Source organism: Eurosta solidaginis, chromosome 4, assembly GCF_040869045.1.
Source record: "Eurosta solidaginis isolate ZX-2024a chromosome 4, ASM4086904v1, whole genome shotgun sequence".
NCBI lineage: Eukaryota > Metazoa > Arthropoda > Insecta > Diptera > Tephritidae > Eurosta > Eurosta solidaginis.
The window spans coordinates 160,610,902-160,682,990 of NC_090322.1; the positions used below are offsets into that span (position 1 = coordinate 160,610,902).

The window sequence follows — 72,089 nt, forward strand, 5'->3', positions numbered from 1 at the left end:
GTATATCGCCGAAATTTCGCGCAAAGTAATAAAGGAGCCAATTTCAGCTCAAAGTTAGCTCCGAAATTTATAAAGGCTAAAGTGGTGAGGAAAGTAGGAAATTGTTATTTTGAGTTAGAAGATGTCAATGGGAAGAGTAAAGGAATTTTTCATGGGAAAGACATCCTAAGAACACGTTAAAATCCACCAAGCAAAAAAAAAAAAAAAAAAGAAAAAAAAAACACAAATCAAAATATCATTCTCCAGTAAATTTGGAATTGTCAGGCCCTTCCAGAATTCCCTGTTTTGTTATGATTTTAGTTGGCTTTAAAAGTCCGCGTCCGTGGAGTCACCCATTTTTTATACCTGCTCACTTAGACACCGTACAAGACACCGTGAAAGGTTGTGATATCCAATACTAATACTAGTAATGAATGTACAATGACAATATGACAATTACATTTTCATAAGAGAAAAAAAAAAAAAAAAAAAAAAAACAAAAACGGAGAGCTGGATGGTCGAGGTGAAGCATCAGAAAATTTTCGGCCTTCTTTTCGATTTGGATGCTACTGGTGTAAAGTTGTTCTCGTCATGAGAAAAAGGTTAAATCATTGTGCATAAAAATAATTGTTACACGTGGAAGACATAAGGTCCATATGTACCATTAGGATAAACCTTCAAAAGGATCTAGTTTTGGGTCTTCCCAACGAAAATTCTTTCCGGCTATCAGAAGGAAATCAGAAACATCCGAAATGTTCCCGATCTGAGCCATCCCTCCTAGAAGTGTTAAGCGGTGACCATTTTGGAAACGTGTTAATAATTATAAGAAATTAAATTATAATGGAACCATATCGATGGTATATAGGCATTGTACACCTAGTTATTAATTGGAAGTGACTTAATATTTAAATCTGTTGAAATTTAGAGAAAAAAAAAACCATATCTCTGGTATACATACATATAGTCCTTAAAGGAAAGTGGCTAAATATTTAAACGTAATATTTAAATTTAAAGGCTGTTTTTGAACGAAGAAATCGTAATACTATGAATTTCCGTAAACGAAACTGAGAATTTGGCGAATATTAAAGATGTATAAAACAAAAAAAAAGTAACATAAAATAAAAAAAAAAAAAAAAAACAAAAAAGGAGTTTATTAAATACTTAAATATATAGGTGAAGAAAAGTATATACCTACATAAATAATTATATTTTGTAAAAGTATAAATTTTTAAGTTCTGTTGCCATATACATACATATATAGCGTGTCATAAATTCATGCAGCGTACTTCGTGCATCTTATCGCCTGGCCAGCCGAGGGATACCACGTCAAAATCATGTAAGTGCAAAATTTCATATTTTCGTTTTCTACACCAAACTAGGTACTATAGTGTGTATATGCTAGATAGAATTTGCAAATTTAACTTAACCTATATATAAAAATATCAGTTTGAATTAGCTGTAAGAAGAGGAGAAATTATTTTTGAGAATTTTCATTTTAAACTGAATTACAATTAGAATGCATAAATATTCAGAAAATATACATATTAAGCGTTAATACTTAATTATATCATTTTCATAATTACATACTTTTCATGTCACATGACTATATCCTTGCAAAGTCGTAAATTCCAAAAGAAGTTAGAACATAAATTTTGATATCTATGGTGAGATAAGTGCCCCACTGTACCCATGTATACAAGCAAATACGGTACCGTGCTCACGAAAAATTTTAACTCGCCTCACACTTACGTATCATAAGAGTTTACCGTAGTTTTGCATACCGTGCTCATTTAGTAATAGAGCATCTACATACAACTTCTCATTGAAAAAAAAAAAAATCAAGCGACATATAAGCGCAGCCCAACCAACCATTATGTTCATTATGCAAACACATTGTTACCAAATCTTCGGGTAAATATTAATTGTAATTCTAGGTATATATACATATATAATTTGAAGTAAATAAATTTATATGCGATGGTAATGTGAACTTAATCACGGGTTATTATTATGAAGTGCTAAACTAGTAAAGTAGGGTTTGAGTAACCGAACCTAGCATTAGGGTGTTTTCAATACATAGTTTTTGGTGCCGGAAACACAAGGTAGGGAGGGCATACCCGGAGTTTACCATCTCGTCCGGAGGAAAATCATACGTACGCGAGTATTCATAGTGTCCGATATCTACATTAGGGATGTAATAGTGGTTTTGAATTTTAGTTAGAATGTTTACAAAAGCACGTAGATTTTTGTTGTTGGCGATATTAATCCAAGTGACGTGACAAGGATTCCATCCCATTCCGACGAGCTAGATCCGAACCAGTACGTGCTGCAGTCTCCTCTCACTGTGGATAACATACCATCATTTTATAATTGCAACAGCCTCAGCATCAGCATTATACCAATTAACAAACTAGTCATTATATACACCAACAGCATACCAGATGACATACTAGTCAGCATACCCATCAGACTCATACCAATTAACATACTAGTCAGGTTTTGCGCCAGCATTATACCAGATGGCATACTAGTTATTATATACACCAATATCATACCAATTGACATACTAGTCAGTAGACTAAGTTGGTCCCCATACAAAAAAAAAGTTGATAATGTCCGCCCCTAAATTTGAAGATTATGTTTCGAAACATTTTTTTTAATTTTTTTTGATCCTTAGAAATACAGCCAAAAAGGTTTTTTCCTTGTAACTTCGTTATTTGACGACCGATTTTTAAAGTTGATATGTCATTATTTTGGCCTTGAGAAGCTCCACATTTCCGTTTAATGCCCTTTTAAGCTATGAAGTCGTTTTCACATGATTAGGTCAGCTAACAAAATTTTACCCCCCCCCCCCCCCCCCTAATGTATGTTTTTTTCCTTACCAAACGAAAGTACTTAAAAATTCAAGAAAATGTTGCTTTGAAACCATATTACTAAAATAATAAACAAAGAAGTTATAGCACTTTCAATATTTATTGCAACTGTTATTTTACCTGATTCTTATTATACTTAGACCTGAAGCTCATAATATTTTCGTAGGAAAAATTGCAGGGTTTGGATTGAAAAGTTAATAAAGATATGCCAAATATCAGGAATAGGGGAAGTCAAAGTAAATAAGTGAGTCTAACCTGTAGTTTCGTATTTATAATAATAACATTATGCGACAAGATCAACTTTTTTTCTGGGTATTGGACAAAACCCACTTTTTTGTAGAGATTGAGGCTTAAGTAGACAAAGTACTATCTCCGTTTTTCCCACATTAAATCCCTCAAGCCAAGAGAACTGCTAGGATTCATCATGGCAGTCGGATGTGATGAGGTGCTGACCAAAGGTCGCAGTGCAATCCTCAATAAATTATCTATCTATCTAACGGAGAAGGGACGAACCAGTTGTGGTTGACTGTGTAAAAACAAGCCAAGCTGCACTAGCGCCGTCCTATTATGAGTGTTAATGGAGTTCAGAATGGTGGTAGTGATATGCACTTTACGGAAGTCATGCTTATGGCTGGATAACCGAACAATTTCATTTAATTGAGGGAATCATAACGGCTTTAAACGTTTTCGTTACTGACTAAAGAGATAATATCGGTATATACTGGCTGGGTTTCCGGTCTTTCTCTGTTATTCTGGAAAGGCATAGGCTTGTCACGACAAGTAGAAAAAATGTCCTAGGCTACTGATGCCCTCATGGCACAGGTGTTTTGGCATCGGTATAGGTCTTCCGTCTGGGACTATTGATATGGATGGCTTGGCCTTTTCAATTACTTCTTTAACTTCTGTTGAGGTAACGGTGAGGTTTGACTCGTCATGCTTGTGTTTATGTACCCGTTGATTTGGACGATATCTAGCATTGTCAACTGAAGTATGCATTGCAAATTGGCTACAGAAAGCACTCCTCGAGCCGACAGACGAAATTATAGTCAAATGAATTATTTAAATACTAACTAGTATTAATAACACCACAAAATTATTGCCAATGAACTAGAGTTGGGTCGTTTCGTTCTGAACTTTTTCAATTGACCGGGTCTCTCAACTGAACAAGTGAACTAGATCTTTATTTCGGTTCTATTTGTTCTTTTAGTTCATTTGTTCTTTTAGTTCGTTTAATCTAATGTTATTAGCCGTGTTTTTTAACACGCGCGTATACGTTTCGTTTGCGCGTGTTAAAAAACGCCTATCTTCGCTTAGATAATGCTTAGGATACCCATCTAGCGGCTGTGGTAAAACAACTAGCTACAGCAACAGGGTGTAGCGAAAAGCGGAGACGCAACGCTCTGATGGCCGTAGGGTATAACATATAGCTGAATCAGTTGCGATGAATTGTGGACACACATATAATACATAGAATTAGTGTACAGGGTGAAACAAAGACACACATTTCAGTTACATCTGAGTATAATGCGTATTGAAATTTAGTAGGACAAAATTTATGCGGAGCAATTTCAGAGGTGTATTTATAGTTTGTCTCTTAGCAGTCAATATAAAGTTTAAGCGTAAACGGATATACGCGTGTTAAAAAACACGGCTATTATTTCTCTCATATCGTTCGCGAACATACATACGTAAATTCATACATACATACGCAGAAATTCACAGTGAGCACGAATGTCGATGATGCCATTTACACTAAAGATATGTGTGGTCACCTTTGTGTGTGGCACTGCTACATGCACATTTAAATATACCTACACAAAGCATTGCTGCATACACACCCCAATCTATACTGGAAGGCTTTTTCCGCGGGGGCGAGCAGTCAATGAACTAGAATGTTTGCTGACTACTTTGGCTTTTGACTGCAGGGTAGCATTGGAGTTTTGGCGTCTGACGAAAACTAGCAATTTCATTTTATATAAGACTATATATAAGACTAAAACTAACTAACTGATTTTATGGTTTTTTACAAGGTGTTCGATAATAATAGAGGTTGTTTTGTATATAATCATAAAAAGATTTTGAATTTTCTATCATTGATCGTGTTAGTTAAAAAAAGCTTGCGTTCCTAATTAAAGCTTTCTAAAAGGTGCCTATTCAGCGTGTGTCCTTGCACATTAATAAGACAGAAGCGAATCACAAATATAATGATTTTTGTAAAAGCTCGATTCATTAATCATTCACTACTCTTTCTGCTATTAACGGCTGCGGGCAGTAATTTTAAACGTTGATAGACTGCACGGATAGTCCTGAGATGTGTTTACACTGACAAGAGGTGTTCTAGAGAATTTTTATATGGATACAATTTTATTACGATAGCCTTATCTGTTTGGGAGATATCAGCCAAAATGTAATAAGTTGCTTTTCGTAAACTCCACCTATAGACCTGATGGCAAAGAGCATAGCGTTAATAAATGCAACGAGGCTCAGTGCTTCGGGCTAGCTTGAACGCAGACCATACGGCCATAGTAGTATAGCGTCATCACTTACACGACGAACATACTACCTGATTCCGTGTCTGCGCTTTGAAGGGCTGTTAGAGCCACACTAGAGGTGGATGGTTGGGGCAAGGGAGCCCAAATAGCGGAAGAAGCGAGCCCGGTGATTCCAAAGTAGCGGAAGTATAAAGGGCCTGCAGGATATTGTGCTGATGTGAAACTAAACAGAACCTTCAAGCAGCCAGATCGCTGTAGCGTTCTTCAGGCGTAAAGCGGCAATCACCCACCTACGTGTGCCGTACGTACGGACGTTTGTCGTACGAAACACGGTTGACCGAACCCTCAAGCACGTAGGAATCAATGTGTTCGTCTGTGTACATGTACATAACATATTTGTGTGTGGATTGTTTACAGATAAGCACTGTTGCCATTGAACAATTTGCATGCATGCTTATGGAAACATCAACTTTTTCCAATTTAATTTTTGATGTTGTAAAAGGCTGGAATTAATATTAAATAAATATAAATAGATCACATATTTATAATCTGCACTTTTACATAATTATTTCGAATTATTTTCACAATTTTTCAAACTTTAATTAGGTGTTTTTGCATAAACTGCAAACGGTCAAAAATTAGCGCACAAAAGTATACCAGGCAACTCTGTCTAGTGAGAGAGCGATCAGCTGACACGTTCTTACGGAAAAAATCAAAATTGTTTTGATTTCTACGTTCCGGGCTACGTACGTACGGGCGTTGCACGTCGGTGAGTTTTCATTTACATTGCACACTCATAAGATAGGTCGTGTCAGTTGACAAGTTTTTGGTACGTACGTTCGTGAGTAACTGCCGCATAAGTAGTAGCCATAAACAAAGCTGTAGAAACGCTGGAAGAAAAAAGCTTAAACTGCAGCCAGATCAACTTTCATATTGACAGCGAAGCAGCGTTTAAGGCAACAATCTCGCTTAGCCAACATCTTAAAGTGTATTAAAATGTAAAAAATCCATGGAAAAATGGATATAGCGAGAAGCATACGTCTATATTGGGTCCCTGGACATAGAAAATGGATGGATATGAAAGCAAATGAGCTAGCTAAACAAAGCGCATCGCTCAAAGCTTGTTCCGTAGACGTTCCTATCGGATTGAGTGAGATTAGGAGAGAATTGCACATGATTGGCCAAATTGGAAAGTCGTAGAACCAAACGCGGGGCTGCAAAGTGTCAAAGATAATGTGTAGGTATTACAGCGCTAGACTAACAAAGTTACTCTTATCATTTAAAAAAAAAAAGAGTGAAGGCTGATGACTGGAATTTGTGCTTACACTTCCTTCTGGTGATACCTGCTTTTAACTGAGGTCTTGTCAGTGAAAGCCGATTTAGGAAGTGCGGTTTGAGGGGGATTGAGCATATTTTGTGCTCGTGCCCTTCGTTTGCCAAGCTAAGGCTCCTGCGATTAGGAGTTATAATGCCATCAGCTCTAGAAGCAGCAAATGGCATAGGTCCTAGAAAACTTTTAGTATTTGCCAAGAGGACGGTGTCATTTTATAAGTCCTGGGTTTTGAAAGGGGGTTTCTATTTGCTTGTCAAACAAACTTCTAAGAAGACTAAATACTAACTCAGTCTTTATTGGCCAGTTCTGAACAATCTAAGCAAACTTCTTTCAATGTTGATTGAATATCAAAGTTTGTTTAAAATGGCCTAAGAAATATGGTAAAAAGAATAGTTTGCTGAGATATTTATCTCTTTACTAAGTACAAAGTTGAACTGCTTCTGTCTTTATTTTATTGTCTTGCACCACAATATCCAATATGATCATATTTGCGCTACAAGGTTTTATACCTTTCATGAAACTGAAATGATATATTAAGTTTGTCAAGAATTTAAAAATTCTAAGTCCTTAAAGAAGAAGAGTTAGACCCACCAATAAGTAGTTATACTGTAATGATCAAGATGTAGAGCTGAACTGATTTAGCCATGTCCGTCTATCAGTCTGTCTGTTTGTACGCAAACTAGTCCCTCAATTTTTGAGATATCTTGATAAAATTTGGTGAGCGGGTATATTTAGCTATTCGATTAGACATTTGTCGGAACCGGCCGGATTGGGCCACTATAGCATATATCAGAAAAGAGAATTCTCAATTTATCAGATTAATGTTTCAAACTTCACTACATGCTTTCTTATATTGCATATATTGTAGCATATATCCTTCATACAAACGAATTTTCAGAAAAGATAATTTTTTTCATATATTTCAGGTGTGATGGTAGCGTGCTCCGCCTACCACACCGTATGCCCCGGGTTCACACCCCGGGCAAAGCATCATCAAAATTTTAGAAATAAGGGTTTGCGATTAGAGGAAAATTTTTCTAAGCGGGGTCGCCCCTCGGTAGTGTTTGGCAATCGCTCCGGGTGTATTTCTGCCATGAAAAGCTCTCCGTGAAAACTCATCTGCTGCTCAGTGAAAACTCATCATTTCGACGCAAATTGGAAGAGAAGCTCGGCCTTAGGTCTCTTCGAAAGTTATCGCGCCTTACATTTTTATTTTAAAGCTTCAAACTTCACTACATGCTTTCGTATATAGCAAATATAAAAAAATCCAAGAGATCGGTCATATATATAGCATATGTCCCCTATAACTGGTTGTTCAGTTAAGAAACTTTCCGCAACTTCTACAACATTTTACCATATAGAAGCTTCAAATTTCACCAAACTCTTACGTATTCGTCATATATAGTTGAGATAAGTGAATTATGGTCATAGCTATTTCATGCAGACCACAAAAAACGTGAAACTTTGTATCCTCACACAAAGTACCTATTTTTTATACTCAGCGTGCTTTACACACAGAGTATATTAACTTTGATTGGATAACGGTTGGTTGTACAGGTATAAAGGAATCGAGATAGATATAGACTTCCATATATCAAAATCATCAGTATCGAAAAAAAATTTGATTGAGCCATGTCCGTCCGTCCGTCTGTCCGTCCGTCCAAATTTAGTACACGAGCTAACCTGGACCGAGAATAGATTGGTATTGAAAATGAGCGAAATCGGATGATAACCACGCCCACTTTTTATATATATAACATTTTGGAAAAACGTGATTATTTAGTAAATAATACACCTAGAATGTTGAAATTTGACCTGTGGACTGATATTGGGACTATTGATAAAAATTTGAAAAATTTGTTTAAAATGGGTGTGGCGCCACCCTTTTATGACTAAGCACTTTTCTATGTTTCGGCAGCCATAGCTCGAAGAAAAATTAACGGATCGTAATAAAATTGGGAACACAAAATTTTCCCTATAGTAGAAAATATTTCTAGTAAAAGTGGACGGGACGGCAACTTAGATGTAGAACAAATTTAAAAGGGTCGTCGACTAGAATAATGAGCTATAACTTAGCAGAAAATAATTTTTAATCAAGTTTTATTGTAAGAGGAAATGGAGAGATATTTTTTTTAAATGGGCGGTGCCACGTGTTATGTAGAAAAATAATTTATCTGAAATGATATGTACAATTAAGGTTCACGCTGAGTATATAATGTTCGGTTACGCCCGAACTAAGACACCTTCACTTATTTTATTTTATATTTATCTTAAAAATTGCTTAGGTATATACATCTGTTTACTATATATTACGTATCTTATACAGCCGATTATTTGGGTATTAAGGATGGGAGAAGATTATTTTTCAGCCCCATTCATAAAAGGTATGAAGTTTTCGGCTGTGTCCATCCCTACTGATATATATTAAAGGAATGCAGAATTTTGTGTATTTTATGTTGGAAACGGTACTAAGGCAAGTGAAAGCTAGGGATCTTGAGCAACTTTTTTCATTTAAAATTCTTTCATCACATTTTTTGTTCTGTTTTGAGAGTTGTTGATTTGATTATCAATAATCAAAAACTACACTACGGATTTGATGTTGCGTATTTGTCATGACATAGCAAATGCATAGACGCGTATTTTGTTAATGTATTGTAAAAACTATCCTACACCAGTTTGCAATGCAACGATGCTAGACTGTTTGCACAAAATCCAGAACTCCCTTATTTATTTTGTAGACAAGACGATAGATATTAAAATATACCGAATATTTGATTACCAGAATAGTATGTGTGTGAATAAGTGTTTTCGAATTCAGTTTTGAGTTATATTCAATTTTCCCTAAACAACACTTTGGCCGGCTCAGCTGTCTCTTTGTGGAATCGTATCTCATACATTAAAAATTTGCGGTTAACGGTTTCTATTTCATCCAATACTTATGAATGTCATTATTATACAATTTAATTTATGGGAACATATACCTTTTTCCACAACAATGCTTTTTTAAACTGAATGCGCATAATGATCTTAACTTGCTTTTGGGTTTTCTTTATATCCTTTTGCTTACATACATATCTACATATCAAATTTACATAGGTATCTTTTGAATTTACGTATTTAATGCGACTGAAAAGGACAGTTGTTAAGAATAATCTGTTTCATTATTGACATGTCGAAAAGATATAAACGTTGAATGCACTGGCTTAACCCTTCTGCAACGTTAAGGTCATTTGGTGACCTTTTTTGCTTTGTTTTACTGACATCTCTTGATAATAGATACATTTTGGAATTTCCATATATGACTTTGTGTATTAAGCGAAATAACTTTTAAGAATCCTAAAAAGGAAGATTTAGCCTATCCAATAACTGATAATAAGCAAACTTACATGGTCGCACCATAAGGTCATTCCGTGACCAGAAAGAAAAAAAAAATTTGTTAGTTAAACGGTTTTTTTGAGAACAATACTTATATTAAGAAATAATAATAATAAAATCTAGAAACTAATTAAGTAGGTCCTAGGTACATGTCATCACACTTCTCATCAATCTAGGGCGTTGATCAGACAATTAAAAAAAAAACGTTGGACGTGTCAAATTTCTATTGATAGTCATAAGTAAGATCAACTGGGCCTTAATCAGGTTATGCTACGTTTCACATTTTTAGAATTTTCATTATTTTGTTTTCAATTTTAATTATTTTATTTTAATAATTTGGGAAAAATTTAAACAACGTGACATCAGGACGGACAAGGCGACAGCTGTTTCGATTATACCTTGTAAATCTCTTCAATTAATTAATTATTAATTATTATTAATTATTTTATTTTCAAGTTTTTAGTCTTTATTTAATTTCCTATTATTTCTCATACTATTTAGTACATTTAGTGACTAATTATTTGAAGGTCTCTTTCCTGACCATTTCTTACAATCTAAGTCCTCAATACTACTACTCAATACCAAATACTTTACTAGACTCGGCACCAAGTATGCTTGTCCCTCCTCGAACTCCAAAGTATTTTGATGTCACTTCTACCGGACGGTATGTAATATTTGTCACAAATATGAGCCAAATTGGGCCAAAAATACGAGTTTTTTTTAATATCTCGATCCTTGCCGCACCTAGTGGAATTTTTTTTTCATAAAGCGATTTCTCTTTCTGTATGCAATATGTGTTCGATGCGCCACCTATCGCAGTTTTTTCTTATTATTACATTCTGATCGGCTTCTGAACTATATTCCAAGTTTGAAGCTTGTAGCTTATGGAGAAGTTATTTAAATTTTAAATACCGACCTGCCGGCCGCTGCACAGAATCAAGCTAAATAAAATCGTTTAAAAAGAAGTCATCGTTTAAAAAATAATAAAGATGATAATATTTGGATACCGCCAAATTTTTTGGAAAACATAGGAGAAGTTTTTTTTTTCCAATTAGTGATACGGGACTATTTTTTTCCTTAACATTTATGGAGACCTATATTTTTCATGCCGATTTCAAATGATAACTGCTTAAAGAGTGACATTATTTTATTTTATTATACTCAGTTCAGCAGAGCTCACAGAGCATATTAATTTTAATTGGATAACGGTTGGTTGTACAGGTATAAAGGAATCGATATTGATATAGACTTCCATATATCAAAATCATCAGGATCGAAAAAAAATTTGATTGAGCCATGTCCGTCCGTCCGTCTGTCCGTTAACACGATACCTTGAGTACATTTTGAGGTATCTTGATGAAATTTGGTATGTAGGTTCCTGAGCACTCGTCTCAGATCTCTATTTAAAATGAACGATATCGGACTATAACCACGCTCACTTTTTCGATATCGAAAATTTCGAAAAACCGAAAAAGTGCACTAATTCATTACCAAAGACGGATAAAGCGATGAAACTTGGTAGGGAGTTGAACTTATGACGTAGAATAGAAAATTAGTAAAATTTTGGACAATCTGCGTGGCACCGCCAACTTTTAAAAGGAGGTAATTTAAAAGTTTGCAAGCTGTAATTTGGCAGTCGTTGAAGATATCATGCTGAAATTTGGCGGGAACGTTACCCCTATTACTATATGTATGCTTAATAAAAATTAGCAAAATCGGAGAACGACAAAGCACACTTTAAAAAAAAAAATTTTTTTTAAGTAAAATTTTAACAAAACATTTAATACCTTTACAGTATATAAGTAAATTATGTCAACATTCAACTCCAATAATGATATGGTGCAACAAAATACAAAAATAAAAGAAAATTTCAAAATGAGCGTGGCTCCGCCCTTTTTCATTTAATTTGTCTATAACACTTTTAATGCCATAGGTCGACAAAAATTTACCAATCCTTGTGAAATTTGGTAGAGGCTTAGATTCTAGGACGATAACTTATTTTTGTGAAAAAGGGCGAAATCGGTTAAAGCCACGCCCAGTTTTTATACACAGTCGGCCGTCTGTCCTTCCGCTCGGCCTTTAACACGATAACTTGAGCAAAAAATCGGACTATGACCACGCCCATTTTTTCGATATCGAAAATTACGAAAAATGAAAAAAATGCCACAATTCTATACCAAATACGAAAAAGGGACGAAACATGGTAATTGGATTGGTTTATTGACGCAAAATATAACTTTAGAAAAAAATTTGTAAAATAGGTGTGACGCCCTACCATATTAAGTAGAAGAAAATGAAAAAGTTCTACAGGGCGAAATAAAAAACCCTTGAAATCTTGGCAGGAATACTGTTCGTGGTATTACATATATAAATAAATTAGCGGTATCCAACAGATGATGTTCTGGATCACCCTGGTCCACATTTTGGTCGATATATGGAAAACGCCTTCACATATACAACTACCACCACTCCCTTTTAAAATACTTATAACACCTTTCTTATGATACCCATATCGTACAAACAAGTTCTAGAGTCAACCCTGATCCACCTTTATGGCGATAACCCTAAATGGCGTCCACCTATAGAGCTATGGCCCACTCCCTCATAAAATACACTTTAATGCCTTTCGTTTGATACACATGTCATACAAACACATTCCAGGGTTACCCTCGGTTCATTTTCCTACATAGTTATTTTCCCTTATGTTATCACCATAGCTCTCAACTGAGTATGTAATGTTCCGTTACACCCGAACTTAACCTTCCTTACTTGTTTTTTAATGCAGAATACATTCGTAGGATATGCCAGATAACTTCCGCGAGGCGAAACCATTTAAAGAACATCTTTGAAAATGTTTTGATGTTAATTCCTCCGTTAGTGAGCTAAGAACCTTCAGTATAGGGTACCAGCATTCTACGTATATACCTTGTCCACCATATCTCAAATATACCTATATATAATCAATTAAATCAATATATCTTAGCAACTGCATCAGATGTTTTCAAAGTTTTTACCAAAACCAAAATATTAATTTTGAACATAACGATTTAGCATGTATCGTAAGAGTTCATATGAATATGAATACTGAATAATATTTATAAATGTTGTAAGCTGCATCTGTGATTTTAAATCTTTGACCCGATATGCATAGAAAAGATAGGGATGGTCATTTCGTGATCTTAATAGCACATGTGTAAGTTTTTCTGAAAGTAACTGAATGGCTAAAGAAACAGAAAATAAGGTATATAAGCAGTTGCAGTGTCAGACGTCCATGACAAAAGTTTTAGGTATTTAATCTGTGCGCATATTTCTGAAATTTCCGGGCCGGGAATGTACCGATATGCAGCTGGTTTGTGACCTTGATAATACAAATGCTGAAATCAAAAGAGAATGTATAAATATAACATAGCAATGGCGGGTTGGGTAAATTTCTACACATCCTGTCCTGAAAAGGAAAGCTTAAGACTTACTACTGATGTGGTTTTGTTGTAGGTGCGACTACTAACAAATTGTCATCAATATCTTCCAACGGGAGTCCGAGAAAACTTGCAGTTTCACAGGGGTGGAGCAGGTGCTAGCGGAACTGGTTCCACGTTGTAATTGGAAGATGGTTGTTATGGAGTGGAGTCACGTTAAAAGCTGGACATACATTATATAAGTCGGTGTTGATTCGGTATTGGTAAGAGTTTAACCTATTACAGTATCCGGATCGAAGTTGAGCTAGAGTGACACTCGTTTCCCCAGGGAGTCTAACTTTCCCTATTGCAAGTTCACGGTATTTGAATTTAAGAACTGGGTTCGCCGGGCAATGGACATAGAGGTCCGGCGCCTTTTAGTAGATATCACTCATGCTTTTTGACTTTCTTCCATATACGGCTAAGTATTTCCTCATAATGCTTGCGGAGATGACTTTTTAAGTTCCTGGAAAGCGGGGCATATTCAATTAGATATCTGTTGGGATGCCAAGATTTTTGGATGTTCAACAGAATCTGTTTATAAAGAATTTAATTTCTCTCCCGTATGGGGGGGGGGGGGGGGGTACGCCCCACTATGTTGATGGAATTGTGGGGCATAAGAAGATAACCCGTAGAAGTTCTGGAAGCTGTGTTTTTACAGGCCTGCAGTTTCTGCTGGTGTATATCTCTTAGGCTTGGCGACCGTATTGTAGACGCGTAGCATACAAGCGGCCGGCCAATTGTTTAGTGGTAATAAGGGTTCCTTTATCAAAACCAGTATTTTTTGGATTGTCAGACAGTCGGTGGCGTAGTGGGGTCGACATAGATGGCCCACGATCTTAGTAGTGATAGTTTAAAGGTGTGGAAGTGACTTTCCCGGCAGGCACTGTAGATGGGGGTTATGGAAAACATCCCACCAACTTCCCCATCAAACGAGATTTTTCACATTATCGTTTAACTGTGCCTACAAGTCAGGAGATGAGATGGTTGACGTGGTTAATGATATAAATAGGCGGTTTTCATAAAAAGCATGAAAAGACATAGGAACACCCAACCTACTATATCATAAAAATTATGATTGGCAACGTCAACATCAGATAGTACCAGGTTTCAGCATATAAAAAAACTTCAATCTACTTAGCGATATCCGATCATGGGACATGATGCCAAATGCTTCACTTTATTGGACGAGCGCACTCAACGAGTTCCATTATCAATTTCAATGTTTTTTTCAGCTGGCCACGCACACGTCTGCCTTTGTGCGCCGACTGTTATGAATTGACAATGGTAATATTCCGGGAGAAAAGTTAAGTGCGGAAAACGGCGAACAACCGGTCGAGCTACTAATTATGCGAATTAGAGCGCATGCTACTATTTCATAAGAAAAACAATTCCGTAACTTCCACCAAGTACCAGAGAAAGGGGGAACTCTTCCTGCGTTAAAGATCAGAAGCATGATAACGCATATGAAGGTAATTAGAAAATTCAACGCTGATACGTGGACAGAACGCTTTCGAAAAATGGAAATCGATACCAATAAGATGCTACCCCGCTACATGAGCATTCCATGTGAGAGTTCTGTCCAGTGTATATTCAAGTATTTGTGACAATCGGATTTTAGTGCCACACACAAATTTTTCTGGCATGAATAGTTTTCTTATAAGGGAAAAGTCACTAATACAATTTTGTTAGGATTGATAAACAGTCTTTTGTTATCATATCACCTTTCTATGATGTACAGGGCTTGTCACATGCAATTGACTTCTATTTCCTCCTATCATCCTGAGATTTAGTTTACTAAGTCATCAGCATACTATTGTGTGTCAAATCAATTGAATTTTTGTAACTGAAGGAGCTCAGCTACGACCAGGGTTCATATTTCGAGCGGAAAATCATCCAGTAGAAGTTTCCGGAAGAGAATATAAACAGAGAAGCTTATCCTCGAGGAGTACTCAATATGTCAGACTGATAGGCAGCGTTGTGTACCCTGCGGTCTTAAAGAACTACTTTAAGCTATCGCATTGGAGTCCTTAATAATCTGGGGGTCAAAAACAAGGTTTTGTTTTGATTTATTTCCGAGCGTCATGGTTACGAAAGTAATGAAAAGCCAAGCAGGTCTGCATCACGGGTGATAGCTGGACGGGTTTTGCAAAAGAAAATATACGCTCATAGAACTCTATTACTACATCGTACCATTTTTTTTTTTCACAAAAATTACTTTTTAATGCAGCTTTTGTAGAGCATCAACCAGGCCAAATAGAAATCTCAAATTTTAATCACGCAAAAAGTAAATCCCTTATATACTTTACTTCATATGGCCTCCATAAAAAATTCAAATAGGTTTTTGTCTATCATGTTCAATGTTTTTATGTCACGTAATCGTAATGATATTTCAACTTCGTATTGGTTACGCCCATTTGCAAGGTCCGAATAGATGAATGTAATGCGCTATAACCTCCGAAGAGGTTATAGGCCGAACTTTTCTTACACTTCGTGTCGTGCTCCTTTCAATTTGTCCTACAAATTGGCGGGACGGGACCTACTTGTTTTATGCCGACTCCGAACGGCATCTGCAAGGCAGACGAGTTTGCACAGAGAGCTTTTCATAGCAGAAATATACTCGGAGTGCTTGCCAAACACTGCCGAGGCGCGACCCCGCTTAGAAATACTTTTCTCGAAATGAAAAAAACTTGTTTCTAAAATTTTGATGTTGTTTTGCCCGGGGAGCGAACCCAGGACCTTCGGTGTGGTGGGCGGAGCACGCTACCATCACACCACGGCCGTCTCCAACCACCGTTGACAACTTTGTACAAAGAACTGAAATACCAAAAAGGTTTGGTTAGTGATATTTTGTTCGGAGATGCTCCTTTAGAAGCACAATGCACATCTCAAATAAATAGAAATTTGTAGGTCTCATGAATATAAAATTTCATTAAAGCTTTCATTTTATTAACCCTAATCTAAGAAATTGGAATTGTCGAATTGTTCATCCCGGGTGATACTACTATTCGTAAATATGGTACAATTAGTTAAATAAAAGGGACTCGTTAAATAAGTGGAATTTTTTCACACAACTCTGATATTTATTTGAAACATATTTGTTCAATCTCTTTCTGTTTCTCATGCTGCAAAAGTGAAAAAGTTATGCAGAAACATTCCCTGCACTTTGCGCAGTATTTCTAAATTAATTATTGCTTTCAAACCGCACTAAACTACTTTATGGTAGCATAAGTAAGAGCAGATTTTAATTGAAAACTAATTGACAATATTGGGCGAGAGGGTACGCAAGGTTCAATGGAGCGAGCAATTATAAAAAGGGAGAAATAATAAGAAACTGCTTGTAATTGAAAATAAATAAAGAAAAGCGAAAAGAGGCGAAGCAGACAGAACGATAATTAAATTTGGGGTTATGTAATTTAAAAGTTTCCTTAAAAAAAGGCTAAATAAGTAATAATCTTTAAAATAATTTTACTAATTATGAGTTGTGCTTTGGAAACTACAATTTTTTTTTTGTTGATTTACTTCTCTATAATTTTATCCACGCTTAGTCGTTTTGTTTCCTCAACACAAAGTCACGTAGCTTTGTAGCCTTGGGCGCTTTCAACAAACAAAACTGTTGATCAGTCGTTAAGTGTTAACTCTCTGAACGCACAGTTGAGAATTTGTTGGAATTTTTATACTCAACTTAGCAGAGCTCACAGAGTATATTAACTTTGTTCGCATAACGGTAATCCGTAACGCCATAAACTTATCGAGATAGATAAAAACTTCTATATATCAAAATCATCACTATCGGAAAAAAATTTGATTGAGCCATGTCCGTCCGTCTGCCCGTTAACACGATAACTTGCGTAAATCTGAGGTGTCTTGATGAAATTTGGTATGTAGGTTACTGGGCACTCATTTCAGATCGCTGTTTAAAATTAACGATATCGAACTATAACCACGCCCACTTTTTCGATATCGAAAAACTGAAAAAATGCGATAATTCATTACAAAAGACGGATAAAGCGATGAAACTTGGTAGGTGGGTTAAACTTATGACGCAGAATAGAAAACTTGTAAAATTTTGGACAATGGGCGTGGCAACGCCCACTTTTAAAAGAAGGTAATTTAAAAGTTTTGAAAGCTGTAATTTGGCAGTCGTTGAAGATGTCATGATGAAATTTGGCAGGAACGGTACTACTAAGGTAAGTGTCCCTAATTTCGTGGTACCAAGGATTTTTCTGATTTTCTACCTCTCTTGCGTTAAAACAAATTAAGGAAAACTAAAAAAGTAAATTTTCCCCATTTAGATGATCAATTAAGATAAGTTTCCACCTACTTTCAAACCAAACTAACAAATGTTTTAATTTATGTAAATCAAAATGTGTGAGTACCTCAAATGTACCTAATTTCGTGGCAAAAATTTTCTGATTTACCTAATTCCGTGGTAAAGCCTCCCTAATTTCGTATTATTTAGTTAAGCTCTAATTTTATGGAAAAATAAGTAAGGAAAGCTAAGTTCGGGTGTAACCGAACATTACATACTCAGCTGAGAGCTTTGGAGACAAAATAAGGGAAAATCACAATGTAGGAAAATGAACCTAGGGTAAACCTGGAATGTGTTTATGTGACATGTCTATCAAACAGAAGGTATTAAAGAGTATTTTAAAAGGGAGAGGGCCATAGTTCTATAGGTGGACGCCATTTCGGGATATCGCCATAAATGTGGACCAGGATATATCCATTTTTGCTCAAGTAATCTTGTTAAAGGCGGAGCGGAAGGACACACGGTCGACTATGTATAAAAATTGGGCGTGGCTTCAACCGAGTTTGCCCATTTTCACAGAAAACAGTTGACATCATAGAATCTATGCCCCTACCAAATTTCACAAGGATTGGTATATGTTTGTTCGACCTATGGCATTAAAAGTATTCTAGACGAATTAAATGAAAAAGGGCGGAGCCACGCCAATTTTGAAATTTTCTTTTATTTTTGTATTTTGTTGCACCATATCATTACTAGAGTTGAATGTTGACATAATTTACTTATATACTGTAAAATATTAAATTTTTTGTTAAAATTTGACTTTAAAATAATTTTTTTTTAAGTGGGCGTGTTCGTCATCCGATTTTGCTAATTATACTCAGTTGAGCAGAGTTCACAGAGTATATTAAGTTTGATTGGATAACGGTTGGTTGTACATATATAAAGGAATCGAGATAGATATAGACTTCCATATATCAAAATAATCAGGATCGAAAAAAAATTTGATTGAGCCATGTCCGTCCGTCCGTCCGTCCGTCCGTCCGTCCGTCCGTCCGTCCGTCCGTCCGTCCGTCCGTTAACACGATAACTTGAGTAAATTTTGAGGTATCTTGATGAAATTTCGTATGTAGGTTCCTGGGCACTCATCTCAGATCGCTATTTAAAATGAACGATATCGGACTATAACCACGCCCACTTTTTCGATATCGAAAATTTCGAAAAACCGAAAAAGTGTGATAATTCATTACAAAAGACCGATAAAGCGACGAAACTTGGTATATGAGTTGAACTTATGACGCCAAATAGAAAATTAGTAAAATTTTGGACAATGGGCGTGGCACCGCCCACTTTTAAAAGAACGTAATTTAAAATTTTGCAAGCTGTAATTTGGCATTCGTTGAAGATATCATGATGAAATTTGGCAGGAACGTTACTCTTATTACTATATGTACGCTTAATAAAATTTAGCAAAATCGGAGAAGGACCACGCCCACTTTTAAAAAAATTTTTTTTTAAGTAAAATTTTAACAAAAAATTTAATATCTTTACAGTATATAAGTAAATTATGTCAAGATTCAACTCCAGTAATGATATGGTGCAACAAAATACAACAATAAAAGAAAATTTAAAAATGGGCGTGGCTCCGCCCTTTTTCATTTAATTTGTCTAGGATACTTTTAACGCCATAAGTCGAACAAAAATTAACCAATCCTTTTGAAATTTGGTAGGGGTATAGATTTTATGGCGTTAACTGTTTTCTGTGAAAATGGGTGAAATCGGTTGATGCCACGCCCAGTTTTTATACACAGTCGTCCGTCTGTTCTTCCGCATGGCCGTTAACACGATAACTTGAGCAAAAATCGATATATCTTTACTAAACTCAGTTCACGTATTTACCTGAACTCACTTTATCTTGGTATGAAAAATGAACGAAATCCGACTATGACCACGCCCACTTTTTCGATATCGAAAATTACGAAAAATGAAAAAATGCCATAATTCTATACCAAATACGAAAAAAGGGATGAAACATGGTAAGGTAATTGAATTGTTTTATTGACGCGAAATATAACTTTAGAAAAAACTTTATAAAATGGTTGTGACACCTACCATATTAAGTAGAAGAAAATGAAAAAGTTCTGCAGGGCGAAATAAAAAACCCTTAAAATCTTGGCAGGTATTACATATATAAATAAATTAGCGGTATCCAACAGATGATGTTCTGGGTCACCCTGGTCCACATTTTGGGCGATATCTGGAAAACGCCTTCACATATACAACTACCACCACTCCCTTTTAAAACTCTCATTAATACCTTTAATTTGATACCCATATTGTACAAACTCATTCTAGAGTCACCCCTTTATGGCGATATCTCGAAAAGGGGTCCACCTATAGAACTAAGCCCCACGCCCTTTTTAAATAATCATTAACACCTTTCATTTGATACCCATATCATACAAACAAATTCTAAAGTCACCCCTGGTCCACCTTTATGGCGATATCTCGAAAAGGCGAACACCTATAAAACGAAGGCCCACTCCCTTTTAAAAATACTCATTAACACCTTTCATTTGATACCCATATCGTACAAACAAAGTCTAGAGTCACCCCTGGTCCACCTTTATTGCGATACCTCGAAAATGTTTCCACCTATAGAACTAAGGCCCACTCCCTCTTAAAATACTCATTAACTCCTTTAGTTTGATACCCATATTGCACAAACGAATTCTAGAGTCATCCCTGGCCAACCTTTATGGCGATATCTCGAAGCGGCGTCCACCTATAGAACTAAGGCCCACTCCCTTTTAAAATATTCATTAACACCTTTCGTTTGATGCCCATATTGTGCAAACAAATTCTAGGGTCACCCCTGGTCCACCTTTATGGCGATATCTCGAAACGGCGTCCACCTATGGAACTAAGGATTACTCCCTTTTAAAATGCTCATTAACACCTTTCATTTGATACCCATATCGTACAAACGCATTCTAGAGTCACCCCTGGTCTATCTTTACGGCGATATCTCGAAAAGGCGTCCATCTATAGAACTTAGGTCCACGCCCTTTTAAAATACTCATTAATACCTTTCATTTGATACCCATATCGTACAAACGCATTCTAAAGTCAACCCTGATCCACCTTTATGGCTATATCCCTAAATGGCGTCCACCTATAGAACTATGGCCCACTCCCTCATAAAATACTTTTTAATGCCTTTCATTTGATACGCATGTCATACAAACACATTCCAGGGTTTCCCCCGGTTCAATTTTCTACATGGTTATTTTCCCTTATGTTGTCACCATAGCTCTCAACTGAGTATGTAATGTTCGGTTACACCCGAACTTAACCTTCATTACTTGTTTTTATTTAGCACACATGCAGTAATAGGAGAACGCGCCTGCCAAATTTTATCACGATATCTTCAACCACTGCGAAATTACAGCTTGCAAAGCTTTTAAATTACCTTCTTTTAAAAGTGGGCGGTGCCACGCCCATTGTCCAAAATTTTACTAATTTTCTATTTTTCGTCATAAGGTCAACGCACCTACCAAGCTTCATCGCTATATCCGTTTTTGGTAATGAACTATAGCACTTTTTCGGTTTTTCGAAATTTTCGATATCGAAAAAGTGGGCGTGGTTGTAGTCCGATTTCAATCATTTTAAATAGCGAGCGCCCAGGAACCTACATACCAAATTTCATCAAGATACCATAAAATTTACTCAGGTTATCGTGTTTACGAACGGATGGACGGACGGATGGACCGACATGGCTAAATGAATTTATTTTTTCGCCCAGATCATTTTGACATATAGAATTCTGTATCTATCTCGATTAGTGAGCTCTGCTCAGCTGAGTATAAAAAATAGTTATAATTGATTCCAACGCAAATTCCTAAAGATACACAAATTGATTTACTGAAATACATATTCAGAAATTTAAAATTTAAAATTATTTTTTTTATTGTTATTTTATTTATGAAAAGAAAGAGTTTCAAGACCAAAATAAATAAGAAAAAAAGAAATTAGTTTAATGTACGTACTTTTTTTTGTTGTTGTTTTCTTTTTGAATTTTTGTTTGTTTTTTTTTATTTTTTTTGTATTTTTTCATTAAATCTAAGATTTCTTAGAACTTTAGACATTATTGGTATGAAATAAGTAACATTAAATGAAAAAGGTTTAAAACAAAAATAAACAATAACAAGTAAGGAAGGTTAAGTTCGGGTGTAACCGAACATTACATACTCAGTTGAGAGCTATGGTGACAACATAAGGGAAAATAACCATGTAGAAAATTGAACCGAGGGAAACCCTGGAATGTGTTTGTATGACATGCGTATCAAATGAAAGGCATTAAAGAGTATTTTATGAGGGAGTGGGCCATAGTTCTATAGGTGGACGCCATTTAGGGATATAGCCATAAAGGTGGATCAGGGTTGACTCTAGAATGCGTTTGTACGATATGGGTATCAAATGAAAGGTATTAATGAGTATTTTAAAAGGGCGTGGACCTAAGTTCTATAGATGGACGCCTTTTCGAGATATCGCCGTAAAGATAGACCAGGGGTGACTCTAGAATGCGTTTGTACGATATGGGTATCAAATGAAAGGTGTTAATGAGCATTTTAAAAGGGAGTAATCCTTAGTTCCATAGGTGGACGCCATTTCGGGATATCGCCATAAAGGTGGATCAGGGTTGACTCTAGAATTTGTTTGTACAATATGGGTATCAAAAGAAAGGTGTTAATGAGTATTTTAAAAGGGAGTAATCCTTAGTTCCATAGGTGCACGCCGTTTCGAGATATCGCCATAAAGGTGGTCCAGGGGTGACCCAAAATTTGTTTGTACAATATGAGTATCAAATGAAAGGTGTTAATGAGTATTTTAAAAGGGAGTGATGCTTAATTCCACATGTGGACGCCGTTTCGAGATATCGCCATAAAGGTGGATCAGGGTTGACCCTAGAATTTGTTTGTACAATATGGGTATCAAAAGAAAGGTTTTAATGCGTATTTTAAAAGGGAGTAATCCTTAGTTTCATAGGTGGACGCCGTTTCGAGATATCGCCATAAAGGTGGTCCAGGGGTGACCCTAGAATTTGTTTGTACAATATGAGTATCAAATGAAAGGTGTTTATGAGTATTTTAAAAGGGAGTAATGCTTAATTCCACATGTGGACGCCGTTTCGAGATATCGCCATAACGGTGGATCAGGGTTGACCCTAGAATTTGTTTGTACAATATGGGTATCAAAAGAAAGGTGTTAATGAGTATTTTAAAAGGGAGTAATCCTTAGTTCCATAGGTGGACGCCGTTTCGAGATATCGCCAAAAAGGTGGACCAGTGGTGACCCTAGAATTTGTTTGTACGATATGGGTATCAAATTAAAGGTATTAAGGAGGGTTTTAAAAGGGAGTGGTGGTAGTTGTATAAGTGGTACCCTTTTCGAGATATCGCCATAAAGGTGGACCAGGGGTGACTCTGGAAAGCGTTTGTACGATATGGGTATCAAATGAAAGGTGTTAATGAGTATTTTAAAACGGAGTAATCCTTAGTTCCATAGGTGCACGCCGTTTCGAGATATCGCCATAAAGGTGGACCAGGGGTGACCCTAGAATTTGTTTGTACAATATGGGTATCAAAAGAAAGGTGTTAATGAGTGTTTTAAAAGGGAGTAATCCTTAGTTCCATAGGTGGACGCCGTTTCGAGATATCGCCACAAAGGTGGACCAGGGGTGACCCTAGAATTTGTTTGTACAATATTGGTATCAAAAGAAAGGTGTTAATGAGTATTTTAAAAGGGAGTTATGCTTAGTTCCACAGGTGTACGCCGTTTCGAGATATCGCCATAAAGGTGGACCAGGTGTGACCCTAGAATGCGTTTGTACAATATGGGTATCAAACGAAAGATGTTAATGAGTATTTTAAAAAGGAGTAATCCTTAGTTCCATAGGTGGACGCCGTTTCGAGATATCGCAATAAAGGTGGACCAGGGGTAACCCTAGAATTTGTTTGTGCAATATGTGAATCAAAAGAAAGGTGTTAATGAGTATTTTAAAAGGGAGTGATGCTTAGGTCCACAGGTGGACGCCGTTTCGAGATATCGCCATAAAGGTGGACCAGGTGTGACCCTAGAATTTGTTTGTACAATATGGGTATCAAATTAAAGGTATTAATGAGGGTTTTAAAAGGGAGTGGTGGTAGTTGTATAGGTGGTCGCCTTTTCGAGATATCGCCATAAAGGTGGACCAGGGGTGACTCTAGAATGCGTTTGTACGATATGGGTATCAAATGAAAGGTGTTAATGAGTATTTTAAAAGGGAGTAATCCTTAGTTCCATAGGTGGACGCCGTTTCGATATATCGCCATAAAGGTGGACCAGGGGTGACCCTAGAATTTGTTTGTACAATATGGGTATCAAAAGAAAGGTGTTAATGAGTATTTTAAAAGGGAGTGATGCTTAGTTCCACAGGTGGACGCCGTTTCGAGATATCGCCATAAAGGTGGACCAGGTGTGACCCTAGAATTTGTTTGTACGATATGGGTATCAAAAGAAAGGTGTTAATGAGTATTTTAAAAGGGAGTGATGCTTAATTCCACATGTGGACGCCGTTTCGAAATATCGCCATAAAGGTGGACCAGGGGTGACTCTAGAATGAGTTTGTACAATATGGGTATCAAATTAAAGGTATTAATGAGAGTTTTAACAGGGAGTGGTGATAGTTGTATATGTGAAGGCGTTTTCCAGATATCGCCCAAAATGTGGACCAGGGTGACCCAGAACATCATCTGTTGGATACCGCTAATTTATTTATATATGTAATACCTGCCAAGATTTTAAGGGTTTTTTATTTCGCCCTGCAGAACTTTTTCATTTTCTTCTACTTAATATGGTAGGTGTCACAACCATTTTATAAAGTTTTTTCTAAAGTTATATTTCGCGTCAATAAAACAATCCAATTACCTTACCATGTTTCATCCCTTTTTTCGTATTTGGTATAGAATTATGGCATTTTTTCATTTTTCGTAATTTTCGATATCGAAAAAGTGGGCGTGGTCATAGTCGGATTTCGTTCATTTTTCACACCAAGATAAAGTGAGTTCAGATAAGTACGTGAACTGAGTTTAGTAAAGATATATCGATTTTTGCTCAAGTTATCGTGTTAACGGCCAAGCGGAAGGACAGACGGACGACTGTGTATAAAAACTGGGCGTGGCATCAACCGATTTCGCCCGTTTTCACAGAAAACAGTTAACGCCATAAAATCTATACCCCTACCAAATTTCAAAAGGATTGGTTAATTTTTGTTCGACTTATGGCGTTAAAAGTATCCTAGACAAATTAAATGAAAAAGGGCGGAGCCACGCCCATTTTTAAATTTTCTTTTATTTTTGTATTTTGTTGCACCATATCATTACTGGAGTTGAATCTTGACATAATTTACTTATATACTGTAAAGATATTAAATTTTTTGTTAAAATTTTACTTAAAAAAAAAAATTTTTTTAAAAGTGGGCGTGGTCCTTCTCCGATTTTGCTAATTTTTATTAAGCGTACATATAGTAATAAGAGTAACGTTCCTGCAAAATTTCATCATGATATCTTCAACGACTGCCAAATTACAGCTTGCAAAAATTTTAAATTACCTTCTTTTAAAAGTGGGCGGTGCCACGCCCATTGTCCAAAATTTTACTAATTTTCTATTTGGCGTCATAAGTTCAACTCATATACCAAGTTTCGTCGCTTTATCGGTCTTTTGTAATGAATTATCGCCCTTTTTCGGTTTTTCGATATTTTCGATATCGAAAAAGTGGGCGTGGTTATAGTCCGATATCGTTCATTTTAAATAGCGATCTGAGATGAGTGCTCAGGAACCTACGTACGAAATTTCATCAAGATACCTCAAAATTTACTCAAGTTATCGTGTTAACGGACGGCCGGACGGACGGACGGACGGACATGGCTCAATCAAATTTTTTTTCGATCCTGATTATTTTAATATATGGAAGTCTATATCTATCTCGATTTCTTTATATATGTACAACCAACCGTTATCCAATCAAACTTAATATACTCTGTGAGCTCTGCTCAACTGAGTATAAAAATTTAAATGCTTACTTTGCATTATTTTTTAAATAAATTAATAAGTAAAAAGTAAGGAGGGGACTGTATTCCGTTCGTAATCTCCGAATAATCGGATGTATAAGATAAGAAATATATAGCGAACAGATCTACATACCTTAACGATTTTTGAGATAAATATAAAATAAACAAGTAAGGAAGGCTAAGTTCGGGTGTGACCGAACATTAAATACTCAGTTGAGAGCTATGGAGACAAAATAAGGAAAATCACCATGTAGGAAAATGAACCTAGGGTAACCCTGGAATGTGGTTGTATGACATGTGTATCAAATGGAAGGTATTAAAGAGTATTTTAAGAGAGAGTAGGCCATAGTTCTATGGATGGACGCCATTTAGGGATGTCGCCATAAAGGTGGACCAGGGCTGACTCTAGAATTTGTTTGTACGATATGGGTATCAAATGAAAGGTGTTACTAAGCATTTTAAGAGGGAGCGGGCCTTAGGTCTATCGGTGGACGCCTTTTCGAGATATCGCCATTAAGGTGGGCCAGGGGTGACTCTAGAATATGTTTGTACGATATGGGTATCAAATGAAAGGTGTTAATGAGTATTTTCAAAGGGAGTGATCCTTAGTTCCATAGGTGGACGCCGTTTCGAGATATCGCCATAAAGGTGAACCAGGGGCGACTCTAGAATGTGTTTGTACGATATGGGAATCAAATGAGCATTTTAAGAGGGAGTGGGCATTAGGTCTATAGGTGGCCACCTTTTCGAGATATCGCCATTAGGGTGGGCCAGGGGTGACTCTAGAATGTTTGTACGATATGGGTATCAAACTAAAGGTGTTACTGAGCATTTTAGGAGGGAGTGGGCATTAGTTCTATAGGTGGACGCCATTTAGGGATATAGCCATAAAGGTGGATCAGGGTTGACTCTAGAATGCGTTTGTACGATATGGGTATCAAATGAAAGGTATTAATGAGTATTTTAAAAGGGCGTGGACCTAAGTTCTATAGATGGACGCCTTTTCGAGATATCGCCGTAAAGATAGACCAGGGGTGACTCTAGAATGCGTTTGTACGATATGGGTATCAAATGAAAGGTGTTAATGAGCATTTTAAAAGGGAGTAATCCTTAGTTCCATAGGTGGACGCCATTTCGGGATATCGCCATAAAGGTGGATCAGTGGGGCTACTCTGTATTGCGATGCGAATGGAAATTTTTTCGCATTTGCCTTATCGACACTCTGTAACTCAACTATCGCAACTGACATTTGACATTTTCGGATTTGCTTTTTCCCTTTCGCATTCATTTTTCCCTTTCGAATTGCGTACACTCTGTATCGCGAAAGCGAATGTCAATTGCTCTGTAAATTCGAATCTCTCTTCCTACAACAAAACTCAGTCGCGCGGCAAAAAAATGTAAGTTTTTACCAAAAACTGTGTGCTGTTTTATTTTTTATGTTTATTTAAACACTTAATAAATAGTGTTGTTAATGTTTTTTAGGGAAAAATCTAAAATGAAGCACACGCAACAAAAGCAATTCGAAGTGCTCGTGGATTTCATGAAGGCGCATCCCGACTTGTCGAAGGGATTACTAAAGTCCGCGAATGGTCGAAATGCTGCCTCAAATTTGTGGAAGAGGGTAACATCACAGCTAAATGCAGTTGGTCCACCATCACGCGATGTTGCTGGTTGGAAAAAAGTAAGTACTTCTCGGTAGCTATTTATGTACATAGTTAAATACAAAAAATTTTAGGTGTGGGCTGATTACAAAGTGCATCTAAAATCAAAAATGCGACGCAATAAGATAAGCGTTTCCGGAACTGGTGGGGGTCCGTCGGGGTTTGTGCCGTTAACACACCTAGAAGAAGAAGTAAGCAAGCTATTGAGTGCAGATAAGTCCATGAGCGGAACCATTAGCACCTCGAGGTTTGGTGCTAAGCCAAAGTCGGCTTCAATACAACCGAGGGAGAGTCCGGTGGCGCGACGTGAGAGTCCGGTGGTACGACGTGGGAGTCCGGTGGTACAACGTTGGAGTCCGGTGGTACAACGTTGGAGTCCGGTGGTACAACGTGGGAGTCCGGTGGTACAACGTGGGAGTCCGGTAGCACGAGCAGACAGTTCCGCCGGGTCGGGGAACTCGTGCTCAGATAATGAACATACAGGCTCAGAAGAAAGCGAGCAAGAAGAGCTTCCCACTTGTTCGAACACGGCCAAAACTCCGCGCAGAAAGCAAAGTCTGTTGGAACATCAAGTGTCGAATCAAATCGAGTACCACAAGCGTTCAACAAATTTGCTGAACGAAATAAACTCGAACTTGATAAACATTTACAGCGAAATGAAAAAAAAAACGAGAGCTACAAGAATGCCGACTAAAGCTGGAGAGAGAAAGGTTCCTTTACCAGCAAACAGCAGACAATAAAAAAATTAAGATGAAGCTAACCAAACTAGAACTACAAAAGGAGGTCCTAGCTGTTGAAGCAAGTACCAACGCGTTGATCTCTAGCTCAAAGCGACAGGCACAGTAAACCAAAAGAGGTGTTGTTTCACTATGTATATATACTAATAAGACCGTACCTATTTATAAAAAAATATGTGATTTTACAAACATGATGCTAAATTTAATATTAATTACCAAATAATTAACCAAATGAATATAAAAGACTGTAAGAGTGTATAAACGTATGTGATAATGTGTACATTGTTGAAAGAAAAAGTCGGTACGCTTTATTTAATTTAATGACGTAAATTTATTGAAGTGAATTTAATTTTGATTTAATTGAATGCTTTTATGTTTAATTTAACTAAATATATTTACATATATATATTACATTAAAAAGTGAAAAATATTGTACCTTTTAATTTGAACCATACATACATATATGTATGTATTTACATTAAAAAATTAAATTAAAAAATTTAAAAAAAAATGTACCTTTTAATGCCATAAGTGTATATGTGAACATGTGCGAATTTATTTTAATTTAATATTTTTATGTTTTGTATTCATTTTTTTACATCACACATGTTTAAATTCACATACATTTGTATACATATGTGTATGTAAAAACTATTTCAAAATACATGAACAAAAATAATTGAGCAATTCATATATTTTATTTCTTTAGTTTGGGTTTCTCGAGTTAACCATATTATTTTTAATTTGTTCCCTAATGTTTTTGGCGATATTTGATAAATTTCGGCTTTCTTGTGCATCGACATTGGCACTTGAAGGGTCATTTCGCTCGAAAACAATGTTTGAAGGATCTTCCAGTTTGTATAAAATGCAAATATTATGCAAAGCACAGCATACGTTTAGAATTTTAACCACTTTTTCGGGTGTATAATGCAACTCTCTTGCAGCTAAGAGGCATCTAAACCTGCCTTTTAATACTCCAAAAGTTCGTTCGATTAACGATCTTCCTTTGCCAAACTTATCATTAAAAAAAATTTCGTCAGAGTTCTCTGCTGCGTTTCTGTATGGTGTTAGCAGCCATGGCTCGAGGGGATATCCAGAATCTCCTATAATAAAGTAACATAAGTATGTGGTTAGAAAAACTGGGAAGCAAATCCTCAGGCGAAATACCTAAAGTATGTTAATCTTACCAAGAATTCTCACTCCTCTGTCTCCATTTTCAAAATTCGCCTTTAAGCAAGCACGCTCTGAAGATAGGCTCCAGACGTGGGAATCATGCGAAGCACCTCCAAACCTTCCATCTACTGCCCTTATGCGCATTTTGTGGTCACAAATCTAAAATATATAAATACATAAATATGTAGTTGCATTTAAATGTGTATTTATAAATAATGCATCACTCTTACCACCATTGCATTAATGCTATGTTTGAGCTTACGGTTAAAATATAAATGCTCGTCTCGAGCCGGTCGTACCAATTGAATGTGAGTTCCATCGACCGCACCAATCACTCCTGGAATTCCGCAAGCCGAATAGAAACTTCTATTTGCTTCATTCTTTTCCGTTTCAGACAATGGAAACTCTATATGTTTTTTACATAGCACTTTTTCAATGGCGCTACACACCTCGAACATGCAACGGGAAAACGTTTGCTGGGCCATACCCGTGTGGCGATCTTGACCAATCAAGTGTTGATAGGCCCCCTGGCCCCCTAAGGTTCATTATATTGGAGCTATCACGAATAATTCGTCTTTCAATGCGCTCCTCGTTTGTGTCATCCCACAGTGCCACTGAATCCATTTTATAAACTTTTAAATCTTTATTGCAACTATTAATTTAAAACACAAGCCGAATTGAACGCGTTCCTACAATTGTTTATTTCTTTACTTTATTTGTTTTGTTCTTACATTCTTTGACATCTTCTAGCAGTAATGCCAACCCACACAGGAAAATACGCAAACAGCAAAAAGGCAACACTGTTAGCAATGCTATAGCAATACAGAGTACCATTTGCTTATCGACTCGGATTTGACAATCGCATCGAATTCGTTTTCGAATCGCAATACAGAGTAGCCCCCCAGGGTTGACTCTAGAATTTGTTTGTACAATATGGGTATCAAAAGAAAGGTGTTAATGAGTATTTTAAAAGGGAGTAATCCTTAGTTCCATAGGTGCACGCCGTTTCGAGATATCGCCATAAAGGTGGTCCAGGGGTGACCCAAAATTTGTTTGTACAATATGAGTATCAAATGAAAGGTGTTAATGAGTATTTTAAAAGGGAGTGATGCTTAATTCCACATGTGGACGCCGTTTCGAGATATCGCCATAAAGGAGGACCAGGGGTGACCCTAGAATTTGTTTGTACAATATGGGTATCAAAAGAAAGGTGTTAATGAGTGTTTTAAAAGGGAGTAATCCTTAGTTCCATAGGTGGACGCCGTTTCGAGATATCGCCACAAAGGTGGACCAGGGGTGACCCTAGAATTTGTTTGTACAATATTGGTATCAAAAGAAAGGTGTTAATGAGTATTTTAAAAGGGAGTTATGCTTAGTTCCACAGGTGTACGCCGTTTCGAGATATCGCCATAAAGGTGGACCAGGTGTGACCCTAGAATGCGTTTGTACAATATGGGTATCAAACGAAAGATGTTAATGAGTATTTTAAAAAGGAGTAATCCTTAGTTCCATAGGTGGACGCCGTTTCGAGATATCGCAATAAAGGTGGACCAGGGGTAACCCTAGAATTTGTTTGTGCAATATGTGAATCAAAAGAAAGGTGTTAATGAGTATTTTAAAAGGGAGTGATGCTTAGGTCCACAGGTGGACGCCGTTTCGAGATATCGCCATAAAGGTGGACCAGGTGTGACCCTAGAATTTGTTTGTACAATATGGGTATCAAATTAAAGGTATTAATGAGGGTTTTAAAAGGGAGTGGTGGTAGTTGTATAGGTGGTCGCCTTTTCGAGATATCGCCATAAAGGTGGACCAGGGGTGACTCTAGAATGCGTTTGTACGATATTGGTATCAAATGAAAGGTGTTAATGAGTATTTTAAAAGGGAGTAATCCTTAGTTCCATAGGTGGACGCCGTTTCGATATATCGCCATAAAGGTGGACCAGGGGTGACCCTAGAATTTGTTTGTACAATATGGGTATCAAAAGAAAGGTGTTAATGAGTATTTTAAAAGGGAGTGATGCTTAGTTCCACAGGTGGACGCCGTTTCGAGATATCGCCATAAAGGTGGACCAGGTGTGACCCTAGAATTTGTTTGTACGATATGGGTATCAAATTAAAGGTATTAATAAGGGTTTTAAAAGGGAGTGGTGGTAGTTGTATAGGTGGTCGCCTTTTCGAGATATCGCCATAAAGGTGGACCAGGGGTGACTCTAGGATGCGTTTGTACGATATGGGTATCAAATGAAAGGTGTTAATGAGTATTTTAAAAGGGAGTAATCCTTAGTTCCATAGGTGGACGCCGTTTCGAGATATCGCCATAAAGGTGGACCAGGGGTGACCCTAGAATTTGTTTGTACAATATGGGTATCAAAAGAAAGGTGTTAATGAGCATTTTAAAAGGGAGTAATCCTTAGTTCCATAGGTGGACGCCGTTTCGAGATATCGCCATAAAGGTGGACCAGGGGTGACTCTAGAATGAGTTTGTACAATATGGGTATCAAATTAAAGGTATTAATGAGAGTTTTAAAAGGGAGTGGTGGTAGTTGTATATGTGAAGGCGTTTTCCAGATATCGCCCAAAATGTGGACCAGGGTGACCCAGAACATCATCTGTTGGATACCGCTAATTTATTTATATATGTAATACCTGCCAAGATTTTAAGGGTTTTTTATTTCGCCCTGCAGAACTTTTTCATTTTCTTCTACTTAATATGGTAGGTGTCACAACCATTTTATAAAGTTTTTTCTAAAGTTATATTTCGCGTCAATAAAACAATCCAATTACCTTACCATGTTTCGTCCCTTTTTTCGTATTTGGTATAGAATTATGGCATTTTTTCATTTTTCGTAATTTTCGATATCGAAAAAGTGGGCGTGGTCATAGTCGGATTTCGTTCATTTTTCATACCAAGATAAAGTGAGTTCAGATAAGTACGTGAACTGAGTTTAGTAAAGATATATCGATTTTTGCTCAAGTTATCGTGTTAACGGCCATGCGGAAGGACAGACGGACGACTGTGTATAAAAACTGGGCGTGGCATTAACCGATTTCGCCCATTTTCACAGAAAACAGTTAACGCCATAAAATCTATACCCCTACCAAATTTCAAAAGGATTGGTTAATTTTTGTTCGACTTATGGCGTTAAAAGTATCCTAGACAAATTAAATGAAAAAGGGCGGAGCCACGCCCATTTTTAAATTTTCTTTTATTTTTGTATTTTGTTGCACCATATCATTACTGGAGTTGAATCTTGACATAATTTACTTATATACTGTAAAGATATTAAATTTTTTGTTAAAATTTTACTTAAAAAAAAAAATTTTTTTAAAAGTGGGCGTGGTCCTTCTCCGATTTTGCTAATTTTTATTAAGCGTACATATAGTAAAAAGAGTAACGTTCCTGCAAAATTTCATCATGATATCTTCAACGACTGCCAAATTACAGCTTGCAAAAATTTTAAATTACCTTCTTTTAAAAGTGGGCGGTGCCACGCCCATTGTCCAAAATTTTACTAATTTTCTATTTGGCGTCATAAGTTCAACTCATATACCAAGTTTCGTCGCTTTATCGGTCTTTTGTAATGAATTATCGCCCTTTTTCGGTTTTTCGATATTTTCGATATCGAAAAAGTGGGCGTGGTTATAGTCCGATATCGTTCATTTTAAATAGCGATCTGAGATGAGTGCTCAGAAACCTACGTACGAAATTTCATCAAGATACCTCAAAATTTACTCAAGTTATCGTGTTAACGGACGGCCGGACGGACGGACGGACGGACATGGCTCAATCAAATTTTTTTTCGATCCTGATTATTTTAATATATGGAAGTCTATATCTATCTCGATTTCTTTATATATGTACAACCCACCGTTATCCAATCAAACTTAATATACTCTGTGAGCTCTGCTCAACTTAGTATAAAAATTTAAATGCTTACTTTGCATTATTTTTTAAATAAATTAATAAGTAAAAAGTAAGGAGGGGACTGTATTCCGTTCGTAATCTCCGAATAATCGGATGTATAAGATAAGAAATATATAGCGAACAGATCTACATACCTTAACGATTTTTAAGATAAATATAAAATAAACAAGTAAGGAAGGCTAAGTTCGGGTGTGACCGAACATTAAATACTCAGTTGAGAGCTATGGAGACAAAATAAGGAAAATCACCATGTAGGAAAATGAACCTAGGGTAACCCTGGAATGTGGTTGTATGACATGTGTATCAAATGGAAGGTATTAAAGAGTATTTTAAGAGAGAGTAGGCCATAGTTCTATGGATGGACGCCATTTAGGGATGTCGCCATAAAGGTGGACCAGGGCTGACTCTAGAATTTGTTTGTACGATATGGGTATCAAATGAAAGGTGTTACTAAGCATTTTAAGAGGGAGCGGGCCTTAGGTCTATCGGTGGACGCCTTTTCGAGATATCGCCATTAAGGTGGGCCAGGGGTGACTCTAGAATATGTTTGTACGATATGGGTATCAAATGAAAGGTGTTAATGAGTATTTTCAAAGGGAGTGATCCTTAGTTCCATAGGTGGACGCCGTTTCGAGATATCGCCATAAAGGTGAACCAGGGGCGACTCTAGAATGTGTTTGTACGATATGGGAATCAAATGAGCATTTTAAGAGGGAGTGGGCATTAGGTCTATAGGTGGCCACCTTTTCGAGATATCGCCATTAGGGTGGGCCAGGGGTGACTCTAGAATGTTTGTACGATATGGGTATCAAACTAAAGGTGTTACTGAGCATTTTAGGAGGGAGTGGGCATTAGGTCTATAGGTGGACGCCTTTTCGAGATATCGCTATTAGGGTGGGCCAGGGGTGACTCTAGAATATTTGTACGATATGGGTAAATAACGAAAGGTGTTACTGAGCATTTTCAGAGGGAGTGGGCATTAGGTCTATAGGTGGACGCCTTTTCGAGATATCGCCATTAGGGTGGGCCAGGGGTGACTCTAGAATGTATTTGTACGATATGGATATCAAATTAAAGGTATTAATAAGGGTTTTAAAAGCGAGTGGCCCTTAGATGTATATGTGAAGGCGTTTTCGCGATATCGACCAAAATGTGGACCAGGTGATCCAGAAAATCATCTGTCGGGTCATAGTCCACTAACAGTATTCCTGCCTAGATTCCAAACGCTGTTGATTTCGCCTTGTAGAACTTTTTCATTTTCTTCTACTTAATATGGTAGGTGTCACACCCATTTTACAAAGTTTTTTCCAAAGTTATATTTTGCGTCAATAAACCAATCTAATTACCATGTTTCATCCCTTTTTTCGTATTTGGTATAGAATTATGGCATTTTTTTAATTTTTCGTAATTTTCGATATAGATAAAGTGGGCGTGGTTATGGTCGGATTTCGGCCATTTTTTTTACCAAGATAAAGTGAGTTCAGATAAGTGCGTGGACTAAGTTTAGTAAAGATATATCGGTTTTTGCTTAAGTTATTGTGTTAACGGCCGAGATGAAGGCCAGACGGTGGACTGTGTATAAAAACTGGGCGTGTCTTCCACCGATTTCGCCCATTTTCACAGAAAACAGTTACCGTCATAGAGTCTATGCCTCTACCAAATTTAAGAAGGATTGGTAAATTTTTGTTCGACTTATGGCATTAAAAGTATTCTAGACAAACTAAATGAAAATCGGCGGAGCCACGCCCATTTTGAAATTTTCTTTTATTTTTGTATTTTGTTGCATCATATCATTACTGGAGTTGAATTCTGACTTTATATACTTATATACAGTAAAGATATTAAATTTTTTGTTAAAATTTGAATTAAAAAAAATTTTTTTTTAAAAAGTGGGCGTGTTCTTCATCCAATTTTGCTAATTTTTATTTGGCACATATATAGTAACAGTAGTAACGTTCCTGCCAAATTTCATCATGATATCTTCAACGACTGCCAAATTACAGCTCGCAAAACTTTTAAATTACCTTCTTGTAAAAGTGGGCGGTGCCACGCCCATTGTCCAAAATCTTACTAATTTTCTATTCTGCGTCATAACATCAACCCATCTACCAAGTTTCATCGCTTTATCCGTCTTTGGCAATGAATTATCGCATTTTTTCCGTTTTTCGAAATTTTCGATTTCGAAAAAATGGGCGTGGTTATAGTCCGATATCGTTCATTTTAAATAGCGATCTGAGATGAGTGCCCAGGAATCTACATACCAAATTTCATCAAGATACCTCAAAATTTACTCAAGTTATCGTGTTAACGGACGGACGGACGGACGGACATGGCTCAAACAAATTTTTTTTCGATCCTGATTATTTTGATATATGGAAGTCTATATCTATCTCGATTCCTTTATATATGTACAACCAACCGTTATCCAATCAAACTTAATATACTCTGTGAGCTCTGCTCAACTGAGTATAAAAACAGGTAGGTACTTTGTGTGAGGATGCAAAGTTTCAGGTTTTTTGTGGTCTGCGTGTAAAAACTATGACTACGAATCACGTATTTCAAAAATATATGACGAAAACGTAACTATTTGATGAAATTTGATGAATTTTGAAGATTCTAGCCTTAAAAAAGGGGTCAATATGACAGTTTATATGAAGTATATAATATATATACCACCGATCTCTATGATTTTTTCAGACAACAATTTAAGCATTTTGTGAAATTTGAAGCTTCTAACTGTTAAAACGGGGCAGAAATTGCGCAAAGTTTCTTATCTGAACAATCGGTTGTATGAGATATATACTATATATACAACCGATCTCTATGATTTTTTCAGACAACAATATATGCTATATACGTAAGCAATCAGTGAAATTTGAAGCTTATAGCTGTTAAAATGGGGTAGAAATTGCGAAAAGTTTCTTATCTGAACAATCGGTTGTATGAGATATATACTATATATACAACCGATCTCTATGATTTTTTCAGACAACAATATATGCTATATACGTAACCAATCGGTGAGATTTGAAGCTTATAGCTGTTAAAATGGGGTAGAAATTGCGAAAAGTTTCTTATCTGAACAATCGGTTGTATGAGATATATACTATATATACAACCGATCTCTATGATTTTTTCAGACAACAATATATGCTATATAAGTAAATATTTGGTGAAATTTGAAGTTTCTAGCTGTTAAAATGGTGCTAAAATTTGCGAAAATATATATATATATACTATATATATATACTATATATACCACCATATATATACTATATATACCACCGATCTTTATGATTTTTTCAAACAACATTATATGCTATATACGTAAGCATTCGCTGAAATTTGAAGCCACTAGCTCTTAAAATAGGGCAGTAATTACGAAAAGTTCCTTATCTGAACAATCGGTTGTGGGGGATATATACTATATATACGACCGATCTCATAAATTTTTTCAGGCAACAATATGTGCAATATACGAAAGTATATGGTGAAGTTTGAAGCTTCAATCTGTTAAATTGGGTAAGTTATTACAAAAATCCTCTTTTTCTGAAAAATCGGTTGTATGGAGGATATATGCTATAGTGGTCCGATCCGGTCGGTTCCGACAAATGTCTAATCGGACACCCAAATACACCTGCTCACCAAATTTTATCAAGATATCTCAAAAATTGAGGGACTAGTTTGCATACAAACAGACAGACGGACAGACGGACAGACGGACATGGCTAAATCAACTCAGCTCTTCAACCTGATTATTTCGGTATACTTAATGGTGGGTCTATCTATTTTCCTTTAAGGACTTACAATTTTCGGTTTCGTGACGAAATTAATATACCATTTCATTTTCATGAAAGGTATAAAAATACGTAGGTAATCTGTGTGAGGATGCAAAGCTTTACGTTTTTTGTGGTCTGCATGTAAAAACTATGGCTACGAATTACGTATTTCAAAAATATATGACGTAAACGTAACTATTTGATGAAATTTGATGAATCTTGAAGCTTCTAGCCGTAAAAAAGGGGTCAATATTACAGTTTATATGAAGTATATAATATATATACCACCGATCTCTATGAATTTTTCAGACAACAATATATGCTATATACGAAAGCATTTTGTGAAATTTGAAGCTTCTAACTGTTAAAACGGGGCAGAAATTGCGCAAAGTTTCTTATCTGAACAATCGGTTGTATGAGATATATACTATGTATACCACCGATCTCAATGATTTTTTCAGACAACAATATATGCTATATACGTAAGCAATCAGTGAAATTTGAAGCTTATAGCTGTTAAAATGGGGTAGAAATTGCGAAAAGTTTCTTATCTGAACAATCGGTTGTATGAGATATATACTATATATACAACCGATCTCTATGATTTTTTCAGACAACAATATATGCTATACACGTAAGCAGTTGGTGAAATTTGAAGCTTCTAGCTGTTAAAATGGGGCCGAAATCGAAAAAAAAAAAATATATATACTATATATATATACTATATATATATACTATATATACCATCATATATATATTATATATATCACCGATCTCTATGATTTTTTGACACAACAATACATACTATATACGTAAGCAATCGGTGAAATTTGAAGCTTATAACGGTTAAAATGGGGAAGAAATTGCGCAAAGTTTCTTATCTGAACAATCGGTTGTATGGGATATATACTATATATACCACCGGTATCTATGATTTTCTCAGACAACAATATATGCTATATACGAAAGCATTTTGTGAAATTTGAAGCTTCTAACTGTTAAAACGGGGCAGAAATTGCGCAAAGTTTCTTATCTGAACAATCGGTTGTATGAGATATATACTATGTATACCACCGATCTCAATGATTTTTTCAGACATCAATATATGCTATATACGTAAGCAATCAGTGAAATTTGAAGCTTCTAGCTGTTAAAATGGGGTAGAAATTGCGAAAAGTTTCTTATCTGAACAATCGGTTGTATGAGATATATACTATATATACAACCGATCTCTATGATTTTTTCAGACAACAATATATGCTATATACGTAAGCAATCAGTGAAATTTGAAGCTTATAGCTGTTAAAATGGGGTAGAAATTGCGAAAAGTTTCTTATCTGAACAATCGGTTGTATGAGATATATACTATATATACAACCGATCTCTATGATTTTTTCAGACAACAATATATGCTATATACGTAACCAATCGGTGAGATTTGAAGCTTATAGCTGTTAAAATGGGGTAGAAATTGCGAAAAGTTTCTTATCTGAACAATCGGTTGTATGAGATATATACTATATATACAACCGATCTCTATGATTTTTTCAGACAACAATATATGCTATATAAGTAAATATTCGGTGAAATTTGAAGTTTCTAGCTGTTAAAATGGTGCTAAAATTTGCGAAAATATATATATATATACTATATATATATACTATATATACCACCATATATATACTATATATACCACCGATCTTTATGATTTTTTCAGACAACAATATATGCTATATACGTAAGCATTCGCTGAAATTTGAAGCCACTAGCTCTTAAAATAGGGCAGTAATTACGAAAAGTTCCTTATCTGAACAATCGGTTGTGGGGGATATATACTATATATACGACCGATCTCATAAATTTTTTCAGGCAACAATATGTGCAATATACGAAAGTATATGGTGAAGTTTGAAGCTTCAATCTGTTAAATTGGGTAAGTTATTACAAAAATCCTCTTTTTTTGAAAAATCGGTTGTATGGAGGATATATGCTATAGTGGTCCGATCCGGTCGTTTCCGACAAATGTCTAATCGGACACCCAAATACACCTGCTCACCAAATTTTATCAAGATATCTCAAAAATTGAGGGACTAGTTTGCATACAAACAGACAGACGGACAGACGGACAAACGGACATGGCTAAATCAACTCAGCTCTTCAACCTGATTATTTCGGTATACTTAATGGTGGGTCTATCTATTTTCCTTTAAGGACTTACAATTTTCGGTTTCGTGACGAAATTAATATACCATTTCATTTTCATGAAAGGTATAAAAATACGTAGGTAATCTGTGTGAGGATGCAAAGCTTTACGTTTTTTGTGGTCTGCATGTAAAAACTATGGCAACGAATCACGTATTTCAAAAATATATGACGTAAACGTAACTATTTGATGAAATTTGATGAATCTTGAAGCTTCTAGCCTTAAAAAAGGGGTCAATATGACAGTTTATATGAAGTATATAATATATATACCACCGATCTCTATGATTTTTTCAGACAACAATATATGCTATATACGAAAGCATTTTGTGAAATTTGAAGCCTCTAGCTCTTAAAATAGGGCAGTAATTACGAAAAGTTCCTTATCTGAACAATCGGTTGTGGGGGATATATACTATATATACGACCGATCTCATAAATTTTTTCAGGCAACAATATGTGCAATATACGAAAGTATATGGTGAAGTTTGAAGCTGCAATCTGTTAAATTGGGTAAGATATTACAAAAATCCTCTTTTTCTGAAAAATCGGTTGTATGGAGGATATATGCTATTGTGGTCCGATCCGGTCGGTTCCGACAAATGTCTAATCGGACACCGAAATACACCTGCTCACCAAATTTTATCAAGATATCTCAAAAATTGAGGGACTAGTTTGCATACAAACAGACAGACGGACAGACGGACAAACGGACATGGCTAAATCAACTCAGCTCTTCAACCTGATTATTTCGGTATACTTAATGGTGGGTCTATCTATTTTCCTTTAAGGACTTACAATTTTCGGTTTCGTGACGAAATTAATATACCATTTCATTTTCATGAAAGGTATAAAAATACGTAGGTAATCTGTGTGAGGATGCAAAGCTTTACGTTTTTTGTGGTCTGCATGTAAAAACTATGGCTACGAATCACGTATTTCAAAAATATATGACGTAAACGTAACTATTTGATGAAATTTGATGAATCTTGAAGCTTCTAGCCGTAAAAAAGGGGTCAATATGACAGTTTATATGAAGTATATAATATATATACCACCGATCTCTATGAATTTTTCAGACAACAATATATGCTATATACGAAAGCATTTTGTGAAATTTGAAGCTTCTAACTGTTAAAACGGGGCAGAAATTGCGCAAAGTTTCTTATCTGAACAATCGGTTGTATGAGATATATACTATGTATACCACCGATCTCAATGATTTTTTCAGACAACAATATATGCTATATACGTAAGCAATCAGTGAAATTTGAAGCTTATAGCTGTTAAAATGGGGTAGAAATTGCGAAAAGTTTCTTATCTGAACAATCGGTTGTATGAGATATATACTATATATACAACCGATCTCTATGATTTTTTCAGACAACAATATATGCTATATACGCAAATATTCGGTGAAATTTGAAGCTTCTAGCTGTTAAAATGGGGCTAAAATTTGCGAAAATATATATATATATACTATATATATATACTATATATACCACCATATATATACTATATATACCACCGATCTTTATGATTTTTTCAGACAACAATATATGCTATATACGTAAGCATTCGCTGAAATTTGAAGCCTCTAGCTCTTAAAATAGGGCAGTAATTACGAAAAGTTCCTTATCTGAACAATCCGTTGTGGGGGATATATACTATATATACGACCGATCTCATAAATTTTTTCAGGCAACAATATGTGCAATATACGAAAGTATATGGTGAAGTTTGAAGCTTCAATCTGTTAAATTGGGTAAGATATTACAAAAATCCTCTTTTTCTGAAAAATCGGTTGTATGGAGGATATATGCTATAGTGGTCAGAGCCGGCCGGTTGCGACAAATGTCTAATCGGACACCCAAATACACCCGCTCACCAAATTTTATCAAGCTATCTCAAAAATTTAGGGACTAGTTTGCATACAAACAGACAGACGGACAGACGGACATGGCTAAATCAACTCAGCTCTTCAACCTGAATATTTCGGTATACTTAATGGTGGGTCTATCTATTTTCCTTTAAGGACTTACAATTTTGGGTTTCGTGACGAAATTAATATACCATTTCATTTTCATGAAAGGTATGAAAATGGAGTCAAATAAAATAGTGAATACCCGAAAGTGTCAATTTTTTCAAAAGTTCTATATTCCGATTGGATAAAATAATAAGCGAAATCAGTGATGCAAAATCCTTTAGTAGGTTCCAGGGGTATAAACACTCCTTTGAAATGATTCCCACCTCATACTTAAGTTGAAGAATTATGTACGTATGAGAAGGGTTTGAAAAATCACTTGGCCTTATACTCAAACATCTGTTGTTTATTTGCGAAACTTTAAAATATCGTCTGAAATGTTAATTTTTATTTTCACACTTCATCATTCAATACCCAAGTCGTTTGGTTTAACACTTCTTAAAGTTGGCAGCCATATCCCCAGCTAGCCCAGTGGAGTGAATCACATTGTTTCGACCATATCGGACCAAGTTTAAATATAATCTACGCGTTACGGCTCCTGTTACATATGTGAATACGTAGGCACATATATTTACAAGGTGAGTGTTTGTCCTTCGCAAGAACACTCAATTTGGTGAAGCAAAAGCTTTCCCACGGCAATCGAAAAATGACCGGGTGTGCTACTACCCCAACGAAGTGGACTCTCGAACTAGGCTGACAACTGAAGCTACGAGGTTATTTATATTGAATCCTTGTATTATCAAAAGGCAGGAAAACGACAGTTTGGACTGAGCCTAACATTAACATCTTTCAACTTAAATTCGGGCGACTTTCATTCTTAAATATCGATTTGGTTTAACGAAGACTACTGAAGTCAATATTTTCAGCGCAAACGTTTTCAAATCTTGGTCTACATTTCAAAAAAATGATCCAAGGTCTTTGCAAAATAATAATATCCACTTGGACTGCTTATGATTTCGAGGACAGCATCTTTGGCCGAACAGTTACTCCCTAATGTTTTACGGTGTTCTCTGGTAGTGCTCGGCAGCATAAATAAATAAGTGTAATGCGCAATAACCTCCGAAGAGATTTTAGGCCAATTTGCATCGTGCTCCTCCTAATTTTTCTTACAATTTGGCGGGACGGAACCTATTTGTTTTATGCCGACTCCGAACGGCATCTGCTTTGCCCGGCTCGTAAACTCAAGACCTTCGGTGTGGTTAGCGGAACACGCTACCATCACACCACTTCGGCAGGATAGCGCGATAAAAAAAAATCAGTTAGAAAATCTTCGGTGTTATACCTATGTATGAGTTCGAAGTCGCAGTCCCATAGCTTCTGTGCTGGCATGTGGTGTGAGGGACAGGATGCATGTTTGTGACTGTTGGTGAACAGGATTACCACTGTTCGCAAACCGGAAATTATAGCTCTTAAAGCAGCCGGAAAATCTAGAGGCGCCCTTTGCGCGATCAACAATAGTCCAGCGTTGGTGCTAATCGTTAAAATTGTGCCACGTGAGCGATGAGCATTAAAAGGCCGTTAATAGTAACCGCAAGTCGCCTTTGTGCGTGACCAGCAAGGGGCCACAAATAATTAAAAGAAATCGTGTCTACAACTAGTATTAGGAGTTAGACCAGAACATCTCCTTCGGTGAAACTACGCTTTATACGAGACATACAGACAAAAGTGTGACCATTTTAAGTACTTAAATTTTTTTGACCAGACGCAGCAGTACCAGTCCCTTAGAACAGGGTTAGGTTCGAAGCCTCCCTGGACTAAGTGAATGCAGGTCAGTCCCTCCGCAAGGAGCTGAATGATCCGCGTGACATTGAGGGAAACCTCTGGATCTTTCCGTAATGTCAAGACGTTGATTGCCTTAAATACATACAAACAAAACCTAAATATTATTTTTTAAAGTAAAAATCAAGATTTCAAAGTAAGAATACCGGCGTAAGCCGGTAGTACATTATTAATGTACCCAATTGGTTACGCCGATATATTTATAAATTCTGATTCCTAAACCGATTTTGGTAAACTTACATCCACAACATCCCTAATATACAGATACACTTTTTTAAATCATTCTTCATCACTTTTTCACTGTTCGTCTTATTGTTTTGACTCGACATTGCTACGCCTCATCTTCTCATCATTCAAAGTCTGCTCTGCATTCTTTCCTTGCTTCGTATTGTTTAATTTTTTTTTTTTTTTTTTTTACATTCCAATGCAACAACGTCCAGTTATTGTTGGTGCTTATCCGCTACTTTTATTTTGGTTTTATGCTTTTCGTTTTTTGTTTCTTACTGCTTGATCCAAAAAAAATCCCTATTATATAGGAACTTTTGATGATGAACTCATCAACAAGTCAGTACGTGCGTTGCATACAAAATTTATTGGTTTACTCTGTACTTAAGTAGTGGTAATGTTTTTTTTTGTTTTTTTTACAGTGCATAACAAATTTTGAACAAAATGTAGCACATGCAAATAAATACTGTAATTTTTTTAACAAGAACGGTTTTATTATGGTTATTCTGATTAAAAACTTAAATTTTGCAATTAAAAGGACTCACAAATAAATATATTTTACATGAGCACAAAACTGCTATTTTTAAAAAACGCAGCTACCAAAACTTTGTTGGCAAGGGCCTTTGTGCTATCGATATGTAACTATGTGCAATAACTTTGGTATTATGTTATGGTACCATGCTATCGTCTATATAGGTAAATCTAATTCTAGCAAACCTTTCTAAATTAATAACACTGGCTCAGTAACTTAGGCTTCACACAATTCAGATTGACATAGCTCCATCGCATATAAGGTCCTGTAAAGTGTATCGTGCGAAAGATTGATGCTCACCGTTAATCGGCTGATTAGACCTTATAAGTGCGGCTTCAGACCTGATAAATCTACCATCGACCAGATTTTCACAATGTGCAAAATCTTGCTAAAAACTCGCCAACAAACAAAGTGACACACATCGCCTCTTCCTAGATTTTAAAGCCGGCTTCGACAGCACAAAACAGAGGTGCCTATATGCCGCTATGTATGAATTTAATTTCACCGCAAAACTTATATGCCTGTGTAAATTGACGTTGAGCAACACTATCAGCTCAGTCATTATTGGGAAGAACCTCTCCGAATGGTTCGAAACTAGACGAGGTTTCAGACAGAGTGACCCCCTATTGTGCGATTTCATTAATTTGATGCTGGTGATGACATTAAGATCATCGGCTTGAACACACGCGCCGTAAGTACTGCGTTATCCAAACTGGAAAAAAGCGGTTAAGGCGGGTGTTATGGTGAATGTATACAAAACGTCATCGAGCAAAGAATCAGCGCATTTGCTCAGAAGCAACTACGCCACTGTTGGCAGCCATAATTTCGAAATAGTAAAAAACTTCGTTTATTTGGGAACCATCCTTAGCACACACAACAACATCAGCTCTGAAATCCTGCGAAGAATAACTCTTGCCAACAGATGCTACGTGGGACTATAAAGGCAACTGAAAAGTAAAGTCCTCTCTCGGCAAACGAAATCATGCTCAACACGTCAATTATCCTACCCGTTCTGCTATATGGTGCAGAAGCATGGACCATGACAACAGCAGATGAAATGGCCCTGAGAGTATTCGAAAGAAAAGTTCTTTGAAAGATTTATGGACGCCTACGCATTAGCAAGGGCGAGTACCGAAAAAGAAGATTTAATAATGAGCTGTACGAGCTTTACGCAGAAAATGACATAGTCTAGTGAATTCACATGCAGCGGGTACGCTGGCTAGGCTATGTTAAGCGAATAAAAGATGATGCCCCGCATAAGAGTTTATTTTTTCGGAACCCGCCTACTATCGAAAAAAAGCCAATACATGAGTAACTGACCTTTTATCGAGCGGTTACCGGTTTATTATCGAAAAAGTGTGGACTGTTTATCGAAAAGTTATCGATATGTTATCAAAAGTTTATAGAACTTTTATCGAAAAGTTATAGCAGTATTACCAGTTTTCTTTCGGCGTGCTATCAATTTGATATCGAAAAGTTATCGATTTGCTTTGTTATAATCGAAAAGTTATTGATTATGAACAAGTTATCGATAATGTATGGAAAGGTAATCGATATTTTGTCATAGCTATCAATTTGTTAGCGAAAAGTAATCGAGTTTGCGTCGAAAGTTTATCGATTTATTATCAACCAGTTATCGGTTATGTAGGGAAAATTTGTTGATATGTTGTTCAATACTGATCGATATTTTTTTGGAAGTTATCGGCTTTTTTTCGAAAATTAATCGGTTTTGTTTCAAAAAATTTTGATTTATTGCCGGAGTGTTACCAATTTGTTTTTGGTGTGCTATCGATTTGTTATAGATTAGATAATATAAAATCGATGACACATCTGTAATTCGTCTATAACATGCTGCCAGGAAACGGATAAAAAACATTGCAGTCAGTGACAACAAATGAATAAAAAATCGACAACTAGAACATAATTTGGCTCTATATAATAAGCCGATAATAGGACAATAACTTGGCGTTATCGGTTCTTGGCGATAAGAAGTCGAGGAAGCTCTTGTCAAGTGGCTGGAAATTATTTGTTTCTGTTAAAGGTACCTTTGTCAATATTTAACTTCACCTCTACTTGGTATCGAAGAAATTGAAAAAGAGAGTAAGTGAATTCAATTCATCACCATCAAGTTAATACGATCTCTTTCTCATCGCAGCCAATAACCAAATATTTCCTGACTCAAATCGCACAGGTTCTTAACCATCGCAGAAATAGCGCGATAACAGACTGTACTAGTTCGAATTATTCTGACAATATTAACATTTTGAAGTCCTACGAAATGGAATCGTTTAATGAAGCGTTGCCCAATCATGTTCAAAGAGAAATCCGGGGTGTAAGCTCGTCACGATTAAATTCGTTCTGGGTCTACCTTGATCATAATTTCTTCAGCTTAATATTTATTTTGGTATTACCGTTTACATAGGGGGGACCGAGATATTCGTTCATTTGAATTTTAAGGGCCATCCTAATGTACGAGTAATATTAAGAATTAGTTGTGCCAATAAATGTAGTAATTACCATATTTAAAGTCATCATCAGTCGACTCATAAATCAACTGGCGCATAGTGGCTTAGGCTGTACTGGCAAGCAAACAAATTTCGGCATATAATCCAAACTCTGATATATTTGTAAAAACTGAAAACAAGGGGGTTTTTAAGGTCGCTAATCACGAATTCGAAATCTTTTTTAAAAAACCAAAAGAGGTGATTCCAGATAGCGGACGAATTTTGCAAAAAAAAAAGATTGCCTGATTAAACCTAAATTTAGTATGTGGGCAGTTTAGAGGCCGCTCATCAGGTATCAAAAGTGATTTTTATAAAAGTCCAGCTGCCGTATGAAATTTGTGTATATTTAATATAAACATTTCATAAAAAATTCACAGCATAAATAAAAAAAAAAAAATTAAGTCAAGCGGCCCGGTTTTACAGTAAAAGTTAAACTCAGATTGTCAGTTAAAATACGCTTAAACTTATTCTGCAGTTTTTCGGTCGATTTTAACTGAAGTTTAAGCTGAGCTTAAGCGGCCGATCTGGCAACTCTAGTAAACCTATCAATTATTTGCTTTCGTTGGCAATGGCGTCGAATATACAAACATTTGGGCTTGAGTACCATTAGTGCTCATGTTGATAACAGGGCATACTTCTAAAATCTCAAAAGTTGTTTCGAAACAGTAACTTAACTTAAAAATAATGACGCTCTTAGTAAAAAAGTAAATTTTTTATAAAACAAAAAATGCGATTACTTAAGTTGAAAAAAAGATAGGTCCCAACATGTTCTAGTTTGTGGTTCTCCAACTGGACTCAAATGTAAGGTCCCAATGCTACAGAATTTTCACGAAAATTAATTAAAACATTTAAAATTTATTTTTAATTAATAGCGCTTCTTTACTGCTATCAACAAGATGTTTATTTCGCACAATAAACAGCTCTTGGATTTGGTGGTACCACCTCGGGGAAGATTTTTGTGCAACCCACCTCAACTCGATATAGGATATAAACTGGAGAAACGTGTTGGATATATATTTGAGAGCTGTATGTTTTCAAAATCTTTCAAATATCGGAAAATAATTTGAGAATGACGTTGGAGATAAACTCGAGAACTATAAATTTTACAAAATTTCTCAAAGATTGGAGAGTGATTGGAGAATGAAGTTGGATATCAACTTCATAACTATCTGGTTTAAGAATAATTAGAGCACGATTTTGGATATCAGCTCCGAAACTAGATATATATTTCTCAAGGCTGGAGAAATTTATTTTCCATGTTTGTTGGGTAAACAAAATCCAGCTGTTGGCGTTTCTACAAATTATCTAGATAATAAAAAAACAATGTTGTCATACAAAAAAGCCTACCCAAAAGGAGGTCTTAGACTGTGACTGAAAAACTGTACATTAGTTTAACTAGAGTTTAAATTTGACTAGAGTTTAGGCAAACTTAGTTTAAGATTAGCCTAACCAACTAGTTTGAGAGAACATCTTTCTTCAGTTATTTTAGTCGAAAATAATTGACTAAATATTTCTAACAATTAGGCAATACACGAGGTCTCCTATTCGCGGGTTGCGTTATGCTTCAATTAAACTGTATATTGGAAACCATGGATCAACCTAAAACTTACAATATTACATGAATACGACAGTCTTGTGAATTGCTCAAATATTTACATCTACGAGTTAGCTCAGTGAATAAAATAAGTCGACTGCAAAGTTTAGCATCCTGTCTCGAAATCAGCTGTCATTACAATTGCACATTTATTTTTTTTTATTATACATTATCTATTCTAAAGAAATTTTTTCCTATAACCAAAGACAAAATTTAGTTTTTAAGAAAATAAATTAATAGCTTTTTCCTCATTTTTAACGTATTTGTTTATTGGCAAAACTTTTTAAACAAAGTTTAATTTAAATTATTAAGAAATATCTATTAGTAGCAATATATCCAACTTATCCGATTTTTTCTGGAGACTATATACCAAACAGTAAAAATTTGGGGTATAATTTACGAAATACTCATTCGTTTAGATTATCAAAAAAAAAAAAAAAATATGGAAGAAATATGTTATGGAGTTCGCTTCTAAACCACTGTGTGCCGTGCGGTTTAAATAGATAAACATATATAACGCGTCTTGCAGGTAACTAATAATGGTAATACAAAATTTGCTTTCAAAATTAGCCGCTAAATTAAATACATATGTAAATATATATGTATATTAAGGTTTGCCGCATAATGATGATATTTTTTTTCGCTCTCGCCCAAAAATATCAGACAGTATGTCCAAATAAAAATTATTTCATTGGCAGAGCTTTTAACTAAAATTTTAAGAAGTCCTCCACGGCATTTGTAATTTTGTTATTTAAATAACACGGGAGCTAGGTTTTTAACATTATTTTGTCCTGAATTTATTTTTATGAATATATATTGTTACGAATATTAGCAAAACTAAGGGGTGCTGCTATCTCTAAGCCGATGCTAAGCAGTGACGTGAATTCACAACAATAATTCAATCACTATGTATCCACATAAACGAATCAGTAATTGCGTCTACACATATGTGCCATGCACGTATACGAGCAGCGGAGAATCAATGCACAAATACATGCATATATCTGAGATACTCCTATAAGTATGCAATGAGAAAAACTATAAAATTGTGCAATTGTAGTTACAGCTGAGAAGTTTGAGAGCTGCTGGGCTAGTAGATTCTGGAAGCGCCTAGAAGATGCGAACATTGAAATCCAAGAGTATAAAAGGCGGAAATTTTTGAGGCGCCTGAGTTCAGTTTGATTTGAGATTCCGATTAAGACGATATCTAGCGAACAATAGCAGTATTATTTTGAAAGTCAGTTTCATTTAAGCTATCAGTTTGGTTATTAAGCCAGCTAGTTGCAAAGTATAAGCGTCATTGTGAAGTAATTTAATAAAGGTCATTTTTCCATTATTCAATATTGGAGTTATTTATTCAACAGTTTAGTGATACGAACTTAGCAAAAAGGCAAATAAGAGGATTTGCAAGCAAATTCGTTACAATATGTATTTATTATTTAAATTTGTTTAAATTTTTCCCAAATTATTAAATAAATTATAAAATTAAAAAATTGCTTCAAATAAATGTTTTCATACATTTAAAAAACGCAATATGGGCAATCCCCGATTATTAAAAATCATATTTATTATTTTGTTTACTAAAAGAAACTGAAAATAAAAAATATTTACCGGCATATTGCGATGTTACCATTTCGAAAACCGCCACGCTATCACCGTCAGGAAATTTTGTAATGTTATCGAAGGTTTCATCGAGTTTCGAATCAGGTTTATCCCGGTGAAACCGCAGTTGCCTTAACCACTGGCTATCGTAAATATTTAATCATTATAAGCTGGTTTTAATTTTTCTTTGTACAGAATTGAGTGCTGAATATGATTTATGTTTTCATTTAATAAAAAAAAAAAATTATGTTAAAAACCCCAGTTACCCTGTTATTTAAAACGGAAAACTTGAAATTCAGTGGGGGATCTCTTAAAATGAAAGTTGACAAATTTTTTTTTTTTTTTATATTCTCTGAAAGTTCCGGGTGAGAGCAAAGAAAAAAACAATATTGTAACGAATTTTGGGGGGATTCCAATTATTTTAAACCTTCTGCTAACGTTCGAATTGCTGAACTGTCGGCAAAATTTCTCCAATATTCAGTATTGCAAACTCTTCTTTATTTAGACTACTTTGGGAGTAGTACTTCGCAACCAACAGAGTGTTTAAATCAAACTGATTCCTCAGCTTACGCTGCTTCTATACTATCGGATGTCTCATTCACCCGTTTCTCCTAAGGTCTAGTCATTTCGCGAAAATGTGTCCGAGGACAGTTGTGTCTCGTACTCGGTTACCAGATCTATACATGTATATTTGTAGTTTATGCTTTTCTTCCAGCCATATGCGTGTATATGTGTGAGCATCAACTTCTGCTCTTAGCTGATGACTACATATGTGTATGTGAGATATTCTTCGTCGCCTTCTATGTATGTGTATAATTGATGATTGATGTGTTCATATACACAAGTGTGGCTTGCTTTAATTTTGTTGTTGTTGTGATTATTTACTAACATAATGCATAGCATAGTGATGCTAATATTCGCTACAATATGGTAGTTTTTTAGCACACCCTTATATATACATATAACATTTTTGATGATATGGTTGTTTGTTAAAAAATTCTTTATGTCTATAAACATGCTTAGTAAGATCAACCAAACCAAGTAATCGTGAAGTCTAGTTTCCGCATAATACGATACGAATTAATTGCATATGCAAATTTCGACATATAAACCAAAGACCGATTGAAAAGATGCACATGACTTGTTAAAACAAGAATATACCAAAGATTTATGTTGAAAAACTAAGCGAATTAAATATAGTAAGATTGTTTTGATTTCACTTAATAGCTTCAAGAGTTTACTAGGAACAATGCAAGGTCACTCAGCACGAATAAGATAAACAAAATTTAATTAGTTTTGAAGCAAGCTATAAACAAGTTAAGAAGTCGAAGATCGGGCGAAATTGAGCATTGTATACCCAGCCGTGTACTTTCACAAATTAAAAACGAAGAAATTTAAAGCAATATTTCACGTGTATAAACATATTATGAACACTGCAATATACTAAGTACTTGTACGTATGACAATTGTGTGTTCCGTTAGAAGCTATAGAACCGTTACTATCGTAAAACCAATATTCAGATAAAAATTTGTTACTTTTTGTTCGACATATGGCATTAAAAGGAAGATATTGAATAGAGGAGGGAACTAGGACCCTACGCAATTTTTTTTCCAATTTTCGTAATAGGCGCTAATATATCTTTTATTATTGCAGGGTTAAAACATTAAGCATCCTTTTTTTAAAAGCCACTTTTTCTTATAAAAAAAAAACACACTTGTGCCAATTTACAAAGTTATGCTAAGGACTTTGGATTTATGGCTCGCAAAAATTTTAAATTTTCTACTACTTAATGTAGGCGGCTTTACGCCCACTTTCAAAAATGTTACTTAATTAATTTTCGTTATGAAGTTAATCCATTCGTCAAGTGCCATCAGTTTATCAATATGTATTGGTAAATGCATTGTCCCTATTTTGCACTACACGAAATTTTCAATTTCTAAATATTTGCCGTGCTTATAATTTGATTTCAACCACCAGCAATACCAATTTATTGTGAGTTCAGATAAGACTAGATAAAGATAGATGATAGATAAAGACTAGATTTGGTTAAGATAACTCTATTTTTGATCAAAATATCGTGGTAAACGACGGACAGATAGCTTGCGGGGTATAAAATGGGTCTTTAAAATTTCTAACCGATTTTGCCAATTTCTAAAACAAACAGATTTTGCCATAAAAATAGTTACTTTACCAAATTTCAATTGGATTTTTTCGGTTTTTTTTAGATTTGTGGTTTGGCAAAAATAAGTAGTATTTTATAGAAAATAACTAAAATAAAGGCAGAGCCACGTCCATTTTTCATATTCTCGAACATTGCTTGGCCATTTCACTGCTTCATAAGGTGCATGTCTTACAACATTATAATAATAGAGTTACCCCTATGATGATGGGTATTCGGATTCATATGCTTTAAAATAGGGGCTTGTAATTTATAGCAGTTGTAGAAAGTGCAGGTGGGAGGGGGAAACGAACGAGCAAGTTTTGTGCTCGTGCCTTGAACTCGAAAATACCACTGCTATTAGGAGTGATACAGCTGTGAGATCTAGAAGCACCTAAGAGCATGGATCCTAGAAATCTCTCCGTATTTCCCAAAAATACTATTTGAGGCGTTTGCGGACCTGCCAGTTTAACTTTACCTAAACTAATGGGGCACGTACCAAAAAAAGTTTTTATTTTAATAATATACCGTAAGGATCTAGCATTGTTAACATTTTTTGGAAAAAAAACATAAAAATTGTTCAAAGTGGGCGTGGTCATAAACCGATTTTGTTAATTTTAACTAACCCTTGCACCGACGGAGGCGAGAAACGATGAGGTGTAAACCTGCCTTCATCATTATATAAAGTTCGCAACGCCAGGGTGGCCAAATAATTTTTTTTTAGTCCAACAGTCGGAAGTTACACCCTCCACAATCAAACCGCACCTAAAGGAGTGGGACTGATCAACTTCACCAGTGCCCGAAACATCGTCATATTCACCACCAGGTTCAAGCCCAAAAATATGTATCAAGCTACATCGCTATCCCCCGAACGAAATACACGCAGTCAGATCGACCACGTTGTGATAGACAGATAGCATGTGTTTTAGATGTACGCACGAATCGAAAGCCTTACATCGACTGAGATCACTTATTCGTTGCAGCCCAAAAGAAAGAAACAAAGAACACAAGGAAAGCCAGACGTCGAAGAGAATGACCGAACTCAAAAAGAAGAGAACGCGAAACTGCCGCGAGTTGAAATGTGAAGCGAGTCGCCTTTACAGGAAGGATAAAGCAGAGGAAGAAAAGCGTGAGTGGGAGGAGATCGAGCTGCTATCCAGCAAAATTTTCCAAATCGTTTGGCAATTAGCGGAAGGGCACCTTGTGTAAGAACAAAAATGGTAACCTGTTAACCAATGCCCAGTGAGATCTTAGATTATGGAGATAATACTTCGCTCCTAAATGGTCACAGCGATGTACCACGCATTAAAGATGATTAATCTGAGCTCGAAATCGCATAGTCCGGCAAGTCAAAACACAGCAACACTGGGTAGGCTATGTTATAAGAAGCTAAGACGTTTCGGTCAAGAAAGCCTTATTATCGGAGCTCGTCTATGAAGAAGAAGTGGAGGGCGGTCGCAACTATGCTGGAGGAACCAGATAGAAAATTTTGAAAATTTTTTCCCGACTTTTTGGACTTTTATAGGCACTTAAACGATTGGAAAACGTCATCGACAATTTCAGCTTAAAATGGCTAAAAGAGACCCCCTTCAGGATGGCAAGATTTCGCATCTGCTGTTATTGAATTTATAAAAATATTTAGTGCAGAAGGAACGAGGGTAGACGCATTCGCTGACGATGCAGTGATTGTGATCTCAGTTGAATTCTTGCCTGGGATTCAAGAAGTTGTGTAGCGCAACCCTTTCTAGGGGCTGCCAATGCAATCTATAGCTCCTCCAACCTAATTGTAAGCCTCATCTACGGACTCCTGTTTATTTATCACGCGAGGCTGTGGCGACGCTAACTTCTCTACGGAACTATGGGTCAGAGTGTTATTGCCGCAAGACTTTGCGTTATATCTTACTGTTCCCGTGATGATAGGATTGTACCTTAATGGTGCTTGTTACCGGAAAGTACCTAGTCTATATGCGGCATAATATCATCTACATCGCTAACACTCCCCAAAATTTTCGGGGAGTATCTCTAATACAACAAAAACTAGTACTGGATAAGAAATTAACTAGCCGCGAGTAAGTAGTGCTATCGTAACATTTCAGAAATAAAGATTTATAAATTGATTGTTTTGATAGTGCTCTTTATTTGGAGAACATATTTTGGAATTTCGTGTCACATATTAACAGATAAATAAGACACAGCGTTAAATATATTGAAGCTTATGAAAATTAAAGCCAATCAACAAAAACCAACAAAGTACTTTACCGTTCATTTATGCAACCGGTAAATACTGGTTAGCGATATGATCGGGAAATATCTCATTATCAGTTTCCGTATGCGATTCATTTACTTTACGATCAGTTGGTTTATCATTGTAGTCTGAATTTTCAGTCACCTTTGTTCCTGAAGCTGTACCTCCAATACCATCTGAGAGTGTTATGACAGTTTGTGCCTTTTCTGTATCATCTTTTCCACCAACGGTAATAATTTCAAAGCCGCCTCTAACATTTTCAGGGTCAAGAATATTAGCGCCAATTTGGGTGACACTATCTTTGGAAATTGCGCTGGTACCACCAATTTCACTGTTTGCGGTTGTTTTTGTAATAATAGCAGGTAGTTGAGCAACCACCGTTGGTTGGATATTTATGAAAGTGTCAGTTGTGGCAGTCGATTCAGTTGGTAAGTTGACATCAGTTTTTGTTGTTGACTCATTATCATTGTCTATTAGCGCGGCGCTTGTTGTTGATGTGGTTGTTGACTCAAATTTAGTATTTATCGGTACAGAAGTTGATGCCTCTCTTAAATCTAGAATCATTTTTTCTGTGCTTGATATTTTCGACTGCTTGTTATTGTTTAGGAAGTCATTTCCAACTATACTTGCTTCACCTTCTTTTTTCGCAAAAGTCTTTTCTGTACTTGTTATGGGTTCGTTAATTTCGTTGGCAAGATCAATTGTTGCTGCATTTGTAACAACTGCTACATCAATAACAGACCTTTCAGTGCTTGTTGTTGGTTCTTTATCTTTGTTGACATCACCGGTAGCAGTATTAACTTCTACTTCTGTATAGACAACAGACTTTTCCGTGCCTGTTGTTGTGGACAATTTCTCGTTATTTTCAAGATCACCGATCGCCGACTTTTCTGTGCTTATTGATGAATATCCTTCATTATTTTCTGGAGCCTTAGTGCTAGAGCTAGCCTCTGTAGGAAAAATGTTATTTGGTTCTGCGGTAGTTTTTGGCCTACTTGTGGTCGTTGTTGCATTTAAATTAAACCCAATTCCACAACCACCACCAATGCTGCCACCCGCACCCGCACCTCCGCCACCAACACCGCCAAGAATTGAAAGTGGACTTGTGATAAAACTAATTTTTTTACTTATAATGGCTGTTGGTAGTTGAAAGTTGCCTTCGTACGAGGAGGAAGTCGTATAGGACGATGATCTGATGTCGGTGGATGGCGCTAGAAGTAAAACGAGAAATGCGTGGGTAAGTTGTATGAAGTGTACTAAAAAAATGTGGATAATAAAAAATGTGAGTATTGATCTATTGATCTGAAACTGAGGACCGTTTAATTAAAGCATACCCGCCATTTCGATAAAATTACTAAAACAAATTTTTCTTTCCTTCTCTCTCTTTCTCTTTATAAGTTATGTTCTACCTTGAAAAATATGTTTTTTTACAACTATAATTCCCTCTATCTAATCTACAATCTTTTGTCTCTATTTAACTATTTATGGTAGCCGATATGTTACCTGAACCAAAAATCAACATTGAAGGCATTTGGTAGATAAGACCATTGATTTTTATTAACTCATTGAGAGGTCGTTCCCTAATGGAATTTTCAACTCGTCTACTCGGTTTTTATGTTTCCTAAATTAGCGCCTTGTGTGTACGTTTTCGTCAAATCAGATACTTGCTGCCTCCATTACCTGCTGCAGACTATCGACATACCCCTTGATTCCGAATAGATGTTAATGAGATATCTCGAAAAAGGAAGATAGGTAAGGTTCTGACAACTAAAGCGTGTATACCCGATACAAACTTTTGTTCAGATAAGAGGGACTTCTGTCATTGCTTCCATCTTTTAAGAAGAGAAATTTCACTAGATGTTTACGCCATATAGGACTGTCTAAAAAAATCGTCAAGATCAAACTAATATATTTATATATATATACCTTAAAACCGATTGTCTAGATAAGGGGCTTTTTGTTAATTCCATTAATTTTCTAGTAGACCCCGAAGATCTAAGAATTTACTTGCACAACCCCAAAATCATGAGTTACGGGCAAATTAACATCAATAATTTTGAAAAAAGTTTTTTTTCTCCGAGAATATTTCTGCCATGTAGGGAAAATTGAGAGGATCACGATGAAAGTTGGAAAAAAATCTCGACCCAAATCTCCTCGGCGGTAAATCGCACCAATTATTTATTTTTATTATCGAAAAGTAAGCGATAATTTATCGGAGTGTTAGCAATTTATTATCAGCGCGTTGTTGAATATTTAATAGGTTATCGATATGTTAGAAAAAAGTGAATTCTTAAAGAAAAGTGATCGATTTTTAATCAGAGTATTACCCATTTTTGATCAAAAAGATATCGATATACATTACATCGAAAATTTATCGATTTTTTACCAAAAACCTTTCTATTACTTATCGAAAAGTTATCGATATTATAAAAAAATGATAAAATTTTTCGAAAATTTATCGACTTAAGATCGAAGTGTAATACAGTTTTTTTTTCTGCTTTCGTAATTATTTGCTTTATCATATCAAAAAAAAAAGTGAACTTGAAGAGTCCCTACGAGCACTGAAACTACCTTGAAGATGATCCGAAATGGTTTTGTAGTCATCAGAAAAAGATACCGAAATAATTCCTAAAACATCGTAGTGGTCCCAAAATTATCGAGAACACAATCGCGAAAAGGCTTTAAAAAGGATTTTGCGGAATCCCCAATAGGATCCCGAAATCGTTACCTTAAAGTCTACGAAATAATCTCCTGAAAACTCACGATCTAAATACATATTAAAATCTTTTTGCTCTGATTTTTGTTTTGGCGTTTCCAATGATCTCGAAGCAGCCTCGAAGTAATTTTTGAATATATTTAGAATCCTTCCCGCGTGCTACTAAAAAAACATGATCTAAATAGTTTTGATTTTTGTTTGGGTTTTCCGTGACCGGTTCCGAACTCAATTTAAGTATCGGTATCTCTCTGTTTCATTTCCGCATTTGTTTTCAATATCGGTCTCAGTTCCAGTTACTTATATAGTCTTAGTTAAAACAAATGATTTCGATTCTAGTAACGGTTCCGGTGTGTTTCATTTCCGGATTTCATTTCGGTGTCAGTATCCATTTAAATTTTTGATAATTTTTGTTTTTGACTTCAAGCAGATAAACCTTTTATGTTGTTTTTTATTTGTTTTTTTTACAAAAATAGTGATTCCTAACTGTTTGCAGCAGGATCTGCTCAATATTTTATTAAGTTTTAAATTACCTCTTGTTGTTAAAACAAAAAAATTTGGCGGCAGAAGGAAAAAGGGTTTCGCCTCAGTAGGTTGCCATACGCAAGCTGCGGTGCCGAGTAAAAGCAAAGTGATTGCTATTTTTGACATAGTGATTTTGTATAAAGCGGAAACTGCAGCAAATTGAAACCTTCGGTACTCTACTTCCGCCACAGAATTTTTTCAACAAATAATGAGCTCTCAAAAATACACGATTCTTTTTCCGATAACGTCTTTAGCGTTCACTTATTAATTTGGCACTGATTTTATGCTTTTCGTCTGTTATCCGCTTACATAAGCCATGAGAAAAAATTCTGGCTAAAGTAAAGACTGATTGCAAAAGTGTGAAATGCTTAATCATATATGCGTATTTATGTACATACTCATGCAAAGGAATGATGATAAATTATATGACACATAAGCCGGACAGGTTTGGGCCGAAATGCTGTTGACTTCTCTTCTCTTCAAAACGGTGAGAAGCGCAATAGCAGAACTTTAACTAAAACTCAAGCTTGAGAATTTCAAGTGCTGAACTAAAGCAATGATTTTTATTGTTTAGTATTATTTGTTTTGCTAAATTTGTTTTATCATCCTCGCATATACCCTTTTTCAAATATTTTTTTGTGGTCTTTTATTTCTTATTTAATAGTTCGCAAATAGAACTTTGCGCCGCTTAAAATTTTATTCTCGATTCATTGTCATTTTATTATGGCTATTAAAAGCAGCACACACAGTAGGCGCATAGAATATTAATTGAAATGTGTTAATTGGTAAAAAAAAACAAGAAATGAAGGCTAAGTTCGGGTGTAACCGAATATTACCTACTCAGCTGAAAGCTTTAGAATCAAAATAAGGGAAAATCACCATTTAGGGAAATGAACCGAGGGTAACCCTGGAATGTGTTTGTATGGCATGGGTATCAAATGGAAGGTATTAAAGAGTATTTTAAAATGGAGTGGGCCATAGTTCTATAGGTGGACGCCATTTCGGAATATCGCCATAAGGGTGGACTTGGGGTGACTCTAGAATGTGTTTGTACGATATGGGTATCAAATTAAAGATATTAATGAGGGTTTTAAAAGGTAGTGGCCCTTAGTTGTATATGTGAAGGCCTTTTCGAGATGTCGACCCAAATGTAGACCAGGGTGACCCAGAACGTCATACGTCGGGTACCGCTAATTTATTTATGTATGTAATACCACGAACAGTATTCCTGCCATGATTACAAGGGCTTTTGATTTCGCCCGGCAGAACTTTTTCGTTTTCTTCTACTTAATATGGTAGGTGTCACATCCATTTTACAAATTTTTTTTCTTAAGTTATATTTTGCGTCAATAAACCAATCCAATTACCATCTTTCATCCCTTTTTTCGTATTTGGTATAGAATTATGGAATTTTTTAATTTTTCCAAATTTTCGATATCGAAAAAGTGGGCGTGGTCATAGTCGGATTTCGGTCATTTTCAATTCATAGTGAGTTCAGATAAGTACGTGAACTGAGTTTAGTAAAGATATATCGATTTTTGAAAAAGTTATCGTGTTAACGGCCGAGCGGAAGGAGAGACGGTCGACTGTGTATAAAAACTGGGCGTTGCTTCAACCGATTTCGTCCTTTTTCACAGAAATAAGTTATCGTCCTAGAATCTATGCCCCTACTAAATTACACAGGGAATGGCAAATTTTTGTTCGACTTTTGGCATTAAAAGTATTCTAGAGAAATTAAATGAAACAAGTAAGGAAGGTTAAGTTTGGGTGTAACCGAACATAACATACTCAGTTGAGAGCTATGGTGGCAACATAAAGGAAAATAACCATGTAGGAAAATGAACCGAGGGTAACCCTGGAATGTGTTTGTATGACAAGTGTATCAAATGAAACGCATTAAAGAGTATTTTATGAGGGAGTGGGCCATAGTTCTATAGGTGGACGCCATTTAGGGATATCGCCATAAAGGTGGACCAGGGGTGACTCTAGAATTTGTTTGTACGATATGGGTATCAAATGAAAGGTGTTAATGAGTATTTTAAAAGGGAGTGATCCCTATTTCCATAGGTGGACGCCGTTTCGTGATATCGCCATAAAGGGGACCAGGCGTGACTCTAGAATGCGTTTGTACACTATGGGTGTCAAACGAAAGGTATTAATGAGTATTTTAAGAGGGCGTGGGCCTTAGTTCTATATGTGGACGCCTTTTCGAGATATCGCCATAAAGGTGGACAGGGGTGACTCTAGAATTTGCTTGTACTATATGGGTATCAAATGAAAAATGTTAATGAGTATTTTAAAAGGGAGTGGGCCTTAGTTCTATAGGTGGACGCCTTTTCGGAATATCGTTATAAAAGTGGACCAGGGTTGAATCTAGAATGCGTTTGTACAATATGGGTATCAAATGAAAGGTGTTAATGAGTATTTTAAAAGAGCGTGGGCCTTAGGTCTATAGGTGGACGCCTTTTCGAGATATCGCCATAAAGGTGGACCAAGGGTGACTCTAAAATTTGTTTGTACGATATGGGTATCAAATGAAAGGTGTTAATGAGTATTTTAAAAAAGAGTGGGCCTTAGTTCTATATGTGGACGCCTTTTCGAGATATCGCCATAAACGTGGACCAGGGGTGACTCTAGAATGTGTTTGTATGATATGGGTATCAAATTAAAGGTATTAATGAGGGTTTTAAAAGGGAGTGGCCCTTAGTTGTAAGGACGCCTTTTCGAGATATCGCCATAAAGGTGGACAGGGTTGACTCTAGAATTTGCTTGTACTATATGGGTATCAAATGAAAAATGTTAATGAGTATTTTAAAAGGGAGTGGGCCTTAGTTCTATAGGTGGACGCCTTTTCGGAATATCGTTATAAAAGTGGACCAGGGTTGAATCTAGAATGCGTTTGTGCAATATGGGTATCAAATGAAAGGTGTTAATGAGTATTTTAAAAGAGCGTGGGCCTTAGGTCTATAGGTGGACGCCTTTTCGAGATATCGCCATAAAGGTGGACCAGGGGTGACTCTAGAATTTGTTTGTACGATATGGGTATCAAATGAAAGGTGTTAATGAGTATTTTAAAAAGGAGTGGGCCTTAGTTCTATATGTGGACGCCTTTTCTAGATATCGCCATAAACGTGGACCAGGGGTGACTCTAGAATGTGTTTGTATGATATGGGTATCAAATTAAAGGTATTAATGAGGGTTTTAAAAGGGAGTGGCCCTTAGTTGTAAGGTGTTAATGAGTATTTTAAAAGGGCGTGGGCCTTAGTTCTATAGGTGGACGCCTTTCGAGATATCGCCATAAAGGTGGACCAGAGGTGACTCTAGAATTCGTTTGTACGATATGGGTTTCAAATGAAAGGTGTTAATGAGTATTTTAAAAGGGAGTGGGCCTTAGTTCCATAGGTGGATGCCTTTTCGAGATATCGCCATAAAGGTGGGCCAGGGGTGACTCTAGAATTTTTTTGTACGATATGGGTATCAAATGAAAGGTGTTAATGAGTATTTTCAAAAGGAGTGGGCCTTAGTTCTATATGTCGACGCCTTTTCGAGTCATCGCCATAAACGTGATCCAGGGGTGACTCTAGAATGTGTTTGTATGATATGGGTATCAAATTAAAGGTATTAATGAAGGTTTTAAAAGGGAGTGGCCCTTAGTTGTATATGTGAAAGCGTTTTCGAGATATCGACCAAAATGTGGACCAGGGTGATCCAGAAATTGATCTGTCGGGTACCGCTAATTTATTTATATATGTAATACCACGCACAGTATTCCTTCCAAGATTCCAAGGGCTTTTGATTTCGCCCTGCAAAGCTTTTTCATTTTCTTCTACTTAATATGGTAGGTGTCACACCCATTTTACCAAGTTTTTTTCTAAAGTTATATTTTGCGTCCATATTGGCCGCCACCGTGGTGTGATGGTAGCGTGCTCCGCCTACCACACCGTATGCCCTGGGTTCGAACCCCGTGCAAAGCAACATCAAAATTTTAGAAATTAGAAGAAAATTTTTCTAAGCGGGGTCGCCCCTCGGCAGTGTTTGGCAAGCGCTCCGGGTGTATTTCTGCCATGAAAAGCTCTCAGTGAAAACTCATCTGCCTTGCAGATGCCGTTCGGAGTCGGCATAAAACATGGAGGTGCCGTCCGGCCAATTTGTACGGAAAATCAAGAAGAGCACGACGCAACTTGGAAGAGAAGCTCGGCCTTAAATCTCTTTGGAGGTTATCGCGCCTTACATTTATTTTTTTTATCTTTTGCGTCAATAGACCAATACAATTACCATGTTTCCTCCCTTTTTTCGTATTTGGTATATAATTATGGCATTTTTTTCAATTTTCGTAATTTTCGATATCGAAAAAGTGGGCGTGGTCATAGTCGGATTTCAGCCATTTTTTACACCAACACAAAGTGAGTTCAGATAAGTACGCGAACTGAGTTTATTAAAGATATATCGATTTTTGCTCAAGTTATCGTGTTAACGGCCGAGCGGAAGGACAGACCGTCGACTGTGTATAAAAAGTGGACGCGGCTTCAACCGATTTCGCCCTTTTTCATAGAAAACAGTTATCGTCCTAGAATCTAAGCCTCTACCAAATTTCACAAGGATTGGTAAATTTTTGTTCGAATTATGGCATTAAAAGTATCCTAGACAAATTAAATGAAAAAGGGCGGAGCCACGCCCATTTTGAAATTTTCTTTTATTTTTGTATTTTGTTGCACCATATCATTACTGGAGTTAAATTTTGACATAATTTACTTATATACTGTAAAGATATTAAATTTTTTGTTAAAATTTGACTTAAAAATTTTTTTTTTTAAGTGGGCGTGGTCGCTCTCCGATTTTGCAAATTTTTATTAAGCATACATATAGTAATAGGAGTAACGTTCCTGCCAAATTTCATCATGATATCCTTAACGACTGCCAAATTACAGCTTGCAAAAATTTTAAATTACCTTCTTTTAAAAGTGGGAAGTGCCACGCCCATTGTCCAAAAGTTTACTAATTTTCTATTTTGCGTCATAAGTTCAACTCACCTACCAAGTTTCATCGTTTTATCCGTCTTTGGTAATGAATTATCGCACTTTTTCCGTTTTTCGAGCTCTGCTCAACTGAGTATAAAAATTTTGCGTTAGTACTGGAAGCTCTGCTTGGTTTGTGCACCACTGATATGAATACTTAAGCATATACGTTTTCGTTTGAATATGAATGGAAATGGGCTTTTATTACTCTTAAGCTTAGATACAGCACTCGTCCAATTCTTGAAATATTTGCGCGTACGCATGCGTCATAGCAACTCTCTCTTTACTGATGAATTATTATTTTTTGCTTTGACTTGTATGATTTTAAACGTTAGTAGACTCTTTTTCTCAAATTTTCTTAGAATATTTTTGTGCTTTATTATGTTTACATCTGTTAAATATGTACATATATTACTGGTCGTTGACGGGCTTGTTATTACTAAGTGAATATGAAGAGATCTAATGAGTAGTTATACATACACATATGTACATACATATATAGGTTAACGAAATCTTCTAAGATATTTAAGCCCTGAGATAATTCTATGAACTCCATACTCCATTAGAGCGTTTTTATTTATGAATGTCAAAGTTCATGTCACTCTCCTGGAATACGCAATTTTTTGGGACTATTAGACTAAAAGAGATTTTAATTCCAATAACTTGATCAATGACCTTTAAAAGCATTTTCTTAATCGAATTTCCAAAGCCCTGGTATTAAAAAGAAATATCTAACAGGTAAGGAAGTCCAAGTTCGGACGAAACCAAACAATATAAGAGTATACCCAGCTGTAGGCTAGCACAAATATACTTAGTTACTTAACTGGCGCTTAATCGTTTAAAGTGTTATGGTCGTCCAACACGTTCCGCAAATCGCTTCTTCGCTGTGGGGGGAAACCACATTCAGTCAAAGCGGTAAGTATGTAGGTAGCTGGGTCAATTCTTTTTTCACGAAGTAGCCTTCGATCATTCGCCCAATACGGTTGACAGGACCTTAAGTGATAGACTTAGAATACTGACTCCACGATACTTGGAACAGTTTTGAAGGATCCCGCTTCTTTGGACTGGACCAAGAGGTAGATTCCAATCGTCAGGCAGCATGTGCCCGTTCGTATCCATTTTGTTAAGAAGTTGATGCTTGCGTCTTCCCAACTCTTCGCCGCCGTGTTTGGTTAGCTTAGGAGGCATTTTAATTGCGCCCTGGCGCTGTGGTTTTTAATACTGAATTTGCTATCAGGAGGTAACCGTGGTGTGCTGGAAGCGTGCTCCACCTAGCACCCCCTTAATCATGTATTCAAGTCTTAGGCCAAGCAATATCAAAAATTTTGAAAACACAAATTTTTCAATTAGCATAAAGCTTTTCTAAGCGGAGTCGTCTTTCGGCTGTGGCTTGGCAAGCACGGCGAGTATATTTTGACTTCGTCATAATAGTGTGGGGGACATCAATTCCATAAATCCATACTCCTTTAATAATCTAAGTACTTTCTGCGTATCGCTTGCATCGTTTGCGTTCTAATACATGTTTGCACGGAGTTAAAACCTTCCCTCTGTTGTGGGTGTTGTCCCTGGTGGTAAGAAGTTAAAAAATTGCAAGGAGGCGTCTCGCTTCTCTTTCCAACTCACTGTAGCGTTCAAACACTCTTCATATTGCACTCGATTTAAATAATGTGCTGTAGGCATTGTCTTTGTCTTTGGTTTAAGCGTGGCATTCTTCAAGGTACCAGTGGTTTTTCAATGTAGGCAGTACCCATTTTTTTCTTCAGCGCTGGTACGAAGTTCTTTTGTGATGTGCTCCCACTGCTCCTGCACTCTGTCAGGTTGACTTGTGGTCTCCAAGAGCAGGTATGTGAGTCGAGTTGCGAAATCATCAGTAGCTTTTGTTGTCTATTTATAAATACAGGGTTGATCTGCAGGCATGTATTCCTATCGGGTGACAGCTATATAGCTTGGTCTATGCAGCAAAAACGAGAGAAAGACACGAAAAGCACCATTTCCGCACTACAGGTTTGATGGATAGGTACGAACTAGTGCTAAACGGATACAGAGCGGAATAGTTGGTACCTAACCTTGTACCAATAATGCATAAATCCGAACTATTACTTACTTACTTAATTGGCACTTAACCGTTTAAACGGTTATGGCCGTCCAACAAGACACGCCAGTCGGTCCTTCTCTCTTCCAACCGGCGCCAATTGGTCACACCAAGGGAGTTCAAATCGTTTTCCACCTGATCCTTCCAACGGAGTGGGGGCCGCGCTCTACCTTTGCTTCCATAGGTAGGTTCCGATAGAAAAACTTTCGTGGACGGAGCGTCATCTTTCATTCGCATAACATGGCCTAGCCAGCGCAGCCGTTGCGTTTTAATTCGCTGGTCTATATTGATGTCTGCGTATAGCTCGTACAGCTCATCGTTAAATCTTCTTCGGTACTTGCCAAATCTTTCCATAAATCTTTCGAAGAACTTTTCTCTCGAACACTCCCAGAGCCGCTTCATCTGCTGTTGTCATGGTCCATGCTTCTGCACCATATAGCAGGACGGGTACGATAAGTGACTTGTAGAGTATGATTTTCATTTGCCGAGAGAGGACTTTACTTTTCAATTGCCTCCCTAGACTAAAGTAGCATTCTTCCCTGGATTTCAGAGCTGATGTTGTTGCTAGTGTTTATGCTGGTTCCCAAATAAACGAAGTCTTTTACTATTTCGAAATTATGGCTGCCAACAGTAGCGTGGTTTCCAAGGCGCATATGCGCTGACTCTTTGCTCGATGACAGCAGGTACTTCGTTTTGTCCTCATTCACCATCAAACCCATCTTTAGCGCTTCTTTTTCCAGTTTGTAGTAAGCAGAACTAACGGCGCGGGTGTTTAGGCCGATGATATCAATGTCATCAGTATACGCCAGTAATTGCACGCTTTTTTAGAATATTATTCCAGAACGGTTAAGTTCTGAAGCTAGTATAATTTTCTCCAGCATCAAATTAAAGAAATCGCACGATAGGGGGTCACCCTGTCTTAAATCTCGTTTAGTTTTGAACGGCTCGGAGAGGTCCTTCCCAATTCTGACAGAGCTGATGATGTTGCTCAACGTCATATTGCTCAGCCGTATAAGTTTTGCGGGGAAACCAAATTCAGACATAGCGGCATATAGGCAGCTCCTTTTCGTGCTGTTGAAGGCGACTTTAAAATCGACGAAGAGGTGAAGTGTGTCGATTCTTTTTTCGCGGGTTTTTTCCAAGATTTGGCGTATTGTGAAATCCGAACTATATGAACTTAAAAAAGAAAAACAAATAAGGAAGGCTAAGTTCAGGTGTAACAGAACATTACATACTCAGCTTCCAAATTAGAGCTTGCAAAACTTTTAAATTACCTTCTTTTAAAAGTGGTCGGTGCCACACCCACTGTCCAAAATTTTACTAATTATCTATTCTGTGTCATCAGTTCAACTCACCTACCAAGTTTCATCGCTTTATACGTCTTTGGTAATGAATTATCGCACTTTTTCGGTTTTACGGTTTTCGATAGCGAAAAGGTGGGCGTAGTTATAGTCCGATTTTGTTCATTTTAATAGCGATCTGAGATGAGTGCCCAGGAACTTACATAAAAAGTTGCATTAAGACACCTCAAAATTTACTCAAGTTATCGTGTTCACGGACAGACGGACGGCTAAATGAATTTTGTTTTTTCGCCCAAATCATTTTGATATATAGTCTCGATTAGTTTATGCCGTTACGGGGTACCGTTATGCGAACAAAATTAATATACTCTATGAGCTCTGCTCAGCAGATTGTAATGAGCTCTGCTCATATGAGTATAATTATTAAGGATAGCGACTATTTCAGAACCACCTACGTATTGAATCAGTTAGGAGCGCGTTCAAAAGGTCTGGAAATGGTGACAATTGCCATTGCAAAGGACACCACAATGTTAAACGTGTCAGTTGAAAGCGCTGCGCGAGGACAAAATTAGCACTAGTGCTGTTTCTCATTGAGCTAGTTCTGCTGTATATGACCGTTTTTCGATCTCCGTCGAAGTCATTCAGCCTCAACCCATTAGAATAGATTTCGTTGTGGAAGCCAAATTATATCACATACTCTAATGCATATACCATTATGTATTAATGGACATAAGTAAAATACATAATTCCACATGCCATTGGACTAAAATCATTCAGTTATCTTTCCATTATGTAAAATACAAAGTCCACTTCAGGTCAGAAATTGTCGTCCAGTTTAGTTTAGCGAAGAAGAAGAACGTTCATTGTTAATAGAGCATTTTGATTTATAAACGCGTTAAAATTATTACCATTGCACCTTGGTGACATTGATTTAGCGTGTCTGACCAAGTTTTTTCTGCATTTCGCCTGTGCGCTATGCTTACAAGCAGTGTTGCCAGGTTAGCCTTTTCGAGGCTAGCTTTAGCTTTTTTTTTGGCCTTTAGCCTCGAAATTTTGGGTTTAGCTTAGTGACTTTTTTCTAGCCTTTTTTACTCCGAATGTATTTTTAAAAATTTCTAAAATAAAATATATTCAATAGTTCCTGTGAACACCTAATACCTAATAATATGAGTTCTCTACAAAAGATTAATTCTTTTTCTGCTGAAAATTCGTTGAAAGTTTCAAAGCCAGATGTATTTCCTTACTTTGAAAAAGGCAAGTATAGTTATTCTTCAAGTCAAGTAGCATTAATAGAGCTGCAGTGGTGAAAACTTATAACTATACAATGGAAAAATGTACACTCCACAATGGAAGTTTGGTCGGAAGTCCGAGAACATAAAAATGCATTAGACGAACCTCCTTTTTTAGAACTTGTCGAATTCGTATTTAGTTTTTTAGTATTAGCACTCAGTAACGCGGAGGCTGAAAGAATTTTTAGTGGCATGAAAATTTTGAAAACTAAATTAAGGAACAAACTAAAAATGAAAATACTTAATGCGCTGCTTAATATTAGGTGCTCGTTAAAACGCTTATCTAAATGTTGTAATGACTTTGAAATTACCGATGATCTCATATCTATGGTAAATAGCCAACTTTTATACCCAGACTTAAGCTCTTCTGATTCTTCAGACGGGGAATATTTTATATAAATAATTAGTTTGTAATATTTTTTTTATGTATATACACATATGCAATCATTTAAAGTAAGTTCATGTGCTAGTCAAGGAAAATGTGCCTGATATGTTTTGAAACAGGAGTTATGTTTAAGTTATGTTTATAAGTTTTTGTTTACAAATGTGTAAACTAAAATATAAAAAAAATTTAATGAATTAACCAAAAAATTTCTGGCCCTTTTTTAGCTTCTTTTTTTCTAAATTTAGCCTTTTTTAACCTTTTTTTTTTGCCAATCTAGCTTCTTTTTTTTGCATCACCTGGCAACACTGCTTATAGTCTACATACACATGCATCAGTTGATTTATGCATACACAAGAGTACAATAGGTAGTACTCATATGCATTGGTAATATCTTGGTCGTGGTATTGCTGAGTGAGGTCAAAAGGGTAGACATAATGATTCATTGTCCTGTATACACATTAGGGTGGGTCGATTTGTATTAACGAAAGTTAACCAATATCGCGCCATCGATTTTTCGATAGGATTTGGGCTCAGGAAGAAAAGTTCCACTACGCATACCCAAAAAAATAATTTTCGAGCCTGCAAAATTTCATTTTTTTTAACTTTTCTACTTTGATTTTCAAGGTTTTTTTCATGACCTACTAACAAAATTTTCATAAAACTGTTATCGCCAACGTTTTGAGCGGACATTTTTGTGTCGAACAGGGTATACATGAAAATTTCACAATCAAATGAAAATTTTTTTAGTAGGTCATGAAAAAAACCTTAAAAATCAAAGTCGAAAAAAATTAAAAAAAAAATGAAATTTCGCAGGCTCGAAAATTATTTGTTTGGGTATGCGTAGTGGAACTTTTCTTCCTGAGCCCAAATCCTATCGAAAAATTGATGGCGCGATATCGGTTAATAAATCGACCCAGTCTAATACACATGTACATTTGTGCATAGGTATTTAAGTGTATGTATGTATGAATATGAATAGGTCTGAATTCAAGATAAATTTTTAGTCGATGCTCAACTTTGTTGAGACAACAATAGAATACATTAAATAAAATCACTTGTCCCATTTAACATATTAATTATCTGATTGTAAAATTAAATTTATTGGAGTGACTGAAAATCATATGTAGGTATAAACAACAAAAATATTAAAGTGCGATAACCTCCGAAGAGATTTTAGGACGAGCGTCCCTTCCAATTTACATCGTAATGATTTTTTATACTTTTTCCTACAAATTGGCGCGACGGGACCTACTTGTTTTTATGCCGACTCCAAACGGCATCTGCAAGGCAGGTGAGCTTTCACTAAAGGCTTTTCATGTCAGAAATACACTGGGATTGCTTGCGAAACACTGCCGAGGGACGACCCCGATTAGAAAATTTTTCTTCTAATTGAGAAAACATGTTTCTAAAATTTTTGATGTTGCTTTGTCCGGGGCATGAACCCCGGGATCTCCGGTTTGGATGGCGGAGCACGCTACCATTAAAAGTGATAATGTTGTTTCATTAAGCTTTAAAAATGACAATTATAATATCTTGACATAGGTCGGTCATTTACTTTAGCCATGAGTACGGACGGGCGTGTAACAGGGACCGACCTATTCGCAAAAAATGTCCTTATTGTCCAAGATACGACAAAGCGATATCTATCCTGAAATGATGATATGGTGAAGAAAAAATTTTGATTCGCAATTTGCACAGGTTAGTGTGTTTTTTTTTTTTTGGAATATTTTGTATGAATGGTTTTTTTCGAAAAGGTTCGTAGTAAAAGCAGGTGCTGGAACTGTTATTCCTTTTATAATATAAGTCCTTGCAAAACTTTTTATTTTGGACTTTAAATATATTTGGATCAAGATAAAAATTATTTTCGGATTTTTATTTTTTGAGTCCGATAGAACTAGTTAAAGTATAAATAAATTTATAAATAAAAGTCCGATGTGTTTATACAATATGGATATCAAATGAAAGCTGTTGATGAGTGCTATAGTAGAGGATAATTGGCATACCCCTGAGTGACTAGGGTCTCGAGATATAGACCAAAACGTGGTCAACAAACGAAAGCTGTTGATGAGTGATTTAGTAGTAGTAATGGGCGAAGATCATCTGATCCTAAATCAGATGTTTTATTAGAAACATTTTATTTGAAACCCACTGCAGCTATAATAAATTAGGGTCATATGAAGTATAGGAATATGCTCGCATTTCAAGCATGAGGGCATTCACTACTGCATGTTATTAGTTAGGGGTTATTCTCACGCGCTTCTCGATGTTTAAGTCGTTTTATGGGCAGTATGTGTGCACTCTGTTTTTAACTTACTTGTTTTTTTTTTTTTTTGTGTTCATTATATTGCCTTTCCAACGATACTTCACTTGACACACATTTATAACATTTTGTTCAGAAGATTATAGCCTCTCATCAAGAAGTCGCTGAATTCGCAGTTTCCAAGCACTTCTATTTTTATACACAAATGTACTTGTACACAGGTTATTATAACTTTTATGGGATAACGGTTGGTTGTACAGGTATAAATGATTCGAGATAGATATAGACTTCCATATATCAAAATCATCAGTATCGAAACAAAATTTGATTGAGCCTTATCCGTCCGTCCGCTGGTCCATCTGTCCGCCCGTTAACACGATAACTTGAGTAAATATTGAGATATCTTCACCAAATTTGGTACACGAGCTTATCTGGAATAGATTGGTATTGTAAATGAGCGAAATCGGATGATAACCACGCTCACTTTTTATATATATAGCATTTTGGAAAACACAAAAAATCTGATTTTTAAATAATACACTTAGAATGTTGAAATTTGACGTGTGGACTCATACTGAGACTCTTGATAAAAATTTGAAAACATTTGTTAAAATGGGCGTGACACCGCCCATTTGTGATAAAATAAATTTTACAAATATTATTTGTCATAAATCAAAAACGTTAAACCTATCGTAACAAAATTCGGCGAAATTTTGCCTTTACTATAAGGAATGCTCTGAAGAAAAATGTGCGAAAGTGGTTAAGGACCACGCCCATTTTATATAAAACACTAGAAGACCCGGCAGACGTTCTTCTGTCCTAAATTTGGTCTAGCTGCATACATTTTAATAAGTTTTCCGTCTGAGTCTGCCCGCACCTCTTCACTTTTTCCTAATCATTTTATTCACTCCTCTCTCCGTCGTTTTTGCTTCATCTATCTCCATCTTCGTCTCATTCTATCTCTTTCTTAATCTCCTTCTCTATTTTCTCTTCTCTCAATTTCTTCTCATTCTTCTGCATCCCTTATTGCCTATCCCAGAGGGTGGTATGTATTTTATTCCAGTCCCAGTCCCGGTCCTATTCCTAATCCCAGTCCCAGTCCGTCTCTGGATAATATATTACTCTGTACTAAATCACTCCTCACCAGCTTTCATTTGATATCCATATTGTATAAATACTGTCTAGGCATTCACTGGCCCACGTTTGGCCTATATCTCGAGACCCTAGTCACCCAGGGGTATGAAAATTACCCTCTACTAAAGCACTCATCAACAGCTTTCATTTGTTATCCATATTCTATAAACACATTCTAGGGGTACTCGGGTCCACGTTTCGGCCGATATCTCGAGACCCTGTACGTCGATCGCAACCAAACCTATGTAGTAACCACCGCGTGAGGTTTACGCAACTTGTGTGAAAGTTTGAACAAAATGGAGGGACGCATCTCTTCAAACACCGGCGACCAACTAACACACATTTTAGCATGTCTTTTTATATATAGATTTTTATTTTTCACACTTCACTATAATATTAAAACGAAATGCAGATTTTCGTTGCTTTTGAAATTCGGCTTAAAAATTGCACATGGAACAACTAAAGACTCTCATGAATTAAAAAAAATGTCATAGTGCCTATAATCGCGGGCCCCCTCAGAAACCCCGGACCCGGGGCTAATCTCCCCCCCCCCCCCCTACCCCACCTTCTCGGCGGGCCTGGTGATGTGCTATACTTGATATCATTCGCTATAATATTTTTTATTGATAAGCACGTTGTTTAATTAAACACCAACGAATTACACGGAAGTATATTCGCACCACCTGAAAATGTGAATGCCGGTGCGTATACGTAACACTTTATTATTACGTATAAACCAAAAAAAAATTTGCAATAAAATAATATTGCGACTATAAATGAGATATAACTTATCCTATATTTCAAGTTAGACCGAACTGCATACGGGATGTAAAACAAATTCAAAATCGGTGTAGTAGTTTAGGAGTCCATCGGGAACAAACACAGTGACACGTGATTTTTATATATTAAGATTTTTAAAAGGATCGTGGACGAATAAAATAAGCTATATCTTTGGAAAAAAGAGCTTTATATCAATGGTATTTCATTTCCCAAGTGGATATATAGCAATAAATAGGGAAAATTTCAAATTTAAGAAAATGGGCGTAGCACCGCCCCTTGTATGACTAAGAAATTTTCTATGTTTCGGGAGCCAGAACTCGAAGAAAAATTAGTTCAGAATAGAACCATATGTATATGTATTATTGCGCAGCCTTGTAACACTATTAAGAACACAAAACAGAAAAAGTGTACAGCTGGGTATGTAATGTTCGGTTTCATCCGAACTTAGACTTCCTTACTGGTTTTTACTTGTGATTTTCAGGGAGACTCGTAAGCTCTATATAATACTGCCAATAAACCGATTGTATTGAGTTTCAAGAAGCTCGCAAGCATAAGAAATATTTCGAGGTTCGACACGGAGAAGCAGTGACTTGCGAGAAATTTCTTTTCGAAAAAAACCGAGAAATC

The 72,089-nt window shown here is 36.2% G+C and overlaps 3 protein-coding genes across 3 annotated transcripts; 1 reads left to right on the forward strand and 2 right to left on the reverse strand.

The window, feature by feature from the left end:
* The first annotated feature begins 27,229 nt into the window (after nucleotides 1–27,229).
* On the forward strand, nucleotides 27,230–28,644 carry LOC137248282 (uncharacterized). The gene is made up of 3 exons (XM_067779153.1): nucleotides 27,230–27,264; nucleotides 27,350–27,548; nucleotides 27,603–28,644. Coding segments are annotated over exons 1-3 (867 nt in total). The 5' UTR covers nucleotides 27,230–27,262; the 3' UTR covers nucleotides 28,269–28,644.
* Nucleotides 28,645–28,800: 156 nt separating this feature from the next.
* LOC137248283 (putative nuclease HARBI1) lies at nucleotides 28,801–29,820 on the reverse strand. The gene is made up of 3 exons (XM_067779154.1): nucleotides 29,669–29,820; nucleotides 29,453–29,597; nucleotides 28,801–29,368 (listed from the first exon to the last, which is right to left on the reverse strand). The coding sequence occupies exons 1-3, from the start codon at nucleotides 29,672–29,674 to the stop codon at nucleotides 28,971–28,973; spliced, it is 549 nt and encodes a 182-aa protein (XP_067635255.1). The 5' UTR covers nucleotides 29,675–29,820; the 3' UTR covers nucleotides 28,801–28,970.
* A 24,022-nt stretch (nucleotides 29,821–53,842) lies between these two features.
* On the reverse strand, nucleotides 53,843–57,521 carry LOC137248284 (mucin-22-like). Its single transcript, XM_067779156.1, has 2 exons — nucleotides 57,215–57,521; nucleotides 53,843–55,179 (listed from the first exon to the last, which is right to left on the reverse strand). The coding sequence occupies exons 1-2, from the start codon at nucleotides 57,330–57,332 to the stop codon at nucleotides 53,990–53,992; spliced, it is 1,308 nt and encodes a 435-aa protein (XP_067635257.1). The 5' UTR covers nucleotides 57,333–57,521; the 3' UTR covers nucleotides 53,843–53,989.
* Nucleotides 57,522–72,089: the final 14,568 nt, after the last annotated feature.

What these genes read in the sequence shown, in the direction of transcription:
- LOC137248283 (XM_067779154.1), bottom strand. An exon ending in CAGAGGAGTGAGAATTCTTG is followed by an intron (nt 29,369 to 29,452) that starts GTAAGATTAACA and finishes ACTTTATTATAG; the next exon opens with GAGATTCTGGATATCCCCTC.
- LOC137248282 (XM_067779153.1), top strand. An exon ending in ATGTTGCTGGTTGGAAAAAA is followed by an intron (nt 27,549 to 27,602) that starts GTAAGTACTTCT and finishes AAAAAATTTTAG; the next exon opens with GTGTGGGCTGATTACAAAGT.
- LOC137248284 (XM_067779156.1), bottom strand. Translation starts at nt 57,332, where the DNA reads ATGTCAAAAATAGCAATCACTTTGCTTTTACTCGGCACCGCAGCTTGC. An exon ending in TTTTGTTTTAACAACAAGAG is followed by an intron (nt 55,180 to 57,214) that starts GTAATTTAAAAC and finishes TTTTACTTCTAG; the next exon opens with CGCCATCCACCGACATCAGA.